This window comes from Leptidea sinapis, chromosome 16 (genome assembly GCF_905404315.1).
Source record: "Leptidea sinapis chromosome 16, ilLepSina1.1, whole genome shotgun sequence".
Lineage (NCBI taxonomy): Eukaryota > Metazoa > Arthropoda > Insecta > Lepidoptera > Pieridae > Leptidea > Leptidea sinapis.
Window position 1 is genome coordinate 36,152 of NC_066280.1, and position 72,089 is coordinate 108,240.

Consider the following 72,089-nt stretch of genomic DNA (forward strand, 5'->3'; position numbering starts at 1 on the left):
AAAATCAAACATTACTAAAATCAATAAAACTATAAGTAAAATCAAAAAGAGGAGATTTTTCCCAATCGATAGAGTCCAAACGCGGCAGAAATCGGACCGGAATTGTAAAAACTAAGATTTCGGCAGCCATTTCGGCGGCCATCTTGGTTTTAGCGCAAAAACTTCTTTCTGCTGTAACTTCCTTGTTTCTGGTCCTATTTGACTGCGGTTTTCAAGGAAACACCCACCTTGGAACGCTCTTTCTATCTAGATATATTGTAGCTCTACATAGAGTCCTGACTCTATCATCATACAAAAAATTATTCTTTTTTACAATTTCTTTAGGTTTTAAAATATTGACAGTCGGCTTATTGGCTTTACTTAATTTGACATAAACCATTCGCTCTATGTAGAGCAGAAACATTTTATTGCTATAACAACGTTATATTATATTTAAGTAGTTCATAGAGTCTTTTGACCTATATACTTAGTTTTAATACAGTTTATAGATAAGGTTAAAATTTTTAACCAATTTTAGTTTTAGTTTTACTTACAAGTTGACGCTGCTGTCCCTCCATAAAATGGCAACCTGCCGCACCCCAGCCAAGAAGACAACTCTAAGTGATACCTTCGAGATATCTCCATCCGAGGCAACAAATCCTTCCCCAAGTAAAATATTACATACCTCGAGCGTGAGACGCAGCATAGGGCAATGGGAAGCAGGGAATAGCTCCGGTTCGTCCAAAGTATCCCTATCTCCCAAACAAACGGCTCTAGAAGCGGTACCCCGCAATGTTAAGGACAAGGGCTTAACGCTCTCTCAAGATCTTAAAAGTGGCGCCCAAAAGGTACCCACAGAGCCGGCTGGAACGTCTCCGCGCCTATTAAAGTCAGCAGATAGGGTATCCCAGGCGCGGGCCTGGCTTCAGAAGGCGAAGGCTTGCGTAAGCCAATCACGCAATCTGAAGTCCGACCTGAAGCAGGGTATTATAACTGCGGTTGACAACCTGTATCAGCTGGTTAAGGATGCAACAGCTGCAAAGATAGGTACGGCAGCAGCAATACCAAAGCAAGTAGCACCAACTGAAGGACAGGTGAGTAATAGGGAGGGGGAAAAGATTGGGGATCTAGGTATGAAGATAGAGATACACAGCAAAATGCTTGCCGATAGCATGACACAAATATCGCTGTTAAGGGAGAAAATATCAGACCATCAAGCAGCACTTGAAAGGACGACCTACGCAAGCGTGGTAGCAGGAGGTAACAGAGTAAGGCCGCAACCGGTAGGTATGCACTCTGTAGTGGTCACTTCAAAAGACGAACTAGACACTGGGGAGAAAGTCTTAGAAAAAATTAGAAGAGTAGTAAAAGCTAAATCAGAAGGAATAAAAATAGATCGAATTCGGAAGGCGAAAGATAGGAAAATCATAATTGGATGTAAGGATAAGGAAGAGATGAAAAGGGTTAGGGAAAGTATCGGAAGGGAAGGGGGGGGATTGTTAGTAGAAGAAATCAAAAACAAAAACCCACAAATTATCCTAAAAGGGGTTATGGCCATCCACACAGATGCGGAAATCCTGGAGGCCATTCGGTCCCAAAACTCCAAGATACTTGAAGGCATGGGGGAGGAAGAAAACAGGATGAATGTGCTTTTTAGGAGGAAAGCAAGAAATCCACTTACAAGCCACATTGTGCTTCGGGTCTCTCCATTTATATGGAAAAGAATGACGGAGGCAGGAGCAGCCCACATTGACTTGCAGAGAGTCAGAGTAGATGACCACTCACCTCTCGTACAATGTACAAAATGCCTGGGCTATGGACACACGAAGAGGTTCTGCTCAAGCCCAGACGACATCTGTAGTCACTGTGGAGGGAGGCACCTGCGGTATGAGTGTGAGAGCTGGCGCAATGGGCAAGCTTCTAACTGCCCAAACTGCCAAATTGCCAAAATGGAGAGAACTGACCACAATGCATTTAGTGCAGAATGTCCAATAAGGACTAAGTGGGAAGCACTGGCGAGATCATCAGTAGCATACTGCTAAGGTGATCTCGGGTGAGGATACACAACAGATAGGAGACACAAATCATGCGACCCCCGGGTATCACGTTATCCAAGCAAACTTGCAGAGGAGTGCCACGGTGACGGCTGAATTGGTCATGGCTGCGAGCAAGACCAAAACGGCTTTCGCTATGTTACAGGAGCCATACATTGGTCGGAGTGGGGAAATGAAAACCTATCCGGGAGTGAGAGTGGTGCAATGTTGCAAAAGGGGTGAAGGGGTTGTTAAGGCTGCCATTGCACTATTTGATTTATCGATTGACATCACCCAGTACCCACACTTAACAACGGAAAACGTTGCCGTCGCAAAGTTGAGAACCAGCGCCTGGGAAGTTGGGGTGGTGTCAGTATACCTAGAAAAGGATAAACCCCTGGATCCCTACTTCGACCAAATAAGGAGTGCAGTGCGAGAGTTGGGAAACGGACGCGTGATACTCGGCGGCGATGTTAATGCGTGGAACTTGTGGTGGGGGAGTAGAGATGTAGATAAGAGAGGGGAGGATGTCGCAGGCTTGTTGGGGGAACTGGACCTCCATATACTAAATTGTGGAGACGAGCCCACCTTCGATACAATTCGAGGAGGTCGAAGATTCAGTAGCAATGTGGATATCACAACATGTTCGGCGGACATGATTGGGAAGATTGAAAATTGGAGAGTGTCGGACAACGTAACAACTTCGGATCACAGGGCAATCCTGTTTACTATTAGAGTACAAAATTCTTGCGGGGTAGATATAAAAAGAACGACTCGGGTTTATAACACCAGAAAAGCGAATTGGGGCCAATTTAATATTAAATTGACCCAAATTTGGCACAGGCATAAAATTAATAAACAGGAAGTAGACAAAATTAAAAACGTGGAAATATTAGAACAGACCATCACAAAATATACAGATTCTATAGCTGAAGCTTGCGATGATAGTATACCAAAAATTAAAAACAAAAAACAAACAGGATTGCCTTGGTGGACTGAGGAACTTACTAAGTTAAAAAGAGAAGTTTTAACTAAGAAACGCAGAATTAGAAATGCCTGCACTGCCCGCCGAACATGGGTCGCTGAACAATATCTTCAGGCTAAGGAGAGTTACTTACAGCAAATACGGAATGCCCAGACCACTAGCTGGAAAAAGTTTTGCTGTAAGCAAGACAAAGAAAGTATGTGGGATGGAGTGTACAGAGTGATAAACAGGACAACAACTAGAAGAGAGGACTTGCCACTGGAACACCGAGGAAAAATCTTAACGGGGGGGGAATCTGCTAGATTGCTGGCAGATACCTTCTATCCTAATGATGACACCGATGAAGATACAGCAGACCACCAAAAAGTGAGAAAAGAAGCGGAAAGAGTGAATGGAAGTACGCATACTGAACTATACGATCCTCCATTCACAGTGGAGGAGTTAAGATGGTCTGCTGATAGTTTTAACCCAAGAAAGGCACCAGGAGTGGACGGGTTCACAGCAGATATCTGTAAGGCAGCTATCACTCTGGATACTAATCTATTCTTAGCCATTTTAAATAAATGTCTACAGCTAACCTACTATCCCAAGGTATGGAAGATTGCGGTTGTGGTGGCCCTGCGTAAACCTGGAAAGGATAGCTATACCCTTCCAAAGTCATATAGGCCGATTGGACTATTACCAGTCCTTGGAAAGATTTTTGAGAAGATGGTTGTTCGCCGAATAAGATGGCATACTCTGCCAAAAATGAGCACTATGCAGTATGGGTTCATGCCGCAGCGTGGCACCGAGGACTCCCTCTATGACATGATCCAACACATTCAAAAAGAGCGCGATAACAAGAAGATTGTTTTAGTTATATCTTTGGACATAGAGGGAGCATTTGATGGTGCGTGGTGGCCTGCTATTCGGTGCCGGCTGGCGGAACTAGAGTGCCCAGTAAACCTAAGGCGCTTGGTGGACAGCTATCTCTCGAAAAGGAGAGTGCTGGTGAGGTACGCAGGGTCGGAATGGATGAAAGAGACTGAAAAAGGTTGTGTGCAAGGGTCTATAGGGGGGCCAACTTTCTGGAATGTGCTGCTGGACCCATTGTTGAAAGAGATGGAGAGAAAGGAAGTTCACTGCCAGGCGTTTGCCGATGATGTGGTTCTGATTTTCTCCGGTGAGACCACACAAGATGTACAAAGACGGGCAAACGAAGCACTTGAGTTAGTGCAGAATTGGGGTGCCATAAATAAATTGAAATTCGCGCCTCAAAAAACTACAGCAATACTAATAACTAGGAAATTGAAGTATGACACCCCAATACTGCACATGGGGGGTACTAATATTGTCATGTCGAGAGAAATAAAGGTGCTCGGTCTCTTGATAGATGATAAACTGGCATTCAATGCCCACGTGGCGAATGTGTGCCGTAGGGCATTGAATGTCTACAAACAACTATCAAGAACCGCTAAAGTTCACTGGGGGCTGGAACCTGAGATAGTCAGAACAATCTACACGGCGGCAGTTGAACCAATAGTACTGTATGCGGCGAGTGCATGGGGTCCGGCCGCAAAGAAGATGGGTATTAGGCGAAAGTTGAATGCAGTGCAGAGGGGCTTTGTCCAAAAATGCGTCAAGGGGTACAAGACCGTATCTTTGAATTCGGCTTTAATACTTGCCGGACTGCTTCCCCTGGACCTCAGGATCCGGGAAGTGGCCTCACTTTATGAAATAAAGAAGGGTCATTCTCGTCTGGTGATCGGGGACAGGGAGGTGGAGAGACCTGTGCCCTTTGCTGAAATGGCACATCCGTCAGAACAGTTAGGGCTTACATTCCGATGTCTCGGGGACGGTGCAGAAATACTCCAACATACTGGAATGAAAATATTTACCGATGGAAGTAAGATAGAAGGGAAAGTCGGAGCCGCTTTATCCCAGTGGGAAAACGGCTCAGAGATTGGTACGAGAAAAGCAAAGTTGGAGTCTTTCTGCAGCGTTTACCAGGCGGAACTATTAGCGCTCTGCAAAGCGACCGAGCTAATTCTTAAGAGCAAGACGAGCAGTGCAAACATATACAGCGACTCCCGCTCGGCACTGGAAACAGTGGTGGGCGGAATTTCCCTCCATCCTTTGGCAGTTCAAACGCGCGAGAATTTAAAAACGATCGAAATTCAAAACAAAATTATACAATTATTTTGGGTAAAGGCGCACTCGGGACTGGAGGGAAATGAGAGGGCTGACGAGTTGGCAAAGGACGCAGCTTTGCTATTAAAGACAAAGCCCGAGTATGACAAGTACCCTATCTCGTGTATAAAAAGGGAATTAAGAATGAGAACGATAGAAGAATGGGATAGTAGGTACAAAGAAGGAGGGACTGCGTCAGTTACTAAAATATTCTTCCCAAATGTAGTTCAATCATATAAAATTTTAAAGAACATCAAACTTGACCCAGTACTTGTGCAACTGTTTACAGGGCATGGGGGATTCTCCCACTACTTAAATAGATTTAAGCGGAGTGAGAACCCATTATGTATCTGTGATCTTAATGTAGACGAAACAGTTGCACACATAATCACAGAATGTCCAGTATATAGTATTAGTAGAGCAAAGGTAGAGATAGAAATAGGAACAGAAATAAGGCAGGATAATATATGTACAATAATGGAGGACGATAAAACTAGAAATATATTTTTAAGATTTTGTAAAGTTATTATAGAAAGGGTAATACACAAAAATAAAACTTAATGTATTAATATTGTAAAATACCGACAGATGTAACTAGAATGTAAAGCATAAATAGAATAAGATAAATAAGAAAATTAGGATATAGTGTATATAGATATAAGTAGCATAAGGCAATAAATAAATAAAGAACTTAAAAATAGAATAGGTACACATTTAGGTAGGCCAGGAATAGCATCGGCACCCCACCGTTGTATAGTGAGAAAGTGGATGGATGAAGAAAGATATCGTATGAAGTATGAATAATGAACAGAGAGCAGGTGTGAATGAGTCGCTAGAATTACAAGAGCTTCGACCCCCGAGTTGGAGGGATCAGCATAGGAAAAAAAAAAAAAATAATAATAAAAAAAAAAAAAAAAAAAACCTAACCTAACCTAACCTAACCTAACCTAACCTAACCTAACCTAACCTAACCTAACCTAACCTAACCTAACCTAACCTAACCTAACCTAACCTAACCTAACCTAACCTAACCTAACCTAACCTAACCTAACCTAACCTAACCTAACCTAACCTAACCTAACCTAACCTAACCTAACCGAAGTGTTTAGCCTTCGGACACGGGCGGCGCCACTGCAAAGAGTCTTCGGACCTTTGCAGCCACTGCGGGGGGCCACACGTGAGAGCAGAATGCCCCGATTATGTCACGGGAGAGCCGCCCAGCTGTGTCAACTGTCGACACGCTAAGCTGGACAAGACGGATCACGGTGCATTCAGCGGCGACTGTCCGGTGAGGCGGAAATGGGATGCCATTGCCCGCCTCGGCGTGAGTTACTGCTGAGGGCACCGCGGTCATAAATCCAGGTGGTCGCGGGCCCAGGGATGCTGCTTCGAGGCACATGATACAGGTAAACCTGCAGCGGAAGCGATTGGCAACCGATGAACTGATGGCAGAAGCTGTCAGTCAGAAGGTGAGCCTGGCACTGCTGCAGGAACCCTACACAGGTAATCAAGGTGCCTTGAAGCGGTATCCGGGGGTCCGCGTCTTTCAGATGGACCAGGGGATTAGTAAGATCAATCCCGCAAAGGCCGCAATAGCGGTCTTTGATAAAGACCTCCAGGTTAGGTGTGACCCGAGCCTCCAGTCGGAGAACATAGTAGCAATTACCATAGAGTTCTCCGACTGGACACTTGGAATAGTGTCCGCCTACCTGGAAGGGGATAAGCCCCTGGATCCATACCTGGAACGTCTGTCCAGCGTCCGATCCAAGTTGGGAACTTTAAGTGTTGTGATCGGAGGTGACTTCAATGCGTGGAGCCCATGGTGGGGAAGCGCAGACGAGGACCACCGGGGAGCCGAATTGGCAGGATACTTCGACGACAACCAGCTGCACATCCTCAACACCGGTACCGAGCCAACATTCCAAGTGGTTCGGGGAGGTCGGCTCTGTACAAGCAGAGTCGACATCACGGTGTGCAGCCGAAGTATCTTGTCAAGGATGGAGTCCTGGAGGGTGGACCCCGACATGGTCAGTTCCGATCACAACGCTTTAAGAATAGGACTCCGCGCTGGCCGTGCAAAAGCACCCGGCCCAGCACCAACCACTCGGATATATAATACACGCAAGGCAGACTGGGATAAGTTCCGAAAGGAACTAATCTTACAGCTCCAAAAGCGCCAGATCCGAGTGGAAAGAGTGTCGGCCGTAACCGCCCCCGAGGACATCGAAAACGTTGTCCTCGAGTATCAGGAGGCGGTTCGCCAAGCGTGTGAGACCGCAATCCCAAAGCTGAAGCGAGTACTGAAATATGAACCTCCGTGGATGACCTCCGAACTTCGGGCCCTGAAGCGCGATGCGGTTACTAAGAAGAATCGCATCCGCTGCGCGGCCCCAATTAGGAGGGAATTCGTCGTCCGCCAGTATCTCGACGCCCGGGAAAAGTATGAGTCTGCCGCAGAAGCGGCACAGACCCATAGCTGGAAGGAGTACTGCACCGCGCAAACAGGCGAAAGCCTGTGGGACGGCATCTACAGAGTCCTCCGTCAAACCTCGAAAAAGCAAGAAGATAAACTTCTTGTGAGGGACGGAGTGACTCTTGATCCCAAGCAAAGTGCAGAACTCCTTGCAGCTACGTTCTTCCCGGACGATAGAGTGGAGGACGACTCTCCCGTACATTCCGCAATAAGGAGAGAGGCGGACCGCCCTCTGTGCGAGTTATCCTGTACAGAGGACGATCCGCCCTTCACGCTTGCGGAACTCAGGGAGGCGGTTCACGATTTCAGCGCTCATAAAGCGCCTGGATCGGACGCGTTCACAGCTGACATCAGTGCCAAGAGCATTGAGGCAGATGAGCGGCTCTTCCTAGAGATAGCCAACAGGTGCCTCGCTGTGGGATACTTCCCGAAGCCGTGGAAGCGTGCGGCAGTCGTGACACTTCCCAAACCGGGAAAATCCGACTACCATCATCCAAAGTCTTACCGTCCGATTGGACTTTTGTCAGTCCACGGTAAGACTTTGGAAAAGATGATGGTACGTCGGATTAAGTGGCACGTACTGCCGACGCTAAATCCGGCCCAATTCGGATTTATGCCACAGCGAAGCACTGAAGATGCCCTCTTTGCCTTGGTCGAGCACATTAGAGCTGAAGTCAGGGCAAAGAGGGTAGTTTTGATGGTGTCTCTAGACATAGAGGGGGCATTCGACAGCGCCTGGTGGCCAGCTATTAAACACCAGCTGGCCGCCAGGAAGTGCCCGGGGAACCTATACTCCACCGTGTGCAGCTACCTCAACGACCGGGAGGTCATTATTCGATACGCGGGCGCCGAATGCGTATGGCCCACGACCAAAGGGTGCGTTCAGGGATCGATTGGGGGGCCCATATTCTGGAACCTCCTGATCGATCCGTTGCTGGGCGCCCTCGAGGAAGAGGGCCTGCGCGTGCAAGCCTTCGCCGACGACGTAGTGCTCGTCTTCTCGGGCTCCTCTCCGGAGACTATCGCGCGGACCGCTAACTCCGTCCTCCGGCGGGTCTACGACTGGGGCTTGGACAACAAGCTGCGATTTGCTCCACACAAAACCAACGCCATGGTGATCACCAAAAAACTGAAACTAACACCAATTCAGATCACCATGGGCGGCGAAAGCATAAAGATGGTCACTGAAACCAAGATCCTGGGTCTTATAATTGACCACAGGTTGTCTTTTAAGCCGCACGTCATTGACGTTTGCCGAAAGGCAACGGCCATCTATGGCCAATTGTCAAGGGCGGCTAAGACAACCTGGGGTCTGAACCCAGAGGTGGTCAGGACCATCTACATCGCCGCTGTGGAGCCAATCGTACTATACGCTTCAAGCGTCTGGGTCCCAGCCGTAGATCAAGTCGGAGTGCGGAAGTTGCTGGACGCAGTTCAGCGCGGGTTCGCGCGGAAGATCAGCCGGGCCTACAAAACCGCCAGTTTGAGTGCGACGCTGATCCTGTCAGGTATCTTGCCACTCGACCTGAGAATCCGAGAGGCAGCAGAACTGTACCGCTATAAAAGGGGCGAGGACATTGATGGTATGGCAGACAGGAAGGCTGAACAGCGGGTTAGCTTCCTGGATGCTCCCCATCCAGCCCTCGCTCCTGAGGTAGAATTCTGTTGCCTCGAGGAGACACAGGCCGAAACCGGCGTGGTAGAAGTGCAGGATGACCAACGAGAAGGAGAGGGTTATCTGCAGGTCTACACCGACGGCAGCAAGATACAGGGCAGGGTTGGAGCCGGAATTTCATACAGGCGGCGAGGCCTGGAAGTCAGAGCAAGAAAACTCAAATTAGAGAATTATTGCTCTGTCTTCCAAGCCGAAATGTGCGCTATTTCGAAGGCTATCGAGGACATCTTGAAGATGCCCGATATGAAGGTCGAGATCCTTAGTGACTCCAGGTCGTCGCTGGAGCTGCTAAGGGATCGATCTTCGTTCCACCCGATAGCCTTCGAAATTAAAAACCTTATCCAGCGGGCCCGAAATATGGGTAAAACCATTCGGTTCCGCTGGGTTCGGGCGCATGTAGGTATTGAGGGGAACGAGAGGGCTGACCACTTGGCGAAGGACGCGGCGCTCCGTTCGAAGTTGAGGTCTGCATACGATGGAGTGCCGGTTTCCACTCTTCGCCGCAACATCCGGGGCAGGACCCTTGAGGTCTGGCAGGAGCGCTACACCGCGGGTCAAACTGCAAGTGTTACAAAAGCGTTCCTGCCAGACGTCAAGGTGTCTTATAAGCTGATACGGGAGGAGCCCTTCTCCGCTTTTATGGCCCAGGTCATCACGGGCCACGGCGGTTTCGCAGCGTATCTCCACCGGTTTGGCCTGAAGGATAGCCCAGTGTGTATATGCGACGGTCAAACGGACGAAAGCGCATTGCACCTGGTGCTCGACTGCCCTAGGTTTGGCCGGTGGAGGTTCGACTTGGAGCTGCAGAGCGGAGTGGCTGTACTAGAGGCAAACCTACCCCACCTTATAACGCGACCCACTAGGCAGCTGTTCGAGTCGTTCTGCCATAAAATCCTAGCGGATGTGCTGCCTAGGAACGGCAGCAATATTAATATTAAGCAGCTTAAATTATAATTATATTAGTTTCGTGTTTTGTCTTATATTTATAATTAGTATGGAATAGGCTGTATAGTGTAAATAAGGTATACATTGTACAAAAGCCACAATAGAGTGTTAGGTCAATTTATGTAATTTTATTATTAGAAGTAGCATTAATTGTATAAAACGGTTCCCTATGCATAAGCATAGGGGCTGTTATACAACCTTAGCCTTTAAGTAGACGTGCCTAGAATAAGATAGTATTAAGTAATTAAAACTGTAAATATTTCATGTAATAGCAAATAGGTATTAGATTCATAAGTGATAATGAAAGAATATGTTGAGTAGGTAAACTCGTAGCTGTAAGATCATATGTTTAGTAAATAAGGAAAAATTTAAAAAATAATATTGTTAGTTTGTAAGCGATAAAATAAATAAAAACTTAATAAATTAGTAACCCACCCACAACCCCTACCGATCAATGGGAGGGAGAAAGTAGAGTCTTAGTTGTTCCTCGGCCCTGGAGCGAAAGCTGCCAGGGAGGTAGGCCTACTAGGAAAAAAAAAAAAAAAAAAAAAAAAAAAAAAAAAAAAAAACCTAACCTAACCTAACCTAACCTAACCTAACCTAACCTAACCTAACCTAACCTAACCTAACCTAACCTAACCTAACCTAACCTAACCTAACCTAACCTAACCTAACCTAACCTAACCTAACCTAACCTAACCTAACCTAACCTAACCTAACCTAACCTAACCTAACCTAACCTAACCTAACCTAACCTAACCTAACCTAACCTAACCTAACCTAACCTAACCTAACCTAACCTAAGTTTAAAAGTAATGTACTAGATTGTAAGACAAAATATTTAAAAAAAAAAAAAAAAAAAAAAAAAAAAAAAAAAAAAAAAAATTATATATAAAGACAAAAAGAAAGATATGAAAATGCTACACTACAAAGGAAAGATATAAAAAGAAAGATATTGAAAAAAAAAAAAAAACAGATAAGTTAAGTAGTTAAGTTGATATACTGTCAGACGTTGTAAGATGAGTTCATTAAAATTTATGTATTAGATTATAAGAAACAAAATAGAATAAGTCCAAATGTAAATATACTAGGATAAGACATTGTCAATAATTGAAGTTTGTACTACAAAGATAATAAAGATACCGAAGGGCCCCGATACTAACATCGGGGGTTTAGCTCGCGGGCCGGGACATGAAAGCTCCCGGACAGAAAAAAAAAAAAAAAGAAAAAAAAAAAAAACCTAACCTAACCTAACCTAACCTAACCTAACCTAACCTAACCTAACCTAACCTAACCTAACCTAACCTAACCTAACCTAACCTAACCTAACCTAACCTAACCTAACCTAACCTAACCTAACCTAACCTAACCTAACCTAACCTAACCTAACCTAACCTAACCTAACCTAACCTAACCTAACCTAACCTAACCTAACCTAACCTAACCTAACCTAACCTAACCTAACCTAACCTAACCTAACCTAACCTAACCTAACCTAACCTAACCTAACCTAACCAAACCTAACCTAACCTAACCTAAATCGCATCCGGAACCCGGACGAGTTAGCAGCAGAATCGCGTTGCTCCGCAGTCAAAAAATATTAGAAGTGGAAAATTTGTGAAGTGCACAGTGTTGTGACATATCGTTGGATGCGCCTTGCGACGACGAATTCAACGATATCAATATCGTTTGGATTGAACCAAAATTAGTGAGAAAAATTTGCAAAAAAACAGTGTTTTTGGAAGAAAAATTGTAAAGAAGTGCGTACGCCGACTAAAGTAAAGCGGTACCCCATACCTTTTTGGGTGGCATCTGTTGCGCCGTGACGTGCTGTACATTCCCAGCCTTTTTCGAGATTTTTCCGATCAGGCGTTCAGGAAAAATCAGGGAAAAAGTGAATTTACACGTGGCACGTGTTGCCCAAAAACATCATTATCGCTACAAGTGCGATACACCATCAGACACACCGTGCCAAGACAAAGAAAACAACATATCGTTTTCCAAAATCGGACTGGTGGAAAAGGTTTTATATGGAAAAAACCAGAAATAACCTTAATAAATAACTGTTAATCGATTTTTCTCGAAAACCAAAGCGACGACCTACAAATTAAATATCACCAAACGTTCGGCTTCATCAAGAAAAACAATTTGATACCCCGGACGAAATTTTTCGACCAACCACAGTGATTTTGAGAGAATTTTTCTGGAAACCACGTGGCACGTGGTCAGTGTTCCCGTGGGAATAGAACACCTTGACATATCACGTTGGATAGATCTCGCCGCAAGAAAAATTTTGACGTTTCCAGAAAGAAAATCGGACCATCCTGTGAAGAGCTAGCCCGTCAGGAAGTTCTTTTATATATGGACAATAGTTTTTACATATAGTTATATATTTTAATAGTTATTTATTGATTCTGACTAGAGAACCTTATTCTCCGAATTTTTGCGAGTAAATAGAGCCCAAACTCGACTTATTTCGGACATCCCTAATATTTTTTTGAGATTTTTCGATATTTTCAAAATTTACAAAAAGTAAAAGAATTTAAAAATTCCAACGCCCAGGGGTGTCTAAAATTGCTCTTTATTCGATAAAAATACTGTTATTACCGGCATTTAATTTTTTAGCATATTTTTGGCGCTTTTTGTGGTTATTTGCGGTTTTTGTTTTCAACCCCCTAAATTCAAAAAATTAAATTCACTGATATATAAAGAGAAATCCATAATTCGACATCGGATAGGAAACTACGGTTCATTACAAAGTTAATTATATTTTTTGCAAAATTTTTGTTTAAGTAAAATAATTCACAAAAAATTTTTCAAAATTACCTGTTTCGGAAACCAACCGCACTAAAACTTGTTTTGTAAATATCTCGAAAACTAGGGGTGCTAGAGCAAAAATAACAAAATTTTACCCCTCCCCCCCCCTATCAACCCCCCCCACGGCTTCACTTAGGTGAACCCCTTTGGACCCTCCCCGATCATTTCGGCATAGTCTCAGCCCCCTACCCCCAAAATTCCCTTTGGACTTAGAAAAATTTCTGATAGTACAGCAGTAAAGAATCAACAGTAACTCCGAAGTTTCGTAGCCGATTTTGACGGGAATTTCAGCATCAAGCTCAGCGACGAAGATATAATCTTTTAGCATATTAGTTTTTTTTTTTTTTTTTTTTTTTTTTTTTTTTTTTTTTTTTTTTTTTTTTTTTTTTTTTTTTTTTTTTTTTTTTTTTTTTTTTTTTTTTTTTTCTCGGAGAATAAGTGGACATCTTTAAAAGCTTTTGTTATCTCTTCATAACAACTCACATCTTTTTAGGTGGTGAATAAGTATTTGTAAGAATAGAGTAAGGCATACTTGTTGTTTTTATTTTAATCTGTATATTACGCCAATAATTATTGTCCATGACGCGGCTATCGCCCTATTGGGGATAGACCCTAGTTTTAAGTAAATACAGCGTGTTATTTTATCTTTTATTGACGTGTGATTTTTTGTCACGCCGCTTACTACACTTGACACGGTCATCACCCTATTGGGGATAGATCCTAGTTTTAAGTAAATATACTGTGTTAATTTATCTCTTACTACGCTTGACACGGTCATCACCCTATTGGGGATAGACCCTAGTTTTAAGTAAATATATTGCGTAATCTTATTTTTTATTGACGTGTGACTTTTGTCACGTTTACAACGCTTGACACGGTCATCACCCTATTGGGGATAGACCCTAGTTTTAAGGAAACCAATTATTTTGTCTATTGACTCTGATTGACTTGACGATACTCGACCTACCTATTTTGACAGCCTTGACAAAACCCGACACCTCATTATGTTTGGTATAAGGACGCCGGTTAAAGGCTCCAAAACAGAATCAGATAACATAAAAATAATTACGGGTGTTAGACGTAGTATAGGCGAATGGGAGCAGGCAGCAAGCCAAGACTCCGAAAAAAGTAAAGAGTTAGCAACAGTAATCAAATCATCTGAGTCGAAAGAATCGAGGGAAAAAGAAGCCAAAAACTGTCTCCTCAAGGCGATGGCACATCTGGGGGATTCGAGAAATATAAAATCAGAAATCAAGAGTGGAGTCACAACCGCCATTAGGCGCCTATATCACCTCGTCAAAGAAAGTGAAGAAGAATTGAATAATTTGAAAGGATCAGAGGGAGCACCAAAACAAACAGCAGTAGCACAAACGGAGGACAGAACACCCATTCCGTCACCCCTCCTGGTGAAGATAGACGAACAAACCGCAATTCTTGAGGAAAATACAAATAGGCTAAAGGACATTAACCTGAAACTTAAAGACCTCGAGAAGGAAAGTAAAAGTACTGCGGAAACCATTAAAAGAATGGAAGACGGTATAGGCAAAATGACGTACGCTAAAGCGCTAGCGGGAGACTTCAATATAGAGGCTAAAGCAGAAACAAACCAAGGGTACAAGAAAGACAGGAAGACAACACACTCGATTATTGTGGCCTCATCAAAAAGCGAGACAAGTGGGGAAATTCTGGAAAGAGTACGGACAGCCCTAGATGCCAAAAAGACGGGAATAAATGTAGATAGAATAAGGAAAGCCAGTAACCAAAAGGTTATTATGGGCAGCACATCAAAGGACCAGATCAACCAAATAGCCGAAAGACTTAGAGGAGAAGAAGGGCTAACGGTAAGCTGCGCAAGCAACAAGGATCCGTTGCTCAAACTCAAAGACGTCTTAATGGTGAATACGGATGAAGATATCCTAGAGGCGCTTAAGTCCCAAAACAAACACCTTCTCAAAGACCTGAAACCAGAAGACATAAAAATAGCCGTCAAGTACAGAAGGAAAGCGCGAAATCCCCATCTAAATCATGTAGTACTTCAAACCAGCCCAAAATTGTGGCAAGTACTCACCCGAGCTGGAAGGATCCATCTCGACTTGCAGAGGGTGGTGGTGGTAGATCAGTCACCCTTGATTCAATGCACAAAGTGCCTAGGCTACGGCCATGGGCGGAAGTATTGCAAGGATGACGCTGACCTGCCATGCGCATGCGCTCACTGTGGGGAAAGGCATATGCGGGATGAGTGCCCAAAGTACAAAGCCGGGGAAAAGCCCAGTTGCTTGAACTGTAAAAAAGCGGGAATTGAACGTCAAAGCCATGGAGCGTTCGACGAAGAATGCCCAATAAGAAAGAGGTGGGACACTATGGCGAGAAGTAAAGTCGCCTATTGCTGAGACAGTACATGCGGAGGAAACAGCTAACAACTCACTTGGGCAACACAAACACTATAAAATAATTCAGGCTAACCTGCAGAAGAAGGAACTGGCGACTACCGAGCTTATAATAGAGGCCCGCTCAAAAAACGTTGCAGTAGCAATAGTGCAAGAGCCGTATATAGGAGCGATAGGAAAAATGAAGGATTATAGAGGGGTAAGAATAGTGCAATGCAACAATCCTCCGGAAAAGGAAGTCGTCAGAGCGGCAATAATGGTTTTTGATGAGAGTATTGATATCACCCAATACCCCGCACAAACCACTACTGACATTGTACCAGTGCTGCTCAAGACGACCAAATGGGATATTGCCGTGGTCTCTTTTTACATCGAACCAAACCTGAGAGACATAAGCCCGCACCTTGACCGGATGGAATATATCTTGGCAACTCTTCAAAACAGAGTGATCTTGGGTGGGGACGCGAACGCCAAGAATCCATGGTGGGGAGGTTCCGTAGTTGACAAAAGAGGAGAGGTCCTCGAAACCAAAATAAATCAGTTTGGGCTACACATTCTGAACAATGGACAAGACCCAACATACGATACAGTCAGACTGGGAAAGAGGATCTCTAGCCACATCGATGTCACTCTATGCACTGAAGACCTCCTCGCACACATAGAGGATTGGAAGATCAACCCCGATTTAACCTCTTCTGACCACAATGCCATTGAGTTTGAAATAAAATTGAACAAGCCAGACAAGACCAAAATTTTAGGAAGAACGAGGAAATATAATACCAAGAAAGCAAACTGGCAAACATTTAAAGAAAAAATCACAGAGAAACTTTTTGAGAAACTGATAACAAAGGAAAATATTGAGAACATCCAAGATACAACAGAAGTGGAAGAAATAGTGGAAAAATTTACAGACATTATAACAGAGGCGTGTGAAGCGGCTATACCGAGGATAGGGAAAAACTCAAAACCAAAAATGGCATGGTGGACAGAAGAGCTAGGCGCACTCAAGAAACAAGTCGCTACATTGAAGCGAAGAATTAGATGTGCAGCAGAGAGTAGAAGGCCTAAAGTTATAGCAGAATATTTGGAATCGAAGGAAAATTATGAAAAAGAAGCCAGAAACGCACAGACTGCAAGCTGGAAGAAATTCTGCACCCAGCAAGAAAAAGAATCGATGTGGGATAAAATACACAGAATAATCAGAAAGACAGAGAAGAGAAAAGAAGATCTGCCATTACAAAAAGACGGACGATACAGAGACGAAAGGGAATCTGCTGAACTACTGGCCCAAATATTCTTTCCAGATGACAGCGAAGAAGGGGAAACTGATGAGCATAGGCTCGTAAGGGAAAAAGCCGAAGAGGTTAATGGAGAGGACCACAACTTAGCCTGTGACCCACCCATTACCATGCCGGAAGTCCTGAGTGCAGCTCACAGCTTCAACCCGAAAAAAGCACCCGGGGAAGATGGCTTCACAGCTGATATATGCGTGAACGCTATAAATGCGGTTCCACAGATATATTTAGCGCTGTTGAACAAGTGCCTTGAATTAGGGTACTTTCCTGAAAAATGGAAGATGGCATCTGTGGTAGTCATCAGGAAACCAGGAAAGTCCGACTACACCGATCCCAAGGCACACAGACCAATTGGCCTACTACCTGTATTGGGAAAGGTGTATGAGAAAATCATCGTAGGACGTCTGAAATGGCATCTAGTACCAAGGATCAGTAGGCGACAATACGGATTCATGCCACAACGCAGTACCGAGGACGCCCTCTATGCAGCAGTCGAACATACACGCCAACAGCTGAAGCAAAAAAGAATAGTCACGATCGTTTCACTCGACATAGAGGGCGCCTTTGACAATGCCTGGTGGCCAAAGATTAGAGTCCGACTCGCCGAAGAGAAATGCCCTCTAAACATAAGAAGAGTGATGGACAGTTACCTCACCAGAAGAAGCATTAAAGTAAATTACGCGGGTCAAACAGTTGAGAAGAAAACAACAAAAGGCTGTGTACAGGGGTCCATCGGGGGACCAATGATGTGGAACCTATTACTTGACCCACTGCTTAAGGACCTAGAAAGCAATGGAGATTACGTGCAAGCCTTTGCGGATGACGTCCTGCTGATCTTCGATGGGGAAACGGGGCAGGAAGTCCAGAATAAGGCAAATAAAGTCTTGGCACGTATTCATCGATGGGGAGTGTCAAACAAGCTGAAATTTGCTGCCCACAAAACCAAAGCAATGGTGGTAACTAGGAAGCTCAAGTTTGATACTCCGCACCTTACTATGGACAGAACACCCATCACCATCGAGGATCACATAAAAATACTAGGGGTATACATTGACGCAGGACTTACCTTTAATAGGCACATAAAATCTCAATGCCAAAAGTGTATAAACATATATAAACAGGTGTCCAAAGCCGCAAAAATAGACTGGGGTCTAAACTCGGAAATAATTGCGACCATTTACATCGCGATTATTGAGCCCATATTGCTGTACGCCGCGGCCGTTTGGGCCCCAGCTGCAAAGAAGCTTTGCATGCAAAAACACCTTTACCGCATACAACGAAGCTTCGCACAGAAGATCGCCAGAACATACCGCACGGTCTCTTTGAATGGCGCCACCTTGCTGGCGGGAATACTTCCCCTCGATCTTCGTATCAAAGAGGCTGCGGAGGTGTATGCAGCGAGGAAAGGTATATCTCCCATAGAGAGCGAGGAAGTAGAGCAACGCACTCCATACACTGATCTCCCGCATCCGGCAAAACAAATACGAGTGACATACTCGATGACAAACGATCCGAGTGAAATAGATAGACGTGGAGGCGCACAAATATTCACTGACGGAAGTAAAACTGAAACAGGGGTGGGTGCAGCTTGGTCGGAATGGAAAGACGGAAGAGAGGTCACAAGTAGGAAAATAAAACTGGCACCATACTGTACCGTCTACCAAGCTGAACTAGCAGCCTTGCGAAGTGCAGTCACACATGCCACTCACAAAAAATGTGACACTCAAATATATAGTGACTCAATGTCATCGCTGGAGGCCATAGCGAGTGGACAATGTCTCGACCCCCAGGTGACGGCTATTCGTCGAAAATTAGAGGAATGTCGGAGCAACGATACCCAAATAGAGCTCTTTTGGGTTAAGGCACACATCGGCACGCCGGGAAATGAAAGAGCAGACATGCTAGCAAAGGAGGCGGCCGACAAATCCAAGACACGTATGGAATATACAGCATACCCGTTGTCCTACATAAAAAGACAAAAAAGACTGAGTACTTTGAAAACATGGAATGAGCGCTATCTGGGAGGTGAAACAGCACAGGTGACAAAAATATTTATTAAAAACATAAGATCAGCGTATAAATTAATTAAGGAGAAGCGCTTCACCCCCCAGATGGTGCAGATTCTAACTGGACATGGAGCATTTGCACACTATCTATGCAGATTCAAAGTCAGAAACAATCCATCTTGTATCTGTGACGACGACAGTGAACAGACTGTAGAGCACCTTCTTCTTGACTGCCCGATATTTGCATCCTCCAGGTGCGATCTGGAACACGAGATTGGAATGAGGGTTACTCAGGAGAGGTTACCCGAAATACTAACCAGTCACAGATCGTATCTGGAAAAGTATTGTGAAAAAATAATACGCTACGTAAAAGAAATAAACAAAAGCGAAAGTGAAGCGGGTCCCGCAGAACAGCGAAACCCCGCTCGCCCATAAATATTAATCGAGAATATTGCCGGTGAAGTGCAGGCGCTCTGTTCTGCGGTGCGCGCAACACGGAGCGCGTGATGCAGCGTATGTTTCATATCATGTAAATAGTAGCCTAAGTCTTAGATTTAAGTAGGAAGGATTCTACAAATAAAGGTTAAAATTGTTTTATTAAGAGAAGTATGAATGGTAGAAGAGTGACTAGATAGATCAACGACCCGCACCACGAGTGTCGGGGGGTAGGCCGAGTAGGAAAAAATTTAAAAAAAAAAAAAAAAAAAAAAAACCTAACCTAACCTAACCTAACCTAACCTAACCAAACTTCGTATAAGAAGTTAGTCGAAACAATTGTATAAAATAAGACTCTGTAATATTGTTATAAAGATAAGAATCAAACGTGTGTTAGAAGAAGTTAAGTATTATGTTGTAATAAATAAGACTCTTAAATATTGTTATTTTGATTAAAACTAAACATGTATTAGAAGTAAGTTAGAATAAGTAACATTGTGATGATCAATAAAAACCCCACCAGTTGTTTCACTTTAGCTCGAAATCCACGGCCCGGGGATAACCTCGCCCGGGGGGTAGGCTATTAGGCAAAAAAAAAAAAAAAAAAAAAAAAAAAAAAAAAACCTAACCTAACCTAACCTAACCTAACCTAACCTAACCTAACCTAACCTAGCTGCTCCTCTCTTCAAGAGGTACATATTGCAATCTGCAGATTCACCCTTTGACCCCCCCCCCCCCTTCCCCTTAGGGTCTAACTTAAGTACCGTTGGTCTTACACCCCCCGAGTTTGGTCTCAAACTGCCTGTCTCATTGAGAGGAACAGTTTGGCTCCGACGGATTTCCCCCACGACCCCCCCCCCCTGAAATACCAACAAATTATTTTTAATACTTCCATAGGCCGTCCCACGAAACCTCCCCCCCCCTCCCCCATTTTCGACCTCACCCCCTCTAGGGCTAACTTTGGCCCCTGTGCTCCCAGACCCACCAAGTTTGGGCTTAAACGAACCCTCTCATTGAGAGGAACAGTTTGGCCCCTACGGATTTTCCCTCAGACCTCCCCCTCCCCCAAAATCCCAAAAAACCCCAAACACACTTCCATAGGCCGACTCCCGAAACCTTCCCCCCCTCCCCCCTAATTTTCGACCTCACCCCCTCAGTGGCTAACTTTGGCCCCTGTGCTCCCAGACCCCCCAAGTTTGGGCTCAAACGAACCCTCTCATCGAGAGGAACAGTTTGGCCCCGACGGATTTCCCCCCCGACCCCCCCCCCCCCTTAAAAAAACCAACAAAATTATTTTAATATCTCCATAGGCCGTCCCCCGAACCCTTCCCCCCCCCTCCGCAATTTCGACCTCACCCCCTCTAGGGCTAACTTTGGCCCCTGTGCTTCCAGACCCCCCAAGTTTGGGCTCAAACGAACCCTCTCATCAAGAGGAACAGTTTGGCCCCGACGGATTTTCCCTCAGACCTCCTCCCCCCCTCTAAAACCACTAAATATAATTTTCAAATAAATCAGCTAAAAAACTTATTTTAAAAATATACAACCCCGAAATATGTTGAGGACCCCCAAAAAAGCTTCCCCAGTAGGAGAGAGAGACTCCCTAAAGATGCAAGATAAGGCTGAGCCTTCACAGGGAAATAATGTCAGACAAAGCATCGGTGATAGTGAACCGGCAATACAAATAGAGACCATGAGCACCTCTCAAATAAATAAAACGTTTACAATCGATATAACACCCCAAAAGCGAGAAAGCAGCAAAAATTCTGAAAGAATAAAGGAAGCAATTGCATGTGTACAAAAAGGGAAAACTGTCTTAAACAACTCGGGCAACTTAAAAAGGGAATACAAAACAGACCTTCTTCAAATTTTAGAGCGCCTCCTTAAGTTAGTGAAGGAAGTAGATTCGGTGAAGATAGCCAAAAAGAGCGGGAGTGAGGACGAAAACAAGGAGGAAGAGAAAATACAGAAAACAGAACCAAAAATTGATGACATACTGATGAAAATTCAAGAACAATCGAAAATTATTAAGGAAAACGGAGAGAAACTGGACCATCTCAAAGAATACATAGAGAGGAGGACATACGCAAATGTAGTGGCTGCACCCAGTAAACGACTCCCTGAACAGGCAGCATTGCATTCGGTCATCGTTACCTCAAATGACGAAACGGAAACAGGAGAAGACGTTTTGAGTCGAATAAGGAAGGCTGTAAATGCAAAGGAAGGAGGGGTAGCCGTAGAACGTGTTAAGAAAGCAAAAGACAGGAAAATCATAATAGGATGCAAAACAGAAGAAGAGCGAATGAAAATAAAAGAAAGGATTAACAAAACAGGGGAAATGAAAGCAGAAGACATCAAAAATAAGGATCCTCTGATAATACTTAAAGACGTTTTAAATTATAACAATGACGAGGAGGTTCTGCGCGCGCTGAAAAACCAAAACAAAGGTATATTCAACGGACTTGACAATGAAGAACAAAGAATGCAGTTGGCCTATAAAAAACGCACTAGAAACGCACTGACTAGTCATCTTATCATTAGAGTTTCTCCGAAAATTTGGAAGCGCCTGGTCGAAGCCGAGGTAGTACACGTAGATCTGCAGCGAGTAAGGGTCGTGGACCAATCACCGTTAGTCCAATGCTCTATGTGTTTGGGCTACGGTCATGGTCGAAGATTCTGTAAAGAAACGCAAGAGAAATGCAGCCACTGCGGAGGCGACCACATAAAAAGCAAGTGTGAACATTGGATTACCGCAGACGCACCATCATGCATAAATTGTGTTACAGCCAAAGCGGATAAGGTCAACCACAATGCCTTCAGTAATGAGTGCCCGATAAGGAAAAAGTGGGATGCTCTAGCCAGGGCCACCATAGCCTACTGCTAAGGTTGTTCCAGGCGCACAAATAAGATATAAACCGTACGTCGTAGCACAAGCCAATCTCCAGCGCAAGCAACTCGCCACCGATGAAATGATTATTGAGGCCATTAAAACAAAGATGGCATTCGCGATGATTCAGGAGCCATACGTGGGCGGCTTGGGCAAAATGAGGCATTATAATGGCGTAAGGATTTTCCAATGCGCGGATCAAAACCACGGTGTTGTGAAAGCGGCCATTGCAGTATTCGACGATAATATTGAGGTTACCCAATACCCGGAGTTCACGAATCACAACATTGTTGTTCTAAAAATGAAGACTAAAGCGTGGGAGTTCACAGTAGCCTCATTTTATTTCGAACCTAAACCAAAACCTATAGAACCATATCTAGAACAACTTAAACGAATTTGCGAAAAATTTGGCCGAAATATGATCATCGGCGGCGACGCGAACGCAAAGAGCCTATGGTGGGGTAGCGCTGAAGTGGATACAAGGGGCAACGAATTGGCTGGGACACTGGAGGAAATGGGCTTACAGGTACTCAACGACGGCGATACCCCAACGTACGACACCGTCCGCGGTGGAAGATCTTACACCAGCAGCGTAGACATCACAGCGTGCACACAAGACCTGTGGAATAGAATTGAGGGTTGGAGAGTCGACACACAGCTAACGAGTTCTGACCACAACACAATAATATTTAAAATAACACTTACCAAATCTAAAGGCAGTACCATAAACAGGACCACTCGGAAGTTCAACAGCAAAAAAGCAAACTGGACCCGATTCCACGAGAAAGTTGACCAATTGCTTAAAGAAAATGAAATTAATATACATGAAATTAATAAAATTAACACAACAATACAACTAGAACGAATAATAGAAAAACACACGAAAGTAATAATTGATGCGAGTAATGACAGTATACCACTAAAAACAAATAAAACCGCACCCGCCTTTCCATGGTGGAATGAAGAACTCGCCAGACTGAAGTCAGAAGCGCTCACCAAGAGGCGCAGAATCCGATTCGCAGCACAGGTCCGAAGGGAAAAAGTCGTAGGAGAGTACCTGGAAGCAAAGGAAAGATACGAAGAAACGGCACAACAACACCGAATTGACAGCTGGAAGCAGTTTTGCATGAAACAGGATAGAGAGGGGCTCTGGGAGGGAATTTACAGAGTCATCAAAAAAGTAGAAAAAAGAGAAGAAGACCTACCACTTAAAAAAGAAGGCAAATATCTAGACCAAACAGAATCCGCGCAGTTGTTAGCCACAACATTTTTCCCGGTAGATGACGAAACCATTGAAAATGAAGATCACAGAAGCACAAGGATACAGGCTGCGCAAGTAAACACATCAGATGACAACGAATATTATGACCCACTGTTTACACGGACAGAACTTGCAGTAGCCACAATGAGTTTCAATCCCAAAAAAGCCCCAGGATCTGACGGACTAACAGCAGACATATGTCAACATGCCATAAATCATGACCCCGAAATCTTCCTCGCACTAGCAAACAGATGTCTGCAATTAAGCTACTTCCCAGTCATATGGAAAAAGGCAACGATAGTAGCTCTCAGGAAACCCGGGAAGGAAAACTATACAGAGCCCAAATCCTACAGACCGATTGGACTTCTGCCAATAATGGGTAAGATTCTGGAAAAGATGACAGTAAACAGACTGAAATGGCACATTCTACCCCGATTAAGTGAACATCAGTATGGATTTATGCCCCAAAAAAGCACAGAGGACTCTCTCTATATCCTAATCAACCAAATAAGATCAAAGCTAGCGCAACACAAAATAATCACAATAGTATCACTAGACATAGAGGGAGCCTTTGACAGCGCGTGGTGGCCGGCAATCAGAGTCCGTCTTGCCGAAGAAAAGTGCCCAATCAATCTAAGACGCATAATTGACAGTTATTTACAGAATAGACAGGTGAATGTAAGATACGGGGGGCAAGAAGTCACGAGATCAACAAACAAGGGATGCGTGCAAGGATCGATTGGAGGCCCTATTTTGTGGAACTTGCTCTTGGATCCGCTTCTTAAGGAACTACAACGAAACGGTCACTATTGCCAAGCTTTTGCAGACGATGTCGTTCTCTTATTCGATGGAGATACCGCTAGTCAAATCCAAGGCCATGCTAATGCCGCTCTCGAATTAGTGCGGGCGTGGGGTGTCAGGAACAAGTTAAAATTTGCCCCGCAAAAAACTAAAGCGATGATTTTTACCAACAAACTCAAATACGATACCCCACGTCTACACATTGGAGGGATCGACATTTGCATGGTTAAGGAAGTCAAAATCTTAGGACTCACAATAGACAATAAACTCACTTTCAATAGTCATGTCGGAAATATATGTAAAAAAGCCTTAATCTTCTATAAAAAATTAGCAAAAACAGCCCGAATAAGTTGGGGACTTCATCCAGAAATAATAAGGACCATCTATATAGCAGTAGTAGAACCAGTCATCTTATATGCCGCAGGTGCGTGGGCGGAAGCAGCAGATAAAATCTGCGTTCAAAAGAACCTAAACGCTGTACAAAGAGGCTTCGCGCAAAAGTTGTGCAAGGCATACCGGACCGTTTCCCTCAATGCAGCGCTGGTGCTGGCTGGGATACTCCCCCTAGACCTACGGATTCACGAAGCAGCCGTTCTGTATAGGGCAAAGAGGGGTGTACCCCAGCCAGCACTCTGCGACAGGGAGGTAGAGCGGAGGGAGCCCTACACAAATCTTTCTCACCCAGCGGAACGTATGAGCCTGAAGTTCGTTTGCCTAGAAAATCAAAATGAGGTTGAAGCAAATAAACACCAACAAGTGCGCATATTTACGGATGGCAGCAAAATAGCAGACAAAGTCGGAGCAGCACTGTCCGAATGGAGTGACGACAATGAAATCAAAAGTAAAAAATTTAAGCTGTCATCCTACTGCACAGTATATCAGGCCGAGCTTTTTGCCATACGCGAAGCTATGAGAGAAATAGAGAGGAACCCGGGAAGCACCTTCGGCATATACAGTGACTCAAGATCAGCACTTGAGACTATCACCAGTCACCACACTACCCATCCTCTAGCCATAGAAATAAAGAAATACATATACACTTTGCAAAAACACAACAAATCAGTTTCCTTTTTCTGGGTCAAAGCTCATGCAGGGCTACTGGAAAATGAGCGTGCTGACCAGCTAGCAAAAGAGGCAACTAATTCAAAAAAGAAACCTGAATACGACCTCTGCCCAGTTTCATTTGTTAGGCGACAAATCCGATTAGAGTCGCTTGAAAAATGGAACTGGAGATATAAAAACAGTGACACTGCAGGCACGACGAGAATGTTCTTCCCGGATGCAATAATTGCATATAAAGTTATTAGAAAAATAGAGACGACTGGAGTTTTAACCCAGACACTAACGGGTCACGGTGGGTTCGCTGCATATTTGCATAGATTCAAGTGTAAAGAGAACCCATCATGCCCATGCGAACCCGGAAAGGCTGAAAGCGTTGAACACGTCCTACTGGAGTGTCCAATTCACGCTAAAGAAAGATATGAGACGGAACAAAAACTAGAGATAGATATAAATTCAGAAAATGTTAGTATTTTAATTAGCAATAAGAAATATCAGTGTATATTTATAGAGTTTTGTAAAAGCATAGTCAATAAAGTAATAAAAAGAAATAAAACTAGTTAAGTATTAATAGAAAACATGTAAATAAAGATAAGTTTAAGTTATATAATATCAGAAATATTAAGTTAAGTTTAAAAGTAATGTACTAGATTGTAAGACAAAATATTTAAAAAAAAAAAAAAAAAAAAAAAAAAAAAAATTATATATAAAGATAAAAAGAAAGATATGAAAATGCTACACTACAAAGGAAAGATATAAAAAGAAAGATATTGAAAAAAAAAAAAAAAAAAAAAAACAGATAAGTTAAGTAGTTAAGTTGATATACTGTCAGACGTTGTAAGATGAGTTCATTAAAATTTATGTATTAGATTATAAGAAACGAAATAGAATAAGTCCAAATGTAAATATACTAGGATAAGACATTGTCAATAATTGAAGTTTGTACTACAAAGATAATAAAGATACCGAAGGGCCCCGATACTAACATCGGGGGTTTTAGCTCGCGGGCCGGGACATGAAAGCTCCCGGACAGAAAAAAAAAAAAAAAAAAAAAAAAAAAAAAAAAAAAAAAAAAAAAAAAAAACCTAACCTAACCTAACCTAACCTAACCTAACCTAACCTAACCTAACCTAACCTAACCTAACCTAACCTAACCTAACCTAACCTAACCTAACCTAACCTAACCAGTTTCGCAACTCACGCCGTGCTGAGTGCATACAAATTTTTTGCTCAGTTAATTAAAAATCGTAGTGTTGGGAAATAATAAGTTAAGTTAAGTAAATGTTCTTTATATGTGTGTTGTCAAGTAAATAAGTGCATTTCGACAAGAAAACAGCTTCAGAAAGCTTCTGAATAATTTAGTTTACGAAATTGATCAATGTGTTGTGTTGTCGTAATCAACTGATAAGTACGTGTATCGTGCGTAGAAAATACTATGGTGTGTATAAGTGTTATTCCTAACTATTAAATTGGTAAATAAGTTAACATTTATGTGTAAATATTACATTGACTGCTAACTCAATCATACATTTCAAAACATTCCTCATAATATATATTCTATTTATAGAATTTACCGACGCCATTACCTTATAAAATAACAAGAACTTTTAGTGACTTTTAATTAAATTTTCGTAGAAAGTGGAGGAATAAGGAATTTCAAACAGACTTATAAAAAAATTAAATTAATATTATTTAATTGTATTTGTGAAAAACGAAGTCATAAGGCGTGTAAGTAATAAACTTAAAAAATAAAAAATCTATCAACTGACACTACCGCCGCCATTTCCTTGTTTGTCCGTCGTCAAACCACAGAGTAGTTAACCAAAGGGAGGTGCCATTGACACAGAGTATATACCAGAAAACAACTACTAGAACTGATGGCGTTATAGTTGATACGGGAAATAGAAAAAGATTTGGTATTACATCAATATATTACATACATATATCAGTTAGAAAATATTTGAATATTAAAATGTCGTCTGATAAAATGCCGCTTAGTTCGCCAAAAACGCCAACGGAAAAATTGGGAGAATCTTCGCGTCCTGTATGGAAATGGTCACCAAGTGATGCGCGAAAGTCATACAACGCCGTAATTGAAAAGTTAGATGAATCTTGGAATATTCCGTCCTCAACTAAAAAGATCATCAAAGATGCCTTGGACCTGTTTTATGACTTAATTAGAGATGTAAACAGCGAAAACTTAGCTTTAAAGAGGGAGATGACAAAAATGAAACAAGATATGGAAAATATGGTTCAAGATGATAGCCAGGCTGGAACCACCCCCAAAAATCTGGATCACCTACTAGAAGGTGTTAAGGCCCTTAATGTCAAGAGCGACAAGTTGCAACAAGATATTGAACGCATCGCCTCACAAACAACTCGGTTTCTCGAGACACCGCCGCAAATTGCTGTATCGCCGACCTATGCGGACGTTGTAGCACGAGCTCCGGCCACATCCGGTCACGCAATAATCGTAGGGAGCACGTCTCAAGACGACTCGAGCGAGAGCGTGCTCAAAAAGATTAGGGTGGCCGTCGATCCAATTAAAACTGGGGCCCGAGTCGATAGTGTCCGCAGGGTACGAAACCAGCGCGTTGTGATCACATGCGGATCGAGGGAAGAGGTGGAAGTTGTGACCGGCCGACTCAAAGAGAGCCCGACACTCACTTACCAGCAAGTAAAGGGGAAGAACCCTCTCATTATTATTAAGGATGTCCTGTCAGACCTTAAGGACGAAGATGTTCTTTTGGCCCTGACAGCACAAAACAAATGGTTATTTTCTGGGCTCTCAGAAGAGGAGCAAATAATGGAGATCCGATTTCGAAGACGGTGCCGCAACCCTCACGTAAACCATATCGTTATGCGCGTAGCTCCAAAGCTGTGGCAGCGGGTGACGGCGGAAGGTTCAGTCCACATTGACCTCAAGCGGTCAACGGTGGAGGACTTCTCGCCGGTCATCCAATGTACCCGCTGTCTTGGATTTGGACACGGTCGACGAAACTGCAAAGAAGCTACTAGCCTATGTAGTCACTGTGGTGGCCCTCACCTACGACACGATTGCCCTCATTACATTGTGGGAGAACAACCATGCTGCCTCAATTGCCGGAGCGCTGGCCTGGAGAAAACAGACCATGGGGCTTTTAGTGTCGAGTGTCCGGTCAGGCGAAAGTGGGACTCCATAGCCCGCCTGAGCGTGACATATTGTTGAGGAACCCGCGGTACTTAGTTATAAATAATGATATATAACTTTTTTCATTTTAAATTGTTTACATTGTATTGAAATTATTGAAATATTATTATTAAAAATAAATAGTTATTTAGTTTGTTACAGTATTAAACTACTTGAAAAATAAAATGTTATCGTATTTCAGTTATGTAATAGTTTTCCTATGTGAAAATGTATAAATCATTATAGTTTGAAAGGTTTCTATAGCAATATTCTAATCTAATTTGTTAGTGGCTTTTGTAACTTTGTAATATTGTTGTGTCTATAAAAATAAATCGAAAACCTTTCAGGCTTATTACAATAATAGCTCATTACAACATAAGTACCAATATTGGTTTTCAAGATTTATAGGAAATTGTACTTTTAAAATTAATACTTTAAACTTAAAACATTAAAATATAAGTAATTGCTAAGGTAACGAAGTCTTCTATTGTGGGAATTAGTAAGAAACAATAAATAATAATAACAATACTTATAAGTTATAGGAAAATTCTTAAAAGTGCAAAGGTAACAAATATTTTTACTTTTCAATATTATGTTAGCTATAAAAACATTAATTATTATATTATTTGATTTTCAGATATGTTAAAGTGTTACAGGTGATTATAAAAATGTCTTAATCTTTATAAATGTGTTAGCTTTAGAATGTTCATATAGCATTGTATACTTACTAAGCAGATATGATTTGTGTTAGATTTTTATTTTTGTAAATTTAAAAACAAGTTGGAAAGCCTTTCAGTTTTATTATATTAGCTTTTTATGACTGAGTTAAGATACTCTTATTTTTGTCGATTTTGAAGATTTATATGTTAAAAAATTGTACTTTTATTATTAAGACTATAAAATATGTAATTTAAAGTGTTTAGGTATTTGAAGTAAATATAAGCATTATATAGTTAGTTGAATATTAATGCGGTAAAGACTTGTAAAGGTGAAAGAGTGTCCTATTTCTATAAATTTTTGGTTCTTAAAAGCTTCTATAGCACTGTATATTAAGCAGTCAGCATTTGTTATTATATTATATCGGTTACGAAGACCTAAATTTTAAAAAAGTAATTAAAATTAAAAGTGTGAAGCTAGTTTAAGCAAATATATTTTATTTATAGTTAATTAAATAGTAATGCGTATGAGTACAACGAATTTTGCTTGTCCAAAAGGGTTGTACTCTTATTAGTTTAAGGAATAGAAAATGCACATAGATTTTACTAAAAAGAGATTGTCTGATGTCTGTCTATATGATAATAGATGGACCAGGCATTTCTATGCTGTTATATCTTTATTATCTAATTATATGTTATAAATGTATTGTATGCGAAGTAGCATTTATGTTAACCTTTTGATTATTTCATCTTTATTTGAACCATGTAAAGGGCTGCCGGAAAAAAAAAAAAAAAAAAAAAAAAACAAAAAAAAAAACAAAAAAAAAAAAAAAAAAAAAAAAAAAAAAAAAAAAAAAAAAAAAAAAAAAAAACAAAAAAAAAAAAAAATCCGGCAGTCTCTCTAGATAATAAATGAGAAGTGTACTTATTTACACAATAATTTAAAACTCTACGATATATATTACGATTCTAACAAATACGGTTAATTCACTTTCAGCAAATATTGTAAGTAATGACTGTAATTTAGGATCAAAACCCCGACCGCTTGATGGTTGGGAAAAAATAGGGCGAAATTTAAAAAAAAAAAAAAAAAAAACCTAACCTAACCTAACCTAACCTAACCTAACCTAACCTAACCTAACCTAACCTAACCTAACCTAACCTAACCTAACCTAACCTAACCTAACCTAACCTAACCTAACCTAACCTAACCAACTTACACAATAAATTATTATCCTTAAAACTATTTATTAAATCTGAAACTAAATTACAAACAATTTTTAAGAACATAAAATTTATCACCCTTATCTTCATTCTCACAACAATACATTCCAGCACATAGGTACAGTCTTTAATTTTTAGGCTCTTGTGTATTTTCCCCAGATGTGTAACATGAATACAGATGCAATAAATAGAAGGGACATAACTAGCACTGGAACTGGTCCTACTTTAACACCAGGAGAATCATCTGTGTAAAAGCGCCACATGCCACCAGAACCAGCGCCTGTGGCACGATTTCTTGCAGATGTTGCTGTGGTGGTTGTTTTTCTTTGTCTAACAGTGCCTCCACTAGAAGCTCTGGGAGCAATTGATGCTTTGCTTGGAGAGCGACTGCCTGAGCCAACTGATGTTGAACTTGGAGCGGCAGGCATGTTTTCTTTTTAGATTATCGGGAATTTAAAAATACTGGTCTCAGTCGAAACAGATTAATACTATTAACTGTAGGTTCTACCTAAAATCTCGGCAAATTGAATGGAATGGATTGCTCAAAATTTAACTTCTCAATTCAAAATTTTATAAATTAGGAAGGGTTAACTTGGTACACCCTCGGGCCCGAACCCCAATAAATTATTAAACTATTATTACAAAAAAACAATATTTAAGCTTTCATCTTTTATAAGACACTAATTTCATAATTTTAAGTTAACCGCAAGTAGTATAAATAAGGCTCCAAACATAAGTAAAATGTTTTCGGAATGTTACAGATAATTTGTGAAACTTTGTGAATTTAAAAGCGGCTAAGGGTGACACGATTTAGTAAATAAAATAATATTAAATTTTAAATAATTTTAGACATTACCTTCACACATACAGACTGACAAAAAATAGAAAAATCAGGATAACTTTGGAGTCCCTACAGTTAGACCCCCCGAGCTTGGGCTTGAACTGTTTCACTCCTCAAGGGGAACAGATCGGCATCGGCAGAATCAACCTCCAACCCCCCCCTCCCCTAAAATCCCACTAAACCCTTAAAACACTTCCATAGGCCGCCTCCCGAAACCTTCCCCCCCCCCCCCCCCCAAATTTTCGACCTCACCCCCTCAGGGCCTAACTTTTGTCCCCTTCATCCTATACCCCCCGAGTTTGGGCTCAAACTGTTTGTCCTTTCAAAAGGAACAGTTTGGCCCCGACAAATTTCCCCTCAGACCTCCCCCTCCCCTAGAATCCCAAAAAATCCTTAACTTTCGTCCCCCTTATCCTAGACCCCCCGAGTTTGGGCTCAAACTGTCTGTACTCTCACGAGGAACAGTTTGGCCGCAACAGACTTCCCCTCCCACCTCCCCCTCCCCCAAAAACTTCAAAAAATCCCTAAAACCACCTCCAAAGGTTCCCTGATTAATTAGGAATAGATACGTAGTATATAATTTAATATATATTCTCATATTTTTATTGCAAATCAACTCCAATTTTGCTGCCGTTTCACCAGCACAACTATGTCGTCTATGAGCAGACCAACACGAACGCTCCGAATCACTGATCGGGAAGCTATCTCCGCGGCGACAGCGAGGCGGCCATCTTCGGAGCCCGGAAGGGTCAAAGTAGTACCCTGTCGCCGAATTGAGGCGGAGGAGGGTTCTTCCATCTCCGGGAGCGAGTCTGGGGCGGGATCGGGTTCTCGGCTGACAGAAAGTAGCACCCTGGCGCAGGCGCTCCAAAGAGAAGCAGATGCGGCTTTCCGTACTCCGCCATCCGAGGGGCGTTGTGGTAGAATCGGGGGACCTGAGAGCCCGACCGCGACCCTGTTGAAGACTGCTAACGGAGTGTACCAGCGAGCGAAGGGGGAACTGGAGAAATCTGGTAATTTGAAAGGCTCCATAAGGGCGACAGTGTTGGATGGCCTCAATTATCTGTACGAGGCCACCCTCCAAGTAAATAGCGCGCGACGTGACGTCCTACTGCAGGTCGAGCACTTACAGCGACAACACGCAGAGGACGTCGCAAGAAGGGAGTCCAAACATGCGGAGCAAATTGTGCTTCTAACGCAGCGGCTGGAGAAAGCCGATGTTGGGGGACAGACGGCGGAGTTGCGTAAGGAGTTGGAGGCACTCCGCCGGGTAGTCGAATTTGATGTTATCGCGGAAATGGGTAAGATCAAGCTCCCCCCTCCACCCGCTGCAAAAATGGGCCCCCTTCTTGAAGAACTAAAAGGCATGCATAAGGAAGCTGTCAAGATGCTAGATGAGGTGCGCAACCTAGGAGCGAAAACGTCCAAGCTTCTAGAGGAGCCCGCACGGACTCAAGCGCTGCCTTCCTACGCAGCGATGGCTGCTAAGGCACCGGTCAAGTCCGGCCATTCGATTGTGGTGACCAGTGAGTCACCAGAAGACACGAGCGATAATGTGGTCACCAAAATCAGAAAGGCCGTTGACGCAACAAAGACCGGCGCCAAAGTAGACAGCGTACGCATGGTACGGAATAGGAAGGTGGTGCTGACATGCGGCACAAAGGGTGAGGTGGAGGCCGTGAAAACGCGGCTCGGGGCTGCTTCGGGCCTCAAGTTCCAAGAGGCGAGAGGGAAAAACCCGATGATTATCATCAGGGACGTCCTCTCTTGCCTCAAGGACGAGGAGGTCATAGCGGCCCTAAGAGCTCAGAACAAGGAGCTCTTCACTGGCCTCCATAAAGACCACCAAACGGCGGAGGCATGCTTCCGTCGAAGGTGCCGCAACCCGCACCTCATGCATCTCGTCTTGCGGGTGGCCCCTCCGCTGTGGCGCCGCATGGTCGACGGGGGGTCCGTCCACCTCGATCTAAAACGGTCAAGGGTGGAGGATTTCTCGCCGCTCATCCAGTGTTCGAAGTGTTTAGCCTTCGGACACGGGCGGCGCCACTGCAAAGAGTCTTCGGACCTTTGCAGCCACTGCGGGGGGCCACACGTGAGAGCAGAATGCCCCGATTATGTCACGGGAGAGCCGCCCAGCTGTGTCAACTGTCGACACGCTAAGCTGGACAAGACGGATCACGGTGCATTCAGCGGCGACTGTCCGGTGAGGCGGAAATGGGATGCCATTGCCCGCCTCGGCGTGAGTTACTGCTGAGGGCACCGCGGTCATAAATCCAGGTGGTCGCGGGCCCAGGGATGCTGCTTCGAGGCACATGATACAGGTAAACCTGCAGCGGAAGCGATTGGCAACCGATGAACTGATGGCGGAAGCTGTCAGTCAGAAGGTGAGCCTGGCACTGCTGCAGGAACCCTACACAGGTAATCAAGGTGCCTTGAAGCGGTATCCGGGGGTCCGCGTCTTTCAGATGGACCAGGGGATTAGTAAGATCAATCCCGCAAAGGCCGCAATAGCGGTCTTTGATAAAGACCTCCAGGTTAGGTGTGACCCGAGCCTCCAGTCGGAGAACATAGTAGCAATTACCATAGAGTTCTCCGACTGGACACTTGGAATAGTGTCCGCCTACCTGGAAGGGGATAAGCCCCTGGATCCATACCTGGAACGTCTGTCCAGCGTCCGATCCAAGTTGGGAACTTTAAGTGTTGTGATCGGAGGTGACTTCAATGCGTGGAGCCCATGGTGGGGAAGCGCAGACGAGGACCACCGGGGAGCCGAATTGGCAGGATACTTCGACGACAACCAGCTGCACATCCTCAACACCGGTACCGAGCCAACATTCCAAGTGGTTCGGGGAGGTCGGCTCTGTACAAGCAGAGTCGACATCACGGTGTGCAGCCGAAGTATCTTGTCAAGGATGGAGTCCTGGAGGGTGGACCCCGACATGGTCAGTTCCGATCACAACGCTTTAAGAATAGGACTCCGCGCTGGCCGTGCAAAAGCACCCGGCCCAGCACCAACCACTCGGATATATAATACACGCAAGGCAGATTGGGATAAGTTCCGAAAGGAACTAATCTTACAGCTCCAAAAGCGCCAGATCCGAGTGGAAAGAGTGTCGGCCGTAACCGCCCCCGAGGACATCGAAAACGTTGTCCTCGAGTATCAGGAGGCGGTTCGCCAAGCGTGTGAGACCGCAATCCCAAAGCTGAAGCGAGTACTGAAATATGAACCTCCGTGGATGACCTCCGAACTTCGGGCCCTGAAGCGCGATGCGGTTACTAAGAAGAATCGCATCCGCTGCGCGGCCCCAATTAGGAGGGAATTCGTCGTCCGCCAGTATCTCGACGCCCGGGAAAAGTATGAGTCTGCCGCAGAAGCGGCACAGACCCATAGCTGGAAGGAGTACTGCACCGCGCAAACAGGCGAAAGCCTGTGGGACGGCATCTACAGAGTCCTCCGTCAAACCTCGAAAAAGCAAGAAGATAAACTTCTTGTGAGGGACGGAGTGACTCTTGATCCCAAGCAAAGTGCAGAACTCCTTGCAGCTACGTTCTTCCCGGACGATAGAGTGGAGGACGACTCTCCCGTACATTCCGCAATAAGGAGAGAGGCGGACCGCCCTCTGTGCGAGTTATCCTGTACAGAGGACGATCCGCCCTTCACCCTTGCGGAACTCAGGGAGGCGGTTCACGATTTCAGCGCTCGTAAAGTGCCTGGATCGGACGCGTTCACAGCTGACATCAGTGCCAAGAGCATTGAGGCAGATGAGCGGCTCTTCCTAGAGATAGCCAACAGGTGCCTCGCTGTGGGATACTTCCCGAAGCCGTGGAAGCGTGCGGCAGTCGTGACACTTCCCAAACCGGGAAAATCCGACTACCATCATCCAAAGTCTTACCGTCCGATTGGACTTTTGTCAGTCCACGGTAAGACTTTGGAAAAGATGATGGTACGTCGGATTAAGTGGCACGTACTGCCGACGCTAAATCCGGCCCAATTCGGATTTATGCCACAGCGAAGCACTGAAGATGCCCTCTTTGCCTTGGTCGAGCACATTAGAGCTGAAGTCAGGGCAAAGAGGGTAGTTTTGATGGTGTCTCTAGACATAGAGGGGGCATTCGACAGCGCCTGGTGGCCAGCTATTAAACACCAGCTGGCCGCCAGGAAGTGCCCGGGGAACCTATACTCCACCGTGTGCAGCTACCTCAACGACCGGGAGGTCATTATTCGATACGCGGGCGCCGAATGCGTATGGCCCACGACCAAAGGGTGCGTTCAGGGATCGATTGGGGGGCCCATATTCTGGAACCTCCTGATCGATCCGTTGCTGGGCGCCCTCGAGGAAGAGGGCCTGCGCGTGCAAGCCTTCGCCGACGACGTAGTGCTCGTCTTCTCGGGCTCCTCTCCGGAGACTATCGCGCGGACCGCTAACTCCGTCCTCCGGCGGGTCTACGACTGGGGCTTGGACAACAAGCTGCGATTTGCTCCACACAAAACCAACGCCATGGTGATCACCAAAAAACTGAAACTAACACCAATTCAGATCACCATGGGCGGCGAAAGCATAAAGATGGTCACTGAAACCAAGATCCTGGGTCTTATAATTGACCACAGGTTGTCTTTTAAGCCGCACGTCATTGACGTTTGCCGAAAGGCAACGGCCATCTATGGCCAATTGTCAAGGGCGGCTAAGACAACCTGGGGTCTGAACCCAGAGGTGGTCAGGACCATCTACATCGCCGCTGTGGAGCCAATCGTACTATACGCTTCAAGCGTCTGGGTCCCAGCCGTAGATCAAGTCGGAGTGCGGAAGTTGCTGGACGCAGTTCAGCGCGGGTTCGCGCGGAAGATCAGCCGGGCCTACAAAACCGCCAGTTTGAGTGCGACGCTGATCCTGTCAGGTATCTTGCCACTCGACCTGAGAATCCGAGAGGCAGCAGAACTGTACCGCTATAAAAGGGGCGAGGACATTGATGGTATGGCAGACAGGAAGGCTGAACAGCGGGTTAGCTTCCTGGATGCTCCCCATCCAGCCCTCGCTCCTGAGGTAGAATTCTGTTGCCTCGAGGAGACACAGGCCGAAACCGGCGTGGTAGAAGTGCAGGATGACCAACGAGAAGGAGAGGGTTATCTGCAGGTCTACACCGACGGCAGCAAGATACAGGGCAGGGTTGGAGCCGGAATTTCATACAGGCGGCGAGGCCTGGAAGTCAGAGCAAGAAAACTCAAATTAGAGAATTATTGCTCTGTCTTCCAAGCCGAAATGTGCGCTATTTCGAAGGCTATCGAGGACATCTTGAAGATGCCCGATATGAAGGTCGAGATCCTTAGTGACTCCAGGTCGTCGCTGGAGCTGCTAAGGGATCGATCTTCGTTCCACCCGATAGCCTTCGAAATTAAAAACCTTATCCAGCGGGCCCGAAATATGGGTAAAACCATTCGGTTCCGCTGGGTTCGGGCGCATGTAGGTATTGAGGGGAACGAGAGGGCTGACCACTTGGCGAAGGACGCGGCGCTCCGTTCGAAGTTGAGGTCTGCATACGATGGAGTGCCGGTTTCCACTCTTCGCCGCAACATCCGGGGCAGGACCCTTGAGGTCTGGCAGGAGCGCTACACCGCGGGTCAAACTGCAAGTGTTACAAAAGCGTTCCTGCCAGACGTCAAGGTGTCTTATAAGCTGATACGGGAGGAGCCCTTCTCCGCTTTTATGGCCCAGGTCATCACGGGCCACGGCGGTTTCGCAGCGTATCTCCACCGGTTTGGCCTGAAGGATAGCCCAGTGTGTATATGCGACGGTCAAACGGACGAAAGCGCATTGCACCTGGTGCTCGACTGCCCTAGGTTTGGCCGGTGGAGGTTCGACTTGGAACTGCAGAGCGGAGTGGCTGTACTAGAGGCAAACCTACCCCACCTTATAACGCGACCCACTAGGCAGCTGTTCGAGTCGTTCTGCCATAAAATCCTAGCGGATGTGCTGCCTAGGAACGGCAGCAATATTAATATTAAGCAGCTTAAATTATAATTATATTAGTTTCGTGTTTTGTCTTATATTTATAATTAGTATGGAATAGGCTGTATAGTGTAAATAAGGTATACATTGTACAAAAGCCACAATATAGTGTTAGGTCAATTTATGTAATTTTATTATTAGAAGTAGCATTAATTGTATAAAACGGTTCCCTATGCATAAGCATAGGGGCTGTTATACAACCTTAGCCTTTAAGTAGACGTGCCTAGAATAAGATATTATTAAGTAATTAAAACTGTAAATATTTCATGTAATAGCAAATAGGTATTAGATTCATAAGTGATAATGAAAGAATATGTTGAGTAGGTAAACTCGTAGCTGTAAGATCATATGTTTAGTAAATAAGGAAAAATTTAAAAAATAATATTGTTAGTTTGTAAGCGATAAAATAAATAAAAACTTAATAAATTAGTAACCCACCCACAACCCCTACCGATCAATGGGAGGGAGAAAGTAGAGTCTTAGTTGTTCCTCGGCCCTGGAGCGAAAGCTGCCAGGGAGGTAGGCCTACTAGGAAAAAAAAAAAAAAAAAAAAAAAAAAAAAAAAACCTAACCTAACCTAACCTAACCTAACCTAACCTAACCTAACCTAACCAGTCTCGCACGAATAGCCGCGCAGTAAACAGCAGGATCGCATCGCTCCGCGTTCGAAAAATATTAGTTGTGGTATTTTTATCTTCAAGTTAGCAGTGTGACATATCCACGGATTCGTCTCGCGACAGAGATTCCAACGATACGGTTCTTGTGAAAATCAGATTAAAAAAAGTGACTAATAGTGACAAAAAACTGCTCCTTAAAAGTGAAAAGTGAGTGCGCCGCCGAAATAAGATCGACAACCCCCCTTTTTACTAGTGCTAAAAGTTGCGCCCCGTTGGGCGGCACATTTTGACCCCACGCTTGGAAATTTCCAGCAAAGGGGAAAGGTACCATCCGCAAGATAGTGCAGCACGGCGTGACCTGAGGTGCTAGAAGACTCAACTGCCTCCATCTGATAGTGCTCGACAAGCTGAACCTAGACACGTATCACAAGTTTAGCTCCGAAAAACCAGGAGACCCCTGCGGCCAGTTTTGCAAAAGCGTAACTTTGCAAAGACCAGAACTCCAGGACTCCTGCAGCTGTACCAGCGACAACCCGGGAAATCGTAGCCACCAGCACACCCTACACATAGTAATTTTTTGGAAATTTTTATACTTTAATTTAAAATTTTGTACGTGTTACCAAGTTAACCTCCCGCGTTAACAACCGCACAATTAAGTTGGTAATTTCCTCTTTCCTTAATTTCCGCTTGTTTTTCCACAAAATTTAATAAGTCCCGTCTGGACAACCATCTCCTGATCTATAATCACTTTTTAAATTTTCAAAATACCTATCTAATTTCTCCAAATCTTACTTACTAAATCCAAATTTCACAAAACACGAAGGATTAACTTGGTACACCCTCGGGCCTGAACCCCAATATACTGGTTTATTATTATAATTAAAATAGTTAGTTTAAGCTCTCACCTTTCAAGAGACACCTAATTTAAATTTTTTGGACAACTTTAAGGGGTCCAAATAAGTCTCCAAAGTTAACGGAAATTGTTCTAAAAATAGAACATTCCACAAAGAAGCGGCTAAGGGTGACACGTTTTAGTGAACACAATAATATTAAAATTGAATTATTTTTAAGCATAACCTACACACAGACGGACTGACAAAATTGTAAAAAATTGCATTATATAGAATAACTCAGGAGTCCCTGGACTTAGACCACCCGAGTTTGAGCTTAAGCTGCTCCTCTCTTCAAGAGGTACATATTGCAATCTGCAGATTCACCCTTTGCCCCCCCCCCCCCCTTCCCCTTAGGGTCTAACTTAAGTACCGTTGGTCTTACACCCCCCGAGTTTGGTCTCAAACTGCCTGTCTCATTGAGAGGAACAGTTTGGCTCAAACGGATTTCCCCCACGACCCCCCCCCCCCTGAAATACCAACAAATTATTTTTAATACTTCCATAGGCCGTCCCCCGAATCCTCCCCCCCCCCTCCCCCATTTTCGACCTCACCCCCTCTAGGGCTAACTTTGGCCCCTGTGCTCCCAGACCCACCAAGTTTGGGCTTAAACGAACCCTCTCATTGAGAGGAACAGTTTGGCCCCTACGGATTTTCCATCAGACCTCCCCCTCCCTCAAAATCCCAAAAAACCCCAAACACACTTCCATAGGCCGACTCCCGAAACCTTCCCCCCCTCCCCCCTAATTTTCGACCTCACCCCCTCAGTGGCTAACTTTGGCCCCTGTGCTCCCAGACCCCACAAGTTTGGGCTCAAACGAACCCTCTCATCGAGAGGAACAGTTTGGCCCCGACGGATTTCCCCCACGACCCCCCCCCCCCCTTAAAAAAACCAACAAAATTATTTTAATATCTCCATAGGCCGTCCCCCGAAACCTTCCCCCCCCTCCGCAATTTCGACCTCACCCCCTCTAGGGCTAACTTTGGCCCCTGTGCTTCCAGACCCCCCAAGTTTGGGCTCAAACGAACCCTCTCATCAAGAGGAACAGTTTGGCCCCGACGGATTTTCCCTCAGACCTCCTCCCCCCCTCTAAAACCACTAAATATAATTTTCAAATAAATCAGCTAAAAAACTTATTTTAAAAATATACAACCCCGAAATATGTTGAGGACCCCCAAAAAAGCTTCCCCAGTAGGAGAGAGAGACTCCCTAAAGATGCAAGATAAGGCTGAGCCTTCACAGGGAAATAATGTCAGACAAAGCATCGGTGATAGTGAACCGGCAATACAAATAGAGACCATGAGCACCTCTCAAATAAATAAAACGTTTACAATCGATATAACACCCCAAAAGCGAGAAAGCAGCAAAAATTCTGAAAGAATAAAGGAAGCAATTGCATGTGTACAAAAAGGGAAAACTGTCTTAAACAACTCGGGCAACTTAAAAAGGGAATACAAAACAGACCTTCTTCAAATTTTAGAGCGCCTCCTTAAGTTAGTGAAGGAAGTAGATTCGGTGAAGATAGCCAAAAAGAGCGGGAGTGAGGACGAAAACAAGGAGGAAGAGAAAATACAGAAAACAGAACCAAAAATTGATGACATACTGATGAAAATTCAAGAACAATCGAAAATTATTAAGGAAAACGGAGAGAAACTGGACCATCTCAAAGAATACATAGAGAGGAGGACATACGCAAATGTAGTGGCTGCACCCAGTAAACGACTCCCTGAACAGGCAGCATTGCATTCGGTCATCGTTACCTCAAATGACGAAACGGAAACAGGAGAAGACGTTTTGAGTCGAATAAGGAAGGCTGTAAATGCAAAGGAAGGAGGGGTAGCCGTAGAACGTGTTAAGAAAGCAAAAGACAGGAAAATCATAATAGGATGCAAAACAGAAGAAGAGCGAATGAAAATAAAAGAAAGGATTAACAAAACAGGGGAAATGAAAGCAGAAGACATCAAAAATAAGGATCCTCTGATAATACTTAAAGACGTTTTAAATTATAACAATGACGAGGAGGTTCTGCGCGCGCTGAAAAACCAAAACAAAGGTATATTCAACGGACTTGACAATGAAGAACAAAGAATGCAGTTGGCCTATAAAAAACGCACTAGAAACGCACTGACTAGTCATCTTATCATTAGAGTTTCTCCGAAAATTTGGAAGCGCCTGGTCGAAGCCGAGGTAGTACACGTAGATCTGCAGCGAGTAAGGGTCGTGGACCAATCACCGTTAGTCCAATGCTCTATGTGTTTGGGCTACGGTCATGGTCGAAGATTCTGTAAAGAAACGCAAGAGAAATGCAGCCACTGCGGAGGCGACCACATAAAAAGCAAGTGTGAACATTGGATTACCGCAGACGCACCATCATGCATAAATTGTGTTACAGCCAAAGCGGATAAGGTCAACCACAATGCCTTCAGTAATGAGTGCCCGATAAGGAAAAAGTGGGATGCTCTAGCCAGGGCCACCATAGCCTACTGCTAAGGTTGTTCCAGGCGCACAAATAAGATATAAACCGTACGTCGTAGCACAAGCCAATCTCCAGCGCAAGCAACTCGCCACCGATGAAATGATTATTGAGGCCATTAAAACAAAGATGGCATTCGCGATGATTCAGGAGCCATACGTGGGCGGCTTGGGCAAAATGAGGCATTATAATGGCGTAAGGATTTTCCAATGCGCGGATCAAAACCACGGTGTTGTGAAAGCGGCCATTGCAGTATTCGACGATAATATTGAGGTTACCCAATACCCGGAGTTCACGAATCACAACATTGTTGTTCTAAAAATGAAGACTAAAGCGTGGGAGTTCACAGTAGCCTCATTTTATTTCGAACCTAAACCAAAACCTATAGAACCATATCTAGAACAACTTAAACGAATTTGCGAAAAATTTGGCCGAAATATGATCATCGGCGGCGACGCGAACGCAAAGAGCCTATGGTGGGGTAGCGCTGAAGTGGATACAAGGGGCAACGAATTGGCTGGGACACTGGAGGAAATGGGCTTACAGGTACTCAACGACGGCGATACCCCAACGTACGACACCGTCCGCGGTGGAAGATCTTACACCAGCAGCGTAGACATCACAGCGTGCACACAAGACCTGTGGAATAGAATTGAGGGTTGGAGAGTCGACACACAGCTAACGAGTTCTGACCACAACACAATAATATTTAAAATAACACTTACCAAATCTAAAGGCAGTACCATAAACAGGACCACTCGGAAGTTCAACAGCAAAAAAGCAAACTGGACCCGATTCCACGAGAAAGTTGACCAATTGCTTAAAGAAAATGAAATTAATATACATGAAATTAATAAAATTAACACAACAATACAACTAGAACGAATAATAGAAAAACACACGAAAGTAATAATTGATGCGAGTAATGACAGTATACCACTAAAAACAAATAAAACCGCACCCGCCTTTCCATGGTGGAATGAAGAACTCGCCAGACTGAAGTCAGAAGCGCTCACCAAGAGGCGCAGAATCCGATTCGCAGCACAGGTCCGAAGGGAAAAAGTCGTAGGAGAGTACCTGGAAGCAAAGGAAAGATACGAAGAAACGGCACAACAACACCGAATTGACAGCTGGAAGCAGTTTTGCATGAAACAGGATAGAGAGGGGCTCTGGGAGGGAATTTACAGAGTCATCAAAAAAGTAGAAAAAAGAGAAGAAGACCTACCACTTAAAAAAGAAGGCAAATATCTAGACCAAACAGAATCCGCGCAGTTGTTAGCCACAACATTTTTCCCGGTAGATGACGAAACCATTGAAAATGAAGATCACAGAAGCACAAGGATACAGGCTGCGCAAGTAAACACATCAGATGACAACGAATATTATGACCCACTGTTTACACGGACAGAACTTGCAGTAGCCACAATGAGTTTCAATCCCAAAAAAGCCCCAGGATCTGACGGACTAACAGCAGACATATGTCAACATGCCATAAATCATGACCCCGAAATCTTCCTCGCACTAGCAAACAGATGTCTGCAATTAAGCTACTTCCCAGTCATATGGAAAAAGGCAACGATAGTAGCTCTCAGGAAACCCGGGAAGGAAAACTATACAGAGCCCAAATCCTACAGACCGATTGGACTTCTGCCAATAATGGGTAAGATTCTGGAAAAGATGACAGTAAACAGACTGAAATGGCACATTCTACCCCGATTAAGTGAACATCAGTATGGATTTATGCCCCAAAAAAGCACAGAGGACTCTCTCTATATCCTAATCAACCAAATAAGATCAAAGCTAGCGCAACACAAAATAATCACAATAGTATCACTAGACATAGAGGGAGCCTTTGACAGCGCGTGGTGGCCGGCAATCAGAGTCCGTCTTGCCGAAGAAAAGTGCCCAATCAATCTAAGACGCATAATTGACAGTTATTTACAGAATAGACAGGTGAATGTAAGATACGGGGGGCAAGAAGTCACGAGATCAACAAACAAGGGATGCGTGCAAGGATCGATTGGAGGCCCTATTTTGTGGAACTTGCTCTTGGATCCGCTTCTTAAGGAACTACAACGAAACGGTCACTATTGCCAAGCTTTTGCAGACGATGTCGTTCTCTTATTCGATGGAGATACCGCTAGTCAAATCCAAGGCCATGCTAATGCCGCTCTCGAATTAGTGCGAGCGTGGGGTGTCAGGAACAAGTTAAAATTTGCCCCGCAAAAAACTAAAGCGATGATTTTTACCAACAAACTCAAATACGATACCCCACGTCTACACATTGGAGGGATCGACATTTGCATGGTTAAGGAAGTCAAAATCTTAGGACTCACAATAGACAATAAACTCACTTTCAATAGTCATGTCGGAAATATATGTAAAAAAGCCTTAATCTTCTATAAAAAATTAGCAAAAACAGCCCGAATAAGTTGGGGACTTCATCCAGAAATAATAAGGACCATCTATATAGCAGTAGTAGAACCAGTCATCTTATATGCCGCAGGTGCGTGGGCGGAAGCAGCAGATAAAATCTGCGTTCAAAAGAACCTAAACGCTGTACAAAGAGGCTTCGCGCAAAAGTTGTGCAAGGCATACCGGACCGTTTCCCTCAATGCAGCGCTGGTGCTGGCTGGGATACTCCCCCTAGACCTACGGATTCACGAAGCAGCCGTTCTGTATAGGGCAAAGAGGGGTGTACCCCAGCCAGCACTCTGCGACAGGGAGGTAGAGCGGAGGGAGCCCTACACAAATCTTTCTCACCCAGCGGAACGTATGAGCCTGAAGTTCGTTTGCCTAGAAAATCAAAATGAGGTTGAAGCAAATAAACACCAACAAGTGCGCATATTTACGGATGGCAGCAAAATAGCAGACAAAGTCGGAGCAGCACTGTCCGAATGGAGTGACGACAATGAAATCAAAAGTAAAAAATTTAAGCTGTCATCCTACTGCACAGTATATCAGGCCGAGCTTTTTGCCATACGCGAAGCTATGAGAGAAATAGAGAGGAACCCGGGAAGCACCTTCGGCATATACAGTGACTCAAGATCAGCACTTGAGACTATCACCAGTCACCACACTACCCATCCTCTAGCCATAGAAATAAAGAAATACATATACACTTTGCAAAAACACAACAAATCAGTTTCCTTTTTCTGGGTCAAAGCTCATGCAGGGCTACTGGAAAATGAGCGTGCTGACCAGCTAGCAAAAGAGGCAACTAATTCAAAAAAGAAACCTGAATACGACCTCTGCCCAGTTTCATTTGTTAGGCGACAAATCCGATTAGAGTCGCTTGAAAAATGGAACTGGAGATATAAAAACAGTGACACTGCAGGCACGACGAGAATGTTCTTCCCGGATGCAATAATTGCATATAAAGTTATTAGAAAAATAGAGACGACTGGAGTTTTAACCCAGACACTAACGGGTCACGGTGGGTTCGCTGCATATTTGCATAGATTCAAGTGTAAAGAGAACCCATCGTGCCCATGCGAACCCGGAAAGGCTGAAAGCGTTGAACACGTCCTACTGGAGTGTCCAATTCACGCTAAAGAAAGATATGAGACGGAACAAAAACTAGAGATAGATATAAATTCAGAAAATGTTAGTATTTTAATTAGCAATAAGAAATATCAGTGTATATTTATAGAGTTTTGTAAAAGCATAGTCAATAAAGTAATAAAAAGAAATAAAACTAGTTAAGTATTAATAGAAAACATGTAAATAAAGATAAGTTTAAGTTATACAATATCAGAAATATTAAGTTAAGTTTAAAAGTAATGTACTAGATTGTAAGACAAAATATTTAAAAAAAAATATACTGTCAGACGTTGTAAGATGAGTTCATTAAAATTTATGTATTAGATTATAAGAAACAAAATAGAATAAGTCCAAATGTAAATATACAAGGATAAGACATTGTCAATAATTGAAGTTTGTACTACAAAGATAATAAAGATACCGAAGGGCCCCGATACTAACATCGGGGGTTTAGCTCGCGGGCCGGGACATGAAAGCTCCCGGACAGACAAAAAAAAAAAAAAAAAAACCTAACCTAACCTAACCTAACCTAACCTAACCTAACCTAACCTAACCTAACCTAACCTAACCTAACCTAACCTAACCTAACCTAACCTAACCTAACCTAACCTAACCTAACCTAACCTAACCTAACCTCAAACATTCGGAGCAAATTGTGCTTCTAACGCAGCGGCTGGAGAAAGCCGATGTTGGGGGACAGACGGCGGAGTTGCGTAAGGAGTTGGAGGCACTCCGCCGGGTAGTCGAATTTGATGTTATCGCGGAAATGGGTAAGATCAAGCTCCCCCCTCCACCCGCTGCAAAAATGGGCCCCCTTCTTGAAGAACTAAAAGGCATGCACAAGGAAGCTGTCAAGATGCTAGATGAGGTGCGCAACCTAGGAGCGAAAACGTCCAAGCTCCTAGAGGAGCCCGCACGGACTCAAGCGCTGCCTTCCTACGCAGCGATGGCTGCTAAGGCACCGGTCAAGTCCGGCCATTCGATTGTGGTGACCAGTGAGTCACCAGAAGACACGAGCGATAATGTGGTCACCAAAATCAGAAAGGCCGTTGACGCAACAAAGACCGGCGCCAAAGTAGACAGCGTACGCATGGTACGGAATAGGAAGGTGGTGCTAACATGCGGCACAAAGAGTGAGGTGGAGGCCGTGAAAACGCGGCTCGGGGCTGCTTCGGGCCTCAAGTTCCAAGAGGCGAGAGGGAAAAACCCGATGATTATCATCAGGGACGTCCTCTCTTGCCTCAAGGATGAGGAGGTCATAGCGGCCCTAAGAGCTCAGAACAAGGAGCTCTTCACTGGCCTCCATAAAGACCACCAAACGGCGGAGGCATGCTTCCGTCGAAGGTGCCGCAACCCGCACCTCATGCATCTCGTCTTGCGGGTGGCCCCTCCGCTGTGGCGCCGCATGGTCGACGGGGGGTCCGTCCACCTCGATCTAAAACGGTCAAGGGTGGAGGATTTCTCGCCGCTCATCCAGTGTTCGAAGTGTTTAGCCTTCGGACACGGGCGGCGCCACTGCAAAGAGTCTTCGGACCTTTGCAGCCACTGCGGGGGGCCACACGTGAGAGCAGAATGCCCCGATTATGTCACGGGAGAGCCGCCCAGCTGTGTCAACTGTCGACACGCTAAGCTGGACAAGACGGATCACGGTGCATTCAGCGGCGACTGTCCGGTGAGGCGGAAATGGGATGCCATTGCCCGCCTCGGCGTGAGTTACTGCTGAGGGCACCGCGGTCATAAATCCAAGTGGTCGCGGGCCCAGGGATGCTGCTTCGAGGCACATGATACAGGTAAACCTGCAGCGGAAGCGATTGGCAACCGATGAACTGATGGCGGAAGCTGTCAGTCAGAAGGTGAGCCTGGCACTGCTGCAGGAACCCTACACAGGTAATCAAGGTGCCTTGAAGCGGTATCCGGGGGTCCGCGTCTTTCAGATGGACCAGGGGATTAGTAAGATCAATCCCGCAAAGGCCGCAATAGCGGTCTTTGATAAAGACCTCCAGGTTAGGTGTGACCCGAGCCTCCAGTCGGAGAACATAGTAGCAATAACCATAGAGTTCTCCGACTGGACACTTGGAATAGTGTCCGCCTACCTGGAAGGGGATAAGCCCCTGGATCCATACCTGGAACGTCTGTCCAGCGTCCGATCCAAGTTGGGAACTTTAAGTGTTGTGATCGGAGGTGACTTCAATGCGTGGAGCCCATGGTGGGGAAGCGCAGACGAGGACCACCGGGGAGCCGAATTGGCAGGATACTTCGACGACAACCAGCTGCACATCCTCAACACCGGTACCGAGCCAACATTCCAAGTGGTTCGGGGAGGTCGGCTCTGTACAAGCAGAGTCGACATCACGGTGTGCAGCCGAAGTATCTTGTCAAGGATGGAGTCCTGGAGGGTGGACCCCGACATGGTCAGTTCCGATCACAACGCTTTAAGAATAGGACTCCGCGCTGGCCGTGCAAAAGCACCCGGCCCAGCACCAACCACTCGGATATATAATACACGCAAGGCAGATTGGGATAAGTTCCGAAAGGAACTAATCTTACAGCTCCAAAAGCGCCAGATCCGAGTGGAAAGAGTGTCGGCCGTAACCGCCCCCGAGGACATCGAAAACGTTGTCCTCGAGTATCAGGAGGCGGTTCGCCAAGCGTGTGAGACCGCAATCCCAAAGCTGAAGCGAGTACTGAAATATGAACCTCCGTGGATGACCTCCGAACTTCGGGCCCTGAAGCGCGATGCGGTTACTAAGAAGAATCGCATCCGCTGCGCGGCCCCAATTAGGAGGGAATTCGTCGTCCGCCAGTATCTCGACGCCCGGGAAAAGTATGAGTCTGCCGCAGAAGCGGCACAGACCCATAGCTGGAAGGAGTACTGCACCGCGCAAACAGGCGAAAGCCTGTGGGACGGCATCTACAGAGTCCTCCGTCAAACCTCGAAAAAGCAAGAAGATAAACTTCTTGTGAGGGACGGAGTGACTCTTGATCCCAAGCAAAGTGCAGAACTCCTTGCAGCTACGTTCTTCCCGGACGATAGAGTGGAGGACGACTCTCCCGTACATTCCGCAATAAGGAGAGAGGCGGACCGCCCTCTGTGCGAGTTATCCTGTACAGAGGACGATCCGCCCTTCACGCTTGCGGAACTCAGGGAGGCGGTTCACGATTTCAGCGCTCATAAAGCGCCTGGATCGGACGCGTTCACAGCTGACATCAGTGCCAAGAGCATTGAGGCAGATGAGCGGCTCTTCCTAGAGATAGCCAACAGGTGCCTCGCTGTGGGATACTTCCCGAAGCCGTGGAAGCGTGCGGCAGTCGTGACACTTCCCAAACCGGGAAAATCCGACTACCATCATCCAAAGTCTTACCGTCCGATTGGACTTTTGTCAGTCCACGGTAAGACTTTGGAAAAGATGATGGTACGTCGGATTAAGTGGCACGTACTGCCGACGCTAAATCCGGCCCAATTCGGATTTATGCCACAGCGAAGCACTGAAGATGCCCTCTTTGCCTTGGTCGAGCACATTAGAGCTGAAGTCAGGGCAAAGAGGGTAGTTTTGATGGTGTCTCTAGACATAGAGGGGGCATTCGACAGCGCCTGGTGGCCAGCTATTAAACACCAGCTGGCCGCCAGGAAGTGCCCGGGGAACCTATACTCCACCGTGTGCAGCTACCTCAACGACCGGGAGGTCATTATTCGATACGCGGGCGCCGAATGCGTATGGCCCACGACCAAAGGGTGCGTTCAGGGATCGATTGGGGGGCCCATATTCTGGAACCTCCTGATCGATCCGTTGCTGGGCGCCCTCGAGGAAGAGGGCCTGCGCGTGCAAGCCTTCGCCGACGACGTAGTGCTCGTCTTCTCGGGCTCCTCTCCGGAGACTATCGCGCGGACTGCTAACTCCGTCCTCCGGCGGGTCTACGACTGGGGCTTGGACAACAAGCTGCGATTTGCTCCACACAAAACCAACGCCATGGTGATCACCAAAAAACTGAAACTAACACCAATTCAGATCACCATGGGCGGCGAAAGCATAAAGATGGTCACTGAAACCAAGATCCTGGGTCTTATAATTGACCACAGGTTGTCTTTTAAGCCGCACGTCATTGACGTTTGCCGAAAGGCAACGGCCATCTATGGCCAATTGTCAAGGGCGGCTAAGACAACCTGGGGTCTGAACCCAGAGGTGGTCAGGACCATCTACATCGCCGCTGTGGAGCCAATCGTACTATACGCTTCAAGCGTCTGGGTCCCAGCCGTAGATCAAGTCGGAGTGCGGAAGTTGCTGGACGCAGTTCAGCGCGGGTTCGCGCGGAAGATCAGCCGGGCCTACAAAACCGCCAGTTTGAGTGCGACGCTGATCCTGTCAGGTATCTTGCCACTCGACCTGAGAATCCGAGAGGCAGCAGAACTGTACCGCTATAAAAGGGGCGAGGACATTGATGGTATGGCAGACAGGAAGGCTGAACAGCGGGTTAGCTTCCTGGATGCTCCCCATCCAGCCCTCGCTCCTGAGGTAGAATTCTGTTGCCTCGAGGAGACACAGGCCGAAACCGGCGTGGTAGAAGTGCAGGATGACCAAGGAGAAGGAGAGGGTTATCTGCAGGTCTACACCGACGGCAGCAAGATACAGGGCAGGGTTGGAGCCGGAATTTCATACAGGCGGCGAGGCCTGGAAGTCAGAGCAAGAAAACTCAAATTAGAGAATTATTGCTCTGTCTTCCAAGCAGAAATGTGCGCTATTTCGAAGGCTATCGAGGACATCTTGAAGATGCCCGATATGAAGGTCGAGATCCTTAGTGACTCCAGGTCGTCGCTGGAGCGGCTAAGGGATCGATCTTCGTTCCACCCGATAGCCTTCGAAACTAAAAACCTTATCCAGCGGGCCCGAAATATGGGTAAAACCATTCGGTTCCGCTGGGTTCGGGCGCATGTAGGTATTGAGGGGAACGAGAGGGCTGACCACTTGGCGAAGGACGCGGCGCTCCGTTCGAAGTTGAGGTCTGCATACGATGGAGTGCCGGTTTCCACTCTTCGCCGCAACATCCGGGGCAGGACCCTTGAGGTCTGGCAGGAGCGCTACACCGCGGGTCAAACTGCAAGTGTTACAAAAGCGTTCCTGCCAGACGTCAAGGTGTCTTATAAGCTGATACGGGAGGAGCCCTTCTCCGCTTTTATGGCCCAGGTCATCACGGGCCACGGCGGTTTCGCAGCGTATCTCCACCGGTTTGGCCTGAAGGATAGCCCAGTGTGTATATGCGACGGTCAAACGGACGAAAGCGCATTGCACCTGGTGCTCGACTGCCCTAGGTTTGGCCGGTGGAGGTTCGACTTGGAACTGCAGAGCGGAGTGGCTGTACTAGAGGCAAACCTACCCCACCTTATAACGCGACCCACTAGGCAGCTGTTCGAGTCGTTCTGCTATAAAATCCTAGCGGATGTGCTGCCTAGGAACGGCAGCAATATTAATATTAAGCAGCTTAAATTATAATTATATTAGTTTCGTGTTTTGTCTTGTATTTATAATTAGTATGGAATAGGCTGTATAGTGTAAATAATGTATACATTGTACAAAAGCCACAATATAGTGTTAGGTCAATTTATGTAATTTTATTATTAGAAGTAACATTAATTGTGTAAAACGGTTCCCTATGCATAAGCATAGGGGCTGTTATACAACCTTAGCCTTTAAGTAGACGTGCCTAGAATAAGATAGTATTAAGTAATTAAAACTGTAAATATTTCATGTAATAGCAGATATGTATTAGATTCATAAGTGATAATGAAGGAATATGTTGAGTAGGTAAACTCGTAGCTGTAAGATCATATGTTTAGTAAATAAGGAAAAATTTAAAAAATAATATTGTTAGTTTGTAAGCGATAAAATAAATAAAAACTTAATAAAATAGTAACCCACCCACAACCCCTACCGATCAATGGGAGGGAGAAAGTAGAGTCTTAGTTGTTCCTCGGCCCTGGAGCGAAAGCTGCCAGGGAGGTAGGCCTACTAGGAAAAAAAAAAAAAAAAAAAAAAAAAAAACCTAACCTAACCTAACCTCAGAAACGGTGGCTCGTAAGAAAAAGTATTGATACGTTTTTAATGGATAATTTTACGATCTACAATTTTTGTCCGAGATACTTTTATGATAAAACTTACCTACCGTTTTGCTGAAAATCGCGAAAAACGAATGTGAGTATGTAAGTAAGTAAGTAAGTAAGTAAGCAAGCAAGTAAGTAAGTAAGTAAATAGGTAAGTAAGTAAGTAAGAAAGAATTTTGATTTGATTTCAAATATATCTTGGGTTTGGGAGGGAAAATGAAATGTACATGGCGCGCGTTTGTAACTGAAAATTATCGTACTCGTTATTAAAAAAGTTTAAAAAAATAAATTAAAAGAGCGATTTTTTCTTCGAAGCCGCAATGCATATTTAATATTATGTAATTAATAAATAGTAAAATCAAATCAAAATCACTTTATTCACATATCAGAGTTTACACGTTCATATCGTTCGCGTGCACCACACATACGGCAGTCGGCGTCGAGAGTCGAGTCCGTAGCGAACGGTTCGCGACGCCGAATGCAACGCCGCTCAAGTTTTTTCTTGTAAAAAGAGAGAGGGTTAAATAACAAGTGAAAAACGCACGCGAGAAAATACAAACGCACAACACAACCCCCCCACGCTGTTTTATTATTCTCGTCGTCGTCATCGTCATTCATATTTTATTTAATATATATTTATATTTGAGTAAGTTTGTGAATGCGCGCGATGATAACGATGATATAACAATACAGTTGTACTCTCGGGGCAGCTGTGTGTCTGTGTTTGTGTCGCGCGTTGTTTTATATGTTCTATTTTTACAATATAAAAAATGAGACAAACTCAACCGCCCTGTGTCGATCGAGCGTTTTCGAGTTTCCCTATGCGGATGATATTTGATTTGGTGATTTGAAAGGTTTTTTGTGATTTCGTTTCTCATAATTCCTCTCTTCACTACTCTCTCTATAGTATCATACGCTGCGGCGATCCTCGTCACGTCGAAAGCGATCGTGAAAATTTTTTGCGCGCACCAAGACGCCGACTGGGCTTCGACGGTTTCCCTTTGTTAAGATTTTTAACGTGAGGGCCCGCAAGCCGGAACGCGTCACGCATTTCACGCGTGCGAGACGTTCACGCTCCTCTCAAGCACCGGGCGTCGATCCGATTTGTGATCACGACGTGTACCGATATTAATACGTTGATACCGCTTCTATTGCGTGTCATCATTTTTATTATTACCCGAAGGGACTCTCGTTACTGAACTTTCATAACATACAATCGGCCCATCGCCGATTTATGATTCGTTCAACGCGCACCGTATGCCTTTGAGATATATAGTATACAGTGCGCGAACGGATATCTCACGATATGTTCAAGATGTCATAGTCGCGACGCCCTAAGGGGAGATCGCGACGCATGACGCGCTGAGCGCGACAACAATCGTTGTTTGCAGCAGCTCCCTGGTTGATCCTGCCAGTAGTTATATGCTTGTCTCAAAGATTAAGCCATGCATGTCTCAGTGCAAGCCGTATTAAGGCGATACCGCGAATGGCTCAATATATCAGTTTTGGTTCCTTAGATCTTACTCAGTGTTTAACTTGCACAGTAGGACTACGATAAAGAAACACACTCACTTTAACTTGACACTATTTATTCAATGCTATTCCAGAACTAACCAACCAACTGTTTTTTTTTTTTGCGCCCAAGCAAGGGAATGGCCTACCCTCCGGGATAACGACGGGAGGTAGGTGGTGAATGCTCATGCATACCAACGCAGCCTAAGTCTGCGTTGGTTATGTGGGACTCACGTGAAAACCTAGGTGCCTACCCACTAAACACCACCTGCAGTTGGCTTTGGGCAGGTGCCCTCTAAGCCTACATCGAAGGCGACCTTCTCATGGGGAGAGAGAGGCGCAAGCGGCACTCCCTATGGAGTTTCCGCTGGGATATTGCACAGAGGGTGCTATCTAATTGGGACTAGTCACATCAGAAAGATGAACACAAAATAGAGGTGAATCTAAATGCGTCTGATTGTCCCCGGATGCCAAGAGGCGTTCCAGGTCAGACGAGAGTTTGTTAGGGGGATCGGAGAGGGCGTGTCTGGGCCTCCTGACTTGATAACGTGAAGGAGGGGGGGCGGTATAATCCGCTGCCTCCTTAATCAGGGGATTTGGGTGATTGTCTGAGGACTTAAAGAAAGTTTCGGACAAGCACTTTAGGTGTTGTTGGATGGTGGGGAGCTCTAAGTCCCGGTGAAGGTCTGCGTTTCTAACGCACCAGTGGGCATTGACAGCCTTACGGTAGAAAATGGATTGGACTGTTTGGAGTTTAATAACCAACCAACCTGTACCATACATACTCAGATATAATGCTTTGACAAATGTTTGCGTGTTTTAATGTTACAATGTATATGAACAACGCCATCTGTTGGATGCTAAGCGAAAGAACGTAAAATGATTCTAACATAATCCGCCCACCAAGGACGTAACTCGTCCTTCACAAATTAATAATAAACATAAATACAAAAAACTACAATTTGTCACACACATAGATTGCAATATTATAACAATATATTGCATTGCAACAGATTCAACTCCTGGCACAGGAGATTGCAATTTTAAATAACTGTAAACATAAATTTTCTTAAATCTTATCTAATCACAACATTTTATTTCCTTACTTTAACTCGTTTTGAACTATACCTAGATGAACACACCGCCCACCATGCCAAATATGTCTGAATCACATATTTTTTTTTACAACTATTAATGTGTTAAAACACTAATCTTACTAACTGGTCTTTTTGTTATGCCATTTTTAGTTTTGACCATCACAACTCTTGTAACATTATCTTGGCCAGGATATTTTTCAATAATCTTACCTAAAAGCCATTTAGCTGGTGGGATATTGTCCTCTCGTATAACTACTACATCATTGACATTGGGTTCTGCTAGTTTTTGGTTCCATTTATATCTATGATTTAAGTTAACAATATACTCCTTCGACCATCTTTTCCAAAAACTAGAAACCATTCTTTGACACAACTTCCACCTATTTAAACCTATAGCATTGCTACCCTGATGATCTTCATCAGCTACATTAATTAATGGTTCGCCAACCAAAAAATGGCCAAGCGTGAGTGGGAGTGGATCACACGGGTCATCTCTTAAGACAGAGATGGGACGTGAATTCAGACACGCCTCGATTTGAGTTAATACAGTTGTCAACTCCTCGTATGTTAGAGTACTGTCGCTTATAATTTTCTTTAAATGATTTTTTACGCTGCGCACTCCAGCCTCCCACAATCCACCAAGATTGGGAGAGTAAGGGGGGATGAAGTGCCACGTAGTTGACTCGAGTGTTAACCTTTGTATGATTTCGTTGGGCCATGATGATTGTGCGTTTTTAAACATCTCGATCAGCAGTTTGCTCGATCTTACAAAGTTTGTGCCATTATCACTATATATGTCCTTGCAATGTCCGCGCCTCGCTGTGAACCTTCTAAAGGCGGCAATAAAACCGTGAGCTGTTAGATCTGACACTGCTTCCAAGTGTATGGCCCGAGTTGACATGCAAATGTAAAGGCATATATATCCTTTGTATGCTTTAGACCCTCTGCCAGGTGAACATCGAAGGTTTATAGGCCCTGCGAAATCTACTCCAGACGATTTAAATACCTTGCTAGGTTTGTGCTTTACTGCTGGAATCTGTCCCATCAGCTGAGTCTTATTTGCGGATCTTATCTTATCTTCGACAGGTAATACAGCTTCTGTAATATTTTTTAACTTGAACTCTAGCTCGTATAATAAAATAATTATATCTTATGTGGTTCAACATTATTTGGGTGCCACCGTGAAGAGTTTTGAGATGGCCGTCTCGAATAACTAACTTGGTAAAGTGACATTTATCAGGCAGTATTATCGGATGCTTTTTGTCGTAAGAAAGCTCTGCTCTGTCCAAGCGACCGCCGACTCTTAATATTCCCTTAGAATCTACTATTGGACAAAGAGTATGCAGTGCACTCCTCTTTAAAACACTTCCACGGGACCGTATACTGTCTATCTCTTCTTCAAATTTAGACGCTTGTACAACACCAATCACCTTTAACAATGTATTGTTCATTTCTTCCACTGTTGGGAATTCTGAAAGATTCTGACGTTCATTTTTTGAGACTCTTAGTTCCAACCATCTTCTGCAATAGGAAAGAACTCTCAGCATTTTCGTTAGATTTGAAAACCTCTCAATGAATTCTTCCAAATCTGTTTTATCAATTGTTTGTGCTAGACATACATTATCACTCTTCTTTTCTTCAATATTTGTCTGCTTTACAACTCCGTTACTGTATTTTATCTCTTTATTTTCCAGCCAACTAGGGCCTGTTTTCCACAGTTTAAGTACTACTAATTCTACTGCTTTTATACCCCTGGATGCACAATCAGCTGGATTGTCTTCTGACCTCACATGACACCACTGATTGCTATCCATTTGGGTGAGAATTTCTGAGGTTCGGTTGGCCACGAAGGTTTTCCATCTTGAAGGATGGCTGCTTAACCATGCTAGAACTACTGAAGAGTCTGTCCATGCATGTACATTCTCTTTTGGTACTTGCAGCACCTTGGATAAGTCCGAAAGAAGCTTAGCCAGAAAAATCGCGCCGCATAACTCTAACCGTGGAACAGACACTTGTTTAACTGGGGCAACCTTTGTTTTAGAACAGATGAGGTTGACTCGTACTTCTCCGTTATCAGCTATCACCCGTGTATATACGACGGCAGCGTAAGCCACGTTAGAAGCGTCACAAAAGCCTTGAAGTTCAAGACGCTGGTCGCTGTTGCTACTTCCGATCCATCTTGGAATGCTGAATTGTGAAAGCGTGTAGAGCTCTTGGCGATATGTCAGCCAGTCCTTTAGTAAATGTTCCGGGAGTTCCTGATCCCATTCAATTGCGGCTAGCCAAAGTTTTTGTATAAAAACCTTTCTTGTCGTAATCGTAGGAGCTACCCATCTTAGCGGATCAAATAACATCGAAATGTCAGAAAGAACCTTACGCTTCGTGACTGGCATGACTATTAGGGGCAATTTTATCTCATATTCGAAAGTGTCATCAGTTCTATTCCAAGTGATTCCTAAAATCTTAAGTGTTTTGTCCATTTTAATGCTGACTGTTTCATTGTCTCCCGTTTTGTCTTGTCCGATATAATTAAAAAAAGCGCTCGAGTTACTGCTCCACTTCTGAAATTGGAAACCTCCTGGATTTCATCAGTTTGCTCAATTCTTCATAAATATGAGTAGCTTCCGTCTCGTTCTCGCAACCCGTCATCAGATCATCAACATATAAATCGTTCTTTGTAGTTCGTGATCCAATCGGGTATTGCAGTTTCTCATCTTCTGCCAGTCGATGTAAAACCTTGACGGCTAAATACGGTGCACAAGCTGTCCCGAACGTTAGAGTCAGTAGCTGGTAATGCTCGAACGGGTCGTCCACGTTAGGCCTCCACAGGATACGCTGATAGTCTATGTCTTGCTCACTGACGCAAACTTGCCGGTACATTTTCACTAAATCAGCTATAATACAAATACGATGTGTACGCCAACGTAACAGGAGATGTTGTAAATCTTGCTGTAACTTAGGTCCAACAAGACGGTTGTCGTTGAGTGATACATCGTTCACGCCCTTGCATGACGCGTCAAATACCACACGTACCTTAGTCGTATCCTTGTCCTCCCGCACTACAGCGTGGTGTGGGAGATACACCGCTTTAGGGTTGTAAATTTCTTTTTTGGGAACAGGTTTCATGTGATTTAAGACTTTATATTCGTCTATAACCTTAGCATATTCTTCGCCTAGCTTCTGCTTCTTTGATAATTTCTTCTCTAGGGACATAAAACGATCTTTTGCTATTTGTATTGTCTTACCGTATTGACATTCAGGGTTATCAGAGTTGAACGGCAATTTCACTACATATCTACCATCCTCGTTTCTCTTAGTTGTTGAATTAAATATCTCTTCGCATCTCATTTCTTCTTCTGTAAATGTTTTTTGATGCATGTCTGGTTCTTTCTCTAATTCCCAGAATTTCTTCAACAAATCATCTTCTCGGATTTGTGTATGTGTGCTTATAACTCTCATTGCTGAAATTGACGAAACTTCACCGGATATTATCCAACCGAGCACTGTGTTTTGAGCGATCAAATTTCTCGACGGATTTTTCATTACGCCACTCTTTAATATCTTGCTGTGTATTTCAGCTCCAAGCAAAATATCGATTTTAGTCGGTGATGTGAATTCTGGATCAGCTAAGGGTAACTTTTCTAACTCGAGCCAATCAGTTGAATAAACAACTTTCGAAGGAAGCATCGATGTAATCGAACCTAACACATAAGCATTTACTGAGATTGATTTAACTGGGGGAAGGCGTGATTCGATACGCAAAGATACCATATACTTAATTCATGTGTGACCATCTCCCACTCCAGATACCAAACCATTAATTGGTTTGCGTTTAAGTCCCAGTAACTGAACTGTGTCTTCCGTGATAAAAGAAGCTTGTGATCCCTGATCGACTAACGCTCTAATTACATGTGTGACTCCATTTACTGACTTAGCTCTAACCACTGCAGTTGCTAACAACACTTCAGAGGGTGATAACTCTTTAGAAAAGAGTGATACAATATTTTTATTATCGATAGGTTGAGTGTGTGGTTCTTCTGTCCTAGTTTCCTGCGTCTTTTCTTTTTCTTGATCTCTCTCTAAATGCAACAGTGAATGGTGACGTCGGCCGCATCGTCTGCAGCTAGTCGACTGATGGCATATCTTAACTGCATGGTTCGGCGCAAGACAATTAAAGCATAAACCTTCTTTACATACTCCGCTCGATCCTTTGCTAAAGAGATTATAAATTTCTTGCATTGATAAAGGTAATGTTCGCCATCGCACATTATGCATTTATTTTTACTTTTCTTTTCTATAGCATGAAAAGCCTTTGACTTTGTATTTGGCTTCGATCCTTCTAACATCTCTATCATCCTGAATCTGGTCTCTAGGAATGTCTTAAGCTGGTCCCATGATGGCAGCTCGTCTCCACTCATTTGACTTAAGTGAAGCTCCCATTGTTTTCTTGACTCCTGGTCTAGCTTATTGACTACCAAATAAATGATGACAGCATCCCATGATTTTGTGTCAACGTTTAGATTTTCCAATGATTTCAAACAGGCTGATGTTGTGTCCAAGAGCTGCTTAATAGCTGTCGATGACTCCCCATTACTCGTCCTTTTAGCAAAGAGTTTCTTTAAAACTTCATTCGTATTGAATCTTTTGTTATTGTAACGCTTAATGAGTTGAAGCCAAGCTTCATTGTAATTAGTATCTGTGATGGAAAGATTCTTTAACACATTCTCCGCTTCGCCACGAAGACAGCTCTTAAGATAGTGCATCTTTTGCACCGGACTTAAACGTTCATTATTGTGAATTAGTGACACAAACATATCGTGGAAGGACTGCCACTCTTCATATCCACTACTAAATTGAGGTAAATTAATTTGTGGCAATCGAACTTCACACTGAGGAGATAACATTGCATTAGAAGATGTTAGTTCATGTTTTGAAGTTGTAGATGTTGAAGTCAAACCCTTTAAATCATCCTTCATTTTAATCATGTATTCTGTATAAACTTCTTCAAATTGCTCATACCTATCTTCAGTAAAATAGGCCAATTTTGCTTGGGCATCTTTGTTGTTACTGCTAACTAATATATCATGATTAATTTGAAATTTATTCCATAATGTATTAAGCGACTCGGTTCTAGTTTCTATATAAGATGTAGTTATTCTTGACTTTGGGGACTTGCAATAATTTGTGTAAGCTTTATTTAGTAATTTTAAAAGTTCATCTTGATTAAGAATCTTTGCCATCTTGAATTAATATTGATATCACAACTAGAAACACAACTATTTTGATTGTTTACACAGAATTTACTAAGACTTTGAACTATGAGTTAAGAATAAAAGTACAAAGTCTAAAACAACGAAATAACAAACAGTTAATAACTCACGGTTTACCAGTCCAACAATCCTATGTCACTGATCACTTTCTCTATTCACTCGATTTTCCGGGGTTTCGGCACCATGTTTAACTTGCACAGTAGGACTATGATAGAGAAACACACTCACTTTAACTTGACACTATTTATTCAATGCTATTCCAGAACTAACCAACCAACCTGTACCATACATACTCAGATATAATGCTTTGACAAATGTTTGCGTGTTTTAATGTTACAATGTATATGGACAACGCCATCTGTTGGATGTTAAGCGAAAGAACGTAAAATGATTCTAACACTCAGTTACTTGGATAACTGTGAAATGAAATGATTTATTTGTATGAATCGTGGTAACATAGTTGTTAACAATTAATTGGTGTACAGCACAATTCGCCTATATATCGGCATACAAATATTTGATTGTCAATATTGGAATATCATATTTAATTTATACTTATACGTTCTTAATACACATTACATAGCTTTAATTCAATGATATAATATAAAATAAACATTAGTTTGTAGGTACCTCTCAAAAATTACATTTGAATACTATTATTTTTGGCTAAGGAATTATTTTAAACTATAAAAGCATTTATCAATTAGCCATAATTTTAATTTTTTATGCATTAATGTTTTAGGCATCTCTCTAATATTCTTTGGAAGGTGGTTAAATACCCTAATACACATAACATTTGCGTTATTTTGATGAAGCGCTGTTCTACAGTATGGCATCAGAAGGCGAGTTGGATCTCTTAATCCTAATATGGAATAGTCCTTTGCTGGTTTAAAAAGTTCACCATGTTTTTTAATGAACATACAAATTTCTAATATATATATAGACCAGTAAGCGTTAACAGACGGTGCTTTTTGAATAATGGTCTACACGATTCTAGAGGACTGACATTGCATAAAGCTCTTATACATTTTTTTTGTGCCAGAAAAACATTTGAAATATTAGTGGAGTTTCCCCATAATATTAACCCGTACCGTAAAACTGATGCAATATAACCGTGGTATGCAGTAAGTGCAGCATTAAAGGATACAGTTTGTCTGAGCCTTCTTAAAGCGAAAACGAACTTATTTATTTTGCCTGCCACTGTATCACATTGAGCTTTCCAGTTACAATTGCAATCTAATATAAGGCCTAAAAATTTTATTCTGTTTGTTTCTTTAATCGTTTGGTCACTGTGTGTTATATTTAGAGATTTATGTATTGTTTTATAATTAGAAAATTGTATATATTTAGTTTTTGTCATACTAGCGAATAAATTATTCTCATTAAACCATGTCAATATAGTTTCTAAATTTTTATTAATAGTCATATTATAATTATTTATCGCTTTATGCTCGTCAGGAATAATTATGGATATGTCATCTGCAAATAATACACAGTTATAGTCAACCACATCGGGTAAATCATTCAAATAAATTAAAAACACTAAGGGTCCCATAAGACTTCCTTGAGGAACTCCAAATTTACTAATTAAATAGGGTGACTTGTATGTAGTCATCTCCAGTTTCTCATTATGTTATTTATTTCTACAATTTGTTGTCTATCGGCTAAATAACTTTCAATCCATTTTAGAGCAGGGCCTCTTATACCATATTTTTCACATTTATATATTAAGATATGATGATCAACAAAATCGAATGCTTTTGACATATCAAAAAAGGTTGATATTACAGGTACTTTCTTGTTAATACATGTAGTTAATTCTTCTATTAAGTAATAAGCAGCCAAAGTAGTTGATTTGTTAGCTTGAAATCCAGTTTGTTCTTTTTTTATAATATTATGCTTATTTAGAAAATGCATTATTCTTACATACATTGTTTTTTCCATTATCTTTGAGAAAATAGATATAAGAGTAATTGGCCGATAATTATTGATATCGGTTTTAGTACCCTTTTTGAGTAAAGGCTTAATAACAGATAACTTTAAGCTTTCTGGAAGGACACCCTGTGAAAAGGATATATTAATTAAATAGGTCCAAATATGAGAGATATTGTGCTTGCAGTGTTTGAGTATATGTGTAGATATGGAATCATAACCTGTTGCCTTTGTATTTTTAAGAGAATTTATTATCTTTATTACTTCGTTTTCGGAACATGGAGAGAGAAATATACTATTATTGATTGAATTTATTTTGTATTTATATTGATTATTCCAATTATGATTACAATTTTTAGTCAAATCAATAAAGGAATTATTAAATGTTTTTGCAATGTCTAATGGATTTGTTATATCAACGTCGTTATAATGAATTAGGTCAATACAATTTTTAGCTATCATATTATTATGACTACCTTTTTTCTTTATTATATCCCATGTAGCTTTAGTTTTATTTTTTGAGTTTTGTATATATTGATTATTTTTGTCTCTTAGAGCAGTCAATACAAGACCGTAATATTTTGCTGTATTTTTTAAACTTTATCTTACTTTCACGAGACTGATTTGTAGTGATTAAATCTCAACTGTCTTTTCTTAATACAAGCTACCTTAATACCTTTTGATATCCATTTATTATTGCCAACATAATTAGACATTTTCTTATTATATATGGGAAAGCAAAGATCGTATAACAGGCAGAAAAAATCATGATAATTTTTGAAGGCTGTATTGGCATTTGACTCATTTAATACATCGATCCAATTTAGAGATTGTAAGTACATATTAAATTTATGTATATTCTCTTGACAATAATCCCTAATTTTTATAGACCAATTTTTCGGTTTATTTATAAATATTTTCGGTAAACTTACTAGTTGGTATGATTCATGATCCGACAGAAAAAGTTTAATTACTTTGCCTTCTGCTGTAGGAATATTTGTCGCTATTATATCTAGACATGCTTGTTGTCGAGTTGGTTCCGTTATATTTATATTAATATTGAAATTACTTAATAGATTTTGAAATAATTTTGATATCTGATTTTCTTTTAATATATCAATGTTAAAGTCTCCGGCTAATATAATCTTTTTATTATTATTGATGGTTAATTTATGGAGAAGTAGTTTTAATTTTTCAAAAAATAAAGTAATATTTGAGTTTAGTGTCCTGTATATACAAACAATGTAGCAATTTATCGCTCTTACTTCAACAGCACAACACTCAAATATTTTTTCGGTTGAGTATTCAGTACACTGATCGAGAATCTTATAATCTAGAGATTTCTCCAATAAAATACAACTACCTCTTCGTCTTTCATTCAATCTACAAAACGTCGAACCGACATCATAATTTTGCAGTATGAGATTAGTTTCTTCTCCTCTTTTTATAAAAGTTTCAGTAAGACAAATGATACTTATATCTACTTCTATTTCAGACAACGCTAGCTCAATCCATTCTAGCTTATTTAAAACTCCAGCAATGTTTTGGTGCAAGAGATACATTTCCTTACATGGTTTATGGTTGAAAAAAATTTGCTTGTGTATTATTTTCTAGATTAGTTGTTTGAGTCGCTTTATTACAATAGTTTTTAACTGACAATATCGTTTTATCAACTTGTGTAGACATTTCTTTTTGGATTCTAACGCTTCTATTTTTGTATTTTAGTTTATTTAACCAATCCTTGCATACCAAAAATTCCTGTTTATAATGCTGACTTTCTCATTCGTTGCTGATGTTGTTGCAAACTTTATTAATATAATTATTTTTAGCATTATAATATCCAGTATAATTTACATTTGAATTCAAATATTTACAATTTGGATATTGTTGACATATTTGTTTTAAATAGTTATTAATAAGAATTTCGTTAAGATGAGGATGGTAATTCTAGAGCTAATACATGCAATCAGAGCTCTGACCAGTGATGGGATGAGTGCTTTTATTAGATCAAAACCAATCGACGGAGGGCCTCGCGTCCGAAGTCGTTAATTTTGATGAATCTGGATAACTTTTGCCGATCGCATGGTCCAGTACCGGCGACGCATCTTTCAAATGTCTGCCTTATCAACTTTCGATGGTAGTTTCTGCGACTACCATGGTTGTCACGGGTAACGGGGAATCAGGGTTCAATTCCGCAGGGAGCCTGAGAAACGGCTACCACATCCAAGGAAGGCAGCAGGCGCGCAACTTACCCACTCCCGGCACGGGGAGGTAGTGACGAAAAATAACGATACGGGACTCTTACGAGGCCTCGTAATCGGAATGAGTACACTTTAAATATTTTAACGAGGAACAATTGGAGGGCAAGTCTGGTGCCAGCAGCCGCGGTAATTCCAGCTCCAATAGCGTATACTAAAATTGTTGCGGTTAAAAACCTCGTAGTTGCATTTGTGCGCCGCGCTGTCGGTGCATCGCATCCGCGGTGATACTGACACGTCTGCGGAGCATATCGTCGGTGAGCCGGCGATAAAACGCCGGTTCAATATTAAAATCCTATCGCGGTGCTCTTCAGTGAGTGTCGAGATGGGCCGACAATTTTACTTTGAACAAATTAGAATGCTCAAAGCGGGCTCAAAATGCCGCTTGAATATTTCGTGCATGGAATAATAGAATATGATCTCGGTTCTATTTTGTTGGTTAACTGGGGGCATTCGTATTGCGACGTTAGAGGTGAAATTCTTGGATCGTCGCAAGACGAACATCAGCGAAAGCATTTGCCAAAGGTGTTTTCATCAATCAAGAACGAAAGTTAGAGGTTCGAAGGCGATTAGATACCGCCCTAGCTCTAACCGTAAATATGTCATCTAGCGATCCACCGACGTTACTACAATGGCTCGGCGGGCAGCTTCCGGGAAACCAAAGATTTTGGACTCCGGGGGGAGTATGGTTGCAAAGCTGAAACTGAAAGGAATTGACGGAAGGGCACCACCAGGAGTGGAGCCTGCGGCTTAATTTGACTCAACACGGGAAATCTCACCAGGCCCGGACACCGGAAGGATTGACAGATTAACAGCTCTTTATTGATTCGGTTGGGTGGTGGTGCATGGCCATTCTTAGTTGGTGGAGCGATTCGTCTGGTTAATTCCGGTAACGAACGAGACTCTAGCCTGCTAAATAGGCGTCGGCATTTAGGTGTGCGCGGCTTCAGGGTCGCGCAACTCACTGGCGGCGTATTAAAATTCTTCTTAGAGGGACCGGCGGCTTCCAGCCGCACGAGATTGAGCAATTACAGGTCTGTGATGCCCTAAGATGTCCTGGGCCGCACGCGCGCTACACTGAAGGAATCAACATGTTCTCCCTGGCCTAGAGGCCCGGGCAACCCGTTGAAACTCCTTCGTGCTGGGGATTGGGGTTTGCAATTATCCCCCATAAACGAGGAATTCCTAGTAAGCGCGAGTCATAAGCTCGCGTTGATTACGTCCCTGCCCTTTGTACACACCGCCCGTCGCTACTACCGATTGAATGATTTAGTGAGGTCTTCGGACCGACACGCGGTGGCTTCGCGGCCGTCGGCGTTGCTGGGAAGTTGACCAAACTTAATCATTTAGAGGAAGTAAAAGTCGTAACAAGGTTTCCGCACTCAGAATTTCAACGATGTGGCCCCCAAAGAAGGCTTTCCCAAGGTGGCCTACTATAAGAAGACAAAGGAGTTCGATTCAAGCAGGCAACGCGAGCACACGTGCCGCGTTATCTGTCCTCCTTCGAATATTTTTATTACCTGCGTTATCACACAATCTGCTCAGGCCACCTGGGCTAGCTATTGTTATCGCGCGCTATTGTTCGGGACTCTTTGAGTCTCGCACCTGTTACGTTCCTTCGCGGAACGTAGCTTAGTTATTATCTGTGTTAATTACCCGGTTTTACGATCGTGTTAGTCAGCACCTGTGCTGTGTTTCGCGATTTTGCACGCTAATCGTGTGTGTTTGTGAGTTGCAGTTCGTGCCGTATTTGTCTTCTCCGCGGGGGCCTGCACAGCGTGCATCGGGGTTCCGGCCCAGCCAGTCTACATCCAGCAAAGCTAAGTCTTAGGCTTAATTATTATTATTAATTTCTTTTAATTTTTGCATATTTTATTATTATTAATATTATTTATTAATGTGCAAGTGTACAACTTAACTATAGTTGTCCACTTAATTATTATATTCCCCCTCTGCCTGACCCGGGCAGCGGGGGTTGTTGCCCGCCCAACCTAGTTAATAAATATGACAACCATGGCATCACCAATGGTTCCCGACGAGGGCTTCTTCAGCGCTCTCTTAGATACGTTATTTTCGGAGAAGATCGCTCCGCTAATGAAAGTAACAATCAAGGAGACAGTGGATGCCGCTATCAAAGCGAAATCCAACAAATATAACTCATCGTCTGACGTTTCGAGTTGCGACGGGGAATCCGAAATGGAACTAGGTAATGACTCCGACGCAAGCTCCGTAGCTTCGGTCAAACCAAGGAAAGTGATCACCCGATCAGCCCGTCCGCCTGTCCTTCAGGCGTACTTTGACGCGCAGGCGACCCCTAAGGTCCCCGCGGTCAGTCCTGACCGCACGGAAGCCCCTCAGGCTTCCGGGGCTTCACCGGCCCAGCAGGAAACCGCTCTACCGTCGAGAGCGGAGAGTGTCGCGTCAGATGCTGACGGCTTCATCACCGTCAGTCGCAAGAAGAAGCGCGGTCGCGAATCGCCTTCTCTTGATGGCACACCCGCCAAGAAAGCCACGGCCACGACTGGCTCCAATCTCGCGCCCGCGCCCGCGCCCACTAAAGCCCGCGTACCGCCTCCGACCAAGCGCCCGCCTCCTATTTTTATAGGAGACCGAGGCCGCTGGTTGGTTATCAAAAATAGGATCCCGAAGACGCTCTCCTTCCAGGCGAGGGCATACCAATCTCTCATCAAATAAGAGACCAAAGAGGTAGCGGACCACCGCGCCTTGACATCCCTTCTTAGAGAGCTGAGTGTGGGTTTCCACACGTACGCCCTGCCTGAGGAGAAGCGTCTGAGGGTCGTTATTAACAACGTCCCCAGAGAGTTAGACGAGGCCGACATTCTGTCGGACCTCAAAGAGCAGGGTTACCCTGCACACGAGGTGCACCGTATGCGCGGAACCACCAACAAACAACCATTTAACATGGTTCTCGTCATCCTCGACCTCACGCAAGAGGGAAAGGAAATTTTTAACATAAAATCGGTTTGCTCCCTTCAGGGCATCCGGGCCGAAGCTCCTCGCAACCGCGGGGGGCCTGGTCAGTGTCACAGATGCCAGTTATACGGGCACTCGGCACGCAACTGCGAACACACCCCGAGGTGTGTGAAGTGCCTCGGCAAACACGGCACGCCGGAGTGCCTTCGAACAGCGCAATGCGCGGAGCCCCCGGCCTGCGTCTTGTGCGGGGGGAAGGGGCACCCCGCGAGCTATCGCGGGTGTCCCAAGGCACCCAAACACAAGCGTCACCCAGGGCGCCGCCAGCCGCAAGGCAGAGCAGAGAAGGTGGAGTTCACTCCGACCTTCAAACCTGCGCCGCCTCCGAAGGTAAACGCCTGGGCGAGGTCTCCTCCGGCTGCCAACGCTGCCACAGAGGCCACTCTCGCGGCCCCCGCGCCCCTCCGGCCACCGCTAGCGTCCCGCCCGGCGGCGTCGGTCCCGCGACCGCGGCCACCGGCGCCCACGTCCGCGGCAACAGGTAACCAAGGCGGCAGCACTTTTGCCTTCATGTTCGAACTGTCAGAGCTGTTCGACATAGATGAAATCATAGCCCTGGCCAGCAGGCTCGAGGCTGTCCGGGACGACCCGCCGTCGCTCCTGCAAGTTATGGCAGACAACGGCAAAATATTCCGTGCCCTCACCGATATAGGGCGAAAGTATAAAAACATTCGCGATGCCTAATTACGTAAGCGGACGGGTTAAACCACATACGCTCCGTATAGCGTATTTTAATGCCCAAGGCCTTAAGCCTCAACTAGACTTGGTGAAGGAGTTCGCTCACGAACATCAATTAGACCTATTCTTAGTGCAAGAGACATTTCTAAAACCACGTATACGCGATCCGCGTATCGCTAATTATAACTTAGTCAGGAATGATCGCACCACCCGTATGGGCGGCACCCTCATTTATTTTAAAAGGTCTCTACACTGTATACCTATAGATCCTCCGGTTCTCACTAACATCGAGGCCTCTGCCATCCGGGTCAGTATGGCGAATCACCAGCCGATCACTGTTATTTCAGCTTATCTTCCGCCCAACAAAAAAGTATTATACACAGATATAGAAGCATTACTCGGCCACGGGGCTGCAGTCATAGTGGGTGGCGATCTTAACGCCAAACACTCCAGCTGGAACAGTAGAGCCACAAATAGAAACGGAATCTTATTAGATTCGCTGACAGATACGCTGAACTTTTCAGTAATAGCACCCGACGAACCAACACATTATCCGGATAACGTCGCGCACCGACCCGACATTCTAGACGTTGCGTTACTTAAGAACGTAACGCTCAATGTAAATTCAATCGAGGTTTTTCACGAATTAGAGTCAGACCACCGACTCGTCGTCCTAAATCTAGGCCCACCGGTTAACTTTCAACCACCGACGAAAACATTGACCGACTGGCAACGGCTGGAAAAGGATCTCGAGTCTATCAAGTCTGACGACCTTGACCTTATACCGGACGTCATCGACTCGGTCGACACGGCTCACAGTGCTATCTCTCATGTGACGTCACATATACAGAATAGGATCAAGGCCTGCTCCAGGCAGGTTCCGACGATGCAACCGCATCGCCTAAACCTGCCTCCAGAGGTCAGGAACTTACTCACACAGAAGCACAGAGCCACTAGACTTTACGACAGGTATCCGTCGGTCGAGAATAGGCGCCACCTCCGCTACCTACAGCGGGTGGTAAGGGAACGTATCGCGGAACTCCGCGGCTAACGTTGGGACCGCTTGCTCGGCAACCTTAAGCCATCACATGTGGCTTTCTGGAAGCTGCCTCGCGCGTTCAAACAGGAGCCGCCCACTGTCATGCCTCCTTTGAACAGACCGGGACTGCAGCCGGCGCTCGATGACGATGAGAAGGCTGAATACCTCGCCGATAGTCTCGAGAGTCAGTGCTCTCCAAATGCAGCAGCCAACCCGACACACGTTGACGAAGTTGATCGTGAAGTTGAACGTCGCTCCGCTCTGAGCCCTTCAGGCGATGTAATAAAACCCACCTCTTACGAAGAGGTGAAGCTAATCATTAAGGAGCTTAACTCCAAGAAGGCCCCGGGGCCCGACACTATAAACAATAGGGTTCTTAAAATCCTACCCTCGACTCTTATTACTTTATTGGTTACCATTTTTAATATTCTATTGTCTAACAGCGCGTTCCCCGAACAATGGAAGGATTCCATTGTTATCGGTATCCCAAAACCCAATAAACCTAAAGCTAATCCGAGTAGCTATAGGCCTATTCGCTTAATTAACTCGATCGGGAAACTTTACGAAAGATTAATTCTCGCGCGTCTTAATCATTACATCGCGGAGCTCAACCTGATACCCGACATACAGTTCGGATTCAGAACCGCTCACTCGTGTCCCCAGCAGGCTCACCGACTCACCGAGTACATTTTCGTACGGCGTCAACTTCATGCTACCACGGCAGCCGTGTTTTTCGATGTCGCGAAGGCATTCGACAAGGTATGGCACAACGCCTTAGTATTCAAGCTGTATCAATTGGGAGTACCAGACAGGCTCGTGCGCATCATACGAGCCTACCTTACTGATCGCTCCTTCCGATATCGAGTAGAGGGCACCCTATCCTCACCCAGACCCATCAGTTCTGGCGTGCTACAGGGTTCAGTCCTCTCTCCCACTCTTTTCTCGCTCTTCACGAGCGACATTCCCAAGTTTCCGAGTGTCCAGCTCGCTCAGTACGCTGACAATACGGCACTCTACTTTGGCTCCGCTCTATTGAACCGCTCAACCTTGAGCAGGAACATTAAAGTGCTTCAAGCCGCCGTCGATGAACTAGGCAACTGGTTCAGAAAATGGCGGATTGAAGTGAACCCCACCAAGAGTGCAGCGGTACTCTTCGGTAACGCGAATAGCATCCGCGCTAAAAAACGACCGACCGACGTCATTAAATTGTATGAAACACCCATACCGTGGGTGAAGGATTACAAATACTTAGGAGTCACGTTCAACAGCAATATGAACTTCAAGAAACATATTGATACGGTATGCAATAGAGCCCGATTTGTCCTCAGTCGCCTTTATCCACTTGTGTGTGGGAGAAGCAAACTTCCGCTCAAACACAAAGTGACGCTGTACAAAACCATCGTACGGCCCATACTGTCATACGCAAGCGTCGTTTTCGCGCACACCCGACCGAGCTACTTACGTCGTTTGCAAGTAGTTCAAAATAAATTCACGCGCATGGCAACTGGAGCCCCGTGGTTCATCCGAAACGTTGACCTTCACCGCGACCTAGAGCTTCCGACGATAGCTCAACACTTTAAAGAGATCTCGCGACGCTTCTTTGACAAGGCGCCTAACCATCCCAACATCTTGGTTAGGAAGGCATGCGGGTACACCACCCTTCACCATAGTCTAAACCCAATAAGACGTCCCAGACACGTAACGGTAGACCCGGATGACGACATCACCATCGCGAACGCGACACCCACACAAACACCGACACAGACACGCACACACCGCCTTCGCAGGCGTAGGCACGGTCAACCACCGCAAACCACTGGCACTCGTCGCTCTGACGATGGCCAACGGCCCGCACCCTAGATACACCACACATTGTTTTGATACCCGACGTGACGTTAGTCCTCGTCCTGTAATCGTAGTCCGTACGTAGTCCGACTGACTGACGGACTGACATACACCACTTACACAATCACAAACACACTCCACAAACAGACACAAACACAAACATACATGCACACAAACATTTACACTACGTACATACATACAAACACACATACATACAATCATAAACACATACATACACACTTACATACATTACACAAAACATCACCACACTCGCCGTTGAGTGTGTTCTTATCACCTTTTACCTTACCATCTTTCATCTTCATTTCATCTTCATTTTCATTTTCTCTCCTTCCCACAAGCACACAGCCGGTCTGAAGTTCGAGTCTCCTTAGGAGACGCCCCGCGACAGTTGTTGCGTAGTCTTTGCGGCCTCCACGGCCCACGTCCTACTTCGCTGTGAAAGCCAGGGCTGCTAACAGCACAGAGGAGGTTTTAGTCGGTATGGGGCGTCCGCTTACGCGGACACTCGAGTCCGACATATAACGCCCCGTTCCGGGGCGTAAATACGTAACCGTAATTCCTCCTCTCAAAAAAGGGCTCCTGCACCACTGTAGTGCTGGCATGCAGTGCTAAGTGGAGGGATCGTCGCAAAATGCCAGTGGTATGGGCACTCCATGAAGCACTGCGAAGCAGAGAAGGAGACTTGCAGTAAGTGCAGTGACGTCGGGCATGGCCATAAGGAGTGCAAGTCGAAGAAGGAGAGGTGCGCCACCTGTGTCAAAGCAGGGAAGGTAGGCGACGACACAGGACCGCAGCGCTAACTTGTCCGGCCAGAATAGCGGCGCAGAAGAGGGCAGCCGAACGAACCAACCAACTATGGCTGCTAACCACAGATATGTGAACGTCGGGCAGATAAATCTCCAGGGAGCGGCAATGGCGACGGCGGAACTTCCGGAAATCGCCCACAGGCTGGGTCTCGATATCGTTCTTGTTCAAGAACAATATGGGAGGTCCCAGCTGCAGGGGCTGCTGCAGTGCACGGACGAAGGGAAGGCAGGTATCTACCTAAACAGCACCAGGATAGCGGGATTGATCCTGCCGGAACTTTCAACATCGCACTGTCTAGTAGCACACTTCCGGGGGGACGGCGGCGACATCTACGTGGTATCGGCAAACTTCCAGTATAGCGAGAACATTGACATCCACACTCACCACTTGGACCGCGTACTGGAAGTCCTCCGGGGAAAAAAAGTTGTCATCGGGGCCGATACCAATACCCACTCGCCGCTCTGGCACAGTCGCCGTGAGCAGTTCGAGGGAAGAGGCGCAGATATCCAGGAGGAGGACAGCGATGGAGAGCTTTATACTCTCGAGGGGGCTCCTCGTGCACAATAAGGCGGGGGAACCGGATACTTTCAAGACGATTAACAGTTCCTCCAACATCGACGTCACATTAACGACCAGAGGGGTCCCATTAACACACTGGAAAGTCAGGGAAGAAGAGAGCACAAGCGACCACCAGCTCATAACGTTCTCCATCGCAAAGGACGACCCATCAGCCGCACGGCACCAGGGAGAGCTAGAGCCAGGGAGAGAGCCAACGAGGTACCGGGATCGAAGTGTGGACTGGGATCGGTTTTGTACAACACTCTCGTGGCGTGTAGGTAGGCTGGACTACCGAAAGCCAGCACAAGAACTGTGCAAGCAGTTCGTCTCGACGCTCGATCGTACAGCTGGGGAGTGTTTAGGTGTAGACAAGGGGAAAAATCGGGTGCGGGGTCAACGAATGGTGGTCAAGAAAACTTGATCACCTTCGTAGGGAGCACAACCGGTTGCGTCGGGAATCGCAGAAGAAATCTGCAAAGGATGCTTCCTTCGAGCACGTACGATATATAGGAAGTCTATGCGGGAAGCGGAGACCAACCACTTCTCGAAATTAGCCGACAGTGGGAATGACGATCCGTGGGGCATGGCGTACCGGGCCGCTACCGGCAGGGTGCGCCCGCCCGCGAACGTCATTAATGGGTTGAAGCTTGCGCAAGGCTACGCTGTTGACATCCGCAGCGCTATGGGAGGGATACTGGCAGTGATGTGTCCGGACGACGACAGGGCGGCTGATTCCGACTATCATGTACAGGTGCGCCTGGCGGCAGGTTTCATGCCCAGTGGTCGAACGGTGGGCCCTCCCACCAGGGAACAGATCGGCCAAATTATCTGGAGCCTACCGAACAAGGCGCCGGGTACAGATGGGATCACCGCTCGGATAGTAAAAGCAGCGTGGAAGGTGGCCGCGAGCGAGATGACTGTAATGTACGGTAAGTGTATAGAAGAAGGCGTGTTTCCCGATGTATGGAAGGAAGGCCGTTTGATAGTACTGCCAAAGGGTGATGGGAAGGCGACTGACCCAAAGGCGTATAGACCTATCACCCTCTTGCCAGTACTGGGTAAGGTGCTTGAGCAGTTGATATGCGAATGTACTCCGGGTCTGTACAGTCGCATGTCAACCCGTCAACATGGGTTTATGAAAGGGAGGTCCACGATAACGGCATTGAACGCTATTCAATTAACAGTGAACACCAGCACACACAAGTACGTACACGCGATCACGTTGGACATATCTGGGGCTTTCGACAACGGGTGGTGGCCAATGGTACTGCTTAAGTACAAGCAGGGAGGCTGCCCACCCAACATCTACCGTTGTCTGTGTTCCTAATTCGTCAACCGACGAGTAGGTATGTTCTTTGGAG

At 44.5% G+C, this 72,089-nt stretch overlaps 1 protein-coding gene and 1 long non-coding RNA gene across 2 annotated transcripts in view; one reads left to right on the forward strand and one right to left on the reverse strand.

Moving 5' to 3' along the window:
• Positions 1–30,242: 30,242 nt before the first annotated feature.
• Positions 30,243–30,788, reverse strand: LOC126968660 (protein transport protein Sec61 subunit beta-like). The gene has a single exon (XM_050813691.1). The coding sequence runs from the start codon at positions 30,679–30,681 to the stop codon at positions 30,388–30,390; it is 294 nt and encodes a 97-aa protein (XP_050669648.1). The 5' UTR covers positions 30,682–30,788; the 3' UTR covers positions 30,243–30,387.
• Positions 30,789–63,228: 32,440 nt separating this feature from the next.
• Positions 63,229–72,089, forward strand: part of LOC126968650 (uncharacterized) — a 24,015-nt gene continuing 15,154 nt past the window's right edge. The window contains exon 1 of the long non-coding RNA XR_007730267.1: positions 63,229–63,343. This is a non-coding gene — a long non-coding RNA (uncharacterized LOC126968650). The remainder of the gene's footprint in view (positions 63,344–72,089) is intronic.

Bases quoted from the DNA above. Each gene is read 5' to 3' on its own strand.
- LOC126968660 (XM_050813691.1), bottom strand. From the start codon at position 30,681: ATGCCTGCCGCTCCAAGTTCAACATCAGTTGGCTCAGGCAGTCGCTCT.